General features: G+C 41.6%; 3 long non-coding RNA genes across 4 annotated transcripts; all 3 read right to left on the reverse strand.

Annotated features, from left to right (window-relative positions):
- Nucleotides 1–1374: 1374 nt before the first annotated feature.
- Nucleotides 1375–7694, reverse strand: LOC128804785 (uncharacterized). 2 transcript variants are annotated; one of them, XR_008436199.1, is made up of 4 exons: nt 5951–6629; nt 5285–5425; nt 3237–3472; nt 1375–2223 (listed from the first exon to the last, which is right to left on the reverse strand). It is a non-coding gene; the product is annotated as an uncharacterized LOC128804785 (long non-coding RNA). The 2 variants fall into 2 exon arrangements; XR_008436200.1 differs by lacking the exons at nt 5285–5425; nt 5951–6629 and adding an exon at nt 7477–7694.
- Nucleotides 7695–21619: 13925 nt separating this feature from the next.
- LOC128805221 (uncharacterized) lies at nt 21620–28649 on the reverse strand. The gene is made up of 3 exons (XR_008436329.1): nt 28580–28649; nt 26923–27147; nt 21620–21851 (listed from the first exon to the last, which is right to left on the reverse strand). It is a non-coding gene; the product is annotated as an uncharacterized LOC128805221 (long non-coding RNA).
- Nucleotides 28650–46241: 17592 nt separating this feature from the next.
- On the reverse strand, nt 46242–56075 carry LOC128805280 (uncharacterized). Its single transcript, XR_008436363.1, has 3 exons — nt 55135–56075; nt 47807–47939; nt 46242–46617 (listed from the first exon to the last, which is right to left on the reverse strand). It is a non-coding gene; the product is annotated as an uncharacterized LOC128805280 (long non-coding RNA).
- Between the last annotated feature and the right edge of the window lie 16014 nt (nt 56076–72089).

Raw genomic sequence — 72089 nt, forward strand, 5'->3', positions numbered from 1 at the left:
CTGATATTTTTGACCAAACAAGGTAGGTCCATATGAGAAGAGCTCAGGAGACTTTCATGGCTCATGGTGATGAGGACAAAGCACAGAAGAACATTAAAGATGAAGTGTTATTTCCTTGAATTAATGTCCTGATATAGCAAATTTTTTTGCTAAGAGACATAACAGTTTCTTCCCTTTGTTTCTGAATTTCCGAGTCACCCTGTAATCGTAACGTGCACCAACCTGATATGGCTAAGTGACAAATCCGGCTCCTGTGCTCCAAGCCACATGTCCCTGACGTGAAGGGATACAGAAAAGTTGTGGAAGAAAGATGAGAGAAAAATCAGAACAGATATTCTTCTATTTCCCCACAGTATTACCAAGCCAAGCTGCTTGGTACCTCCAGGACTATATTTTGAAAGAGTTCTGTAACTCTTTTCCTAGCTGGAAAATCTGGAGTGGCTTTGCCCATGCTACTACTCACAATGATCCTACTCACAAGAAGGAACAAACCAGTTTCCTGTTAGATAAAGCAGTTGGAAATCTGACCTGTCAGATGCTCTCACTGATGAACAATAGGGATCAGCGTCCAGGCCCACGTGGAGCTGGTTATTTTGCAGACTATTTTCCCTCTTGGAATTATATTTCTTTTATACCTTTTGTTACATTTTAGTCCCTGAAAGGGAAGTTTCTTAGAGGGAGTGGGAGTGTTGTAGTGTCAGAAAACCTCATAGTGTGACCATGCTCTGTGCTGCCCACCCCTGCCCCCATCCTACCAAAGCCACAGCTTCTGCTTTGGGAAGCCATGAGCCTGGGTGGATATGGGAGAACTGATTTAATGGAATTTCCTAGAAATTGGAATTTCTCCCACCACTGCCTCGTAACATAAGTGATAAGAACAGGACAAGTCACCTGTCTTGTCTGCATCCTCTTCCACCTTTGCTGATAGGCATCAAGATTTCACAAGCTCGTGAAAGGTGCTAGACAGGCCCTGCTCCTCCATGAGCTGGAGCATGATGGAACTGAGCCCACTGAGCTGCCTGGAGAGCCCAGCTGAGGTACTGCTGGCCTGGCAGAGCCAGGTGTAAAGCTGGAAGAGGCTGTTCCTCAGTGTCTCATCCCTGAGCATCTCCCACATGGCCGCCAAGTGTGGTAGAACGTGGTTCCACAGCCACCACGGCGCTGGTGACACGTCCTGCTCCCTGAGGGGTCTCTGCCCAGCCAGGGACCTCACCAGCCACTCATCCAGCGTGAGTGGATGCACAGGTGACAGCCACTGCCTCAGCCCCAGGTTCACTGGTTCTGAAGGTCCCCCTCCCTGTGTGGAGGGTGGTGCTGGGAAAACAGGGTCCTGTTATGAATGGGGTCCCATATGTCCAATTTGAAAATTTGAAATTTAGCGGCAATTTTTAATTGGGGTACAATCAAATACAACAAAGTGGTTACAAAGAGTTATTTGGCAATGGTTCGGATAAAGCATAAGCGAAACAGGGAGGGCTTTCCACCCTGCCACCCGTACAAAGGGCAAAAGAATCCAAGCACAACTTTTATATGGTATGCTAATACATACTCATCAATAGTTCCTCCTATTTTCGTTTCTTGAAATCTTTGTCACTCTACTGCACAGCGCATGCTCCTACTGTTGCTAGGGGCTGTTCTGGTCTCTTCGGAGGTCTTCCTGGAGGAAGGCCGAAGGTCTTCCTCCCTGTCCTCTGAATGACCTGGCAGGTTGCGCATGCACATTGAGCTTGATGCATTATGTTCCAATTGAGCCTTATTACTTCATAGATAAGACCACTATTTTAGGTTCCCTATCTGGAATGGTCCCAATTTCATTAATATTCAAGGTCGATCCTGCTCTGGGAGTTATTTTTTAACTACAGTTGATGCCAGTTTTGGTTTGGGAGTCAGTTCCTGACTTCCTCCATTCCCAAGGCTGAATCCAGCTCCTGCATCCTACTTTCCACATGTATTCTTGAAGAAACCCATCTGCTTCTTAACACTGATCACATATACTTTTCCAATTATTTTCCCAAATTATTGATATAAGTACAACTTATTCAGCACAAATCACATCCATTTATCACAGTCCCAATGGGCAAGTATGGAATTCAGATGTTCTCTGCACTTCTCCAGCTCAGACATTTCCACGTCTGCAGCAGTGTCATCTTCTTCCACCTTGTTCGTTTCCAAGTGTGATGATACACATGAGATGAGGCTTGAGATTTGTTCTTTTCTTTAATTCTGTAAGAAGATAACCACCACCAAAACAAACATCAGATACTCCAAAGGATTTTCCTGGGACAAAATTGTGCAAGTAAGGTGCTCTCCTGTATTGATTCAGACGTTAAAATGGCAAGTACTAGCCTCGTTTAGCAGCCTCATGAAGCCTGCACTGTTCAAAGGGGCTCTGGGAGCTCCCAGGGACTCCAGGCTGGAACCCTATTCCAAACTGGATCGCCCAGCCTGGGGACAAGAGAAGCTCCTAAAGCCTGGAGCAACACAACCCACACATGCAGTAAGTTACAGACAGCATTCCAAAAACCCTCTTCATGTCTTTCTGAGGAGTTTTAAAGAGTGAAAAAACTGTAGAAAAGCTAAAGCTTTTACAGAATCCCTTAAATACATGATACTTTCTTAACTGATACAGAACATTTAAACAAACCTACAGAAGCTTTAATGTGCACCAAAAGCTGCTGCTGCTGCAGGAAATCAGCGTTGTTTTAAGACCTCCCACTCCCAAGTTCCTGGCACTTTTTGTTCACAGGGACAACAAGTCACACAAGTCCTGGTTTTTTCCTTTCTTCAAAACTGGTGACAAGAAGAGATGCCAACTATTAACTTTTGCTTGCTTTATTTTATTGTTTTTACTTACACATCACTTTCAGATCCCCATCCACGCTCAGAATGATTCACACCTTTGAGCACAAAGCCTCCAGGCACTGCTTTTTCTTTTAAGATTTCATTAAAAATACCCTTTTTCAAAATCTGACTCGAGATTTGCCACTAAGTTTCATTTTAAAGCTCTTTCCCTTAATAAACTGTGTTTCTCCAAACTTTCCAAATTGTGTCAAGGTTCGAAATCACCACAAGGAAGATCTGAAAAATGCCTTTCCATTTCCTTTCCTCCTCCCTCACGGTACATCAGACAGACAGAAGGTATTAATCCTACTTCCAGAGAAGTTTGCCTCATTTGAACTGCTGGTCTGTAACAGGTACAACAAAATACGCCTTCCTTGAAGTATTTCAGCACTTACTGAGCAATTCTTTGTTTCGGTACTTCTGAGCCAGGGCCTGCAGGTCTCCTGCAGCTGCAGGTCTTTGCTGACAAGGCTCCACTTGTGCAGCAGCAGCTCCCTGCTGGAGAGGACGCTGTTGTTGACTGTGAAACGCCTCATCTCCCTAAAAGCCTCCACAACAACAGCACGGTATTCCAGCACAGAGCTGAGGGTGCCAAACAACTCAAGTCAGCTTGGCCAGATCTACATTAGTCCTGTCAAAAGAAAACAAAAGTGCCATGCATGTGAATTCACCATTACAGTTCTTAATCCCTACTGTCAGAATGGCCAAGAATTACGGACGAAGGACTTGACAGCAACTGTGCATCACATTTTACTTTATTCCCCATTTATTCAAACACCTAAATCCTCCAGTCAAAGAAATCTCATCCAAATTCACTACTCAACACACAAACTGAAAGTGAAAAAAGCCATCCATCTAGCAGAGATAAAGAAATCCTCCTAGCCTTAATAAAGTTCAAACTGGAGAGAGGATGAAATGCAAACCAACTAAAACAAAAAACAAAACAAAGGACTTAGTGAATATGTTTGATTAACATGACCAAAACACACAGAAATTCATTTACAAGCTGAATAGGAAGAAGTTTCCTGTTTTCCTGGGATTGATTCTTGTTTCTTTCTTGTCTCCTAAATTTATTAGCCATAGAGTATGGAGTAAGGAAATAATTTTATTTATCACCCTGCTCTCCAGAAACCTGAAAAACAAAACAAAACAAAACAAAAGAAGAAAAAAAAAAAGAAAACCACATTTGAAAGGCAGATCCTCGCCAGCAGCTGGTCCATCTCCTACAGGGGACCATATTCTAGTGGACTTTTGGTGCACTTGCCTGAACCTGCCAGGGCACTCTATGTATGCAGAACAAATTTTTTATGAGGGAGAGGCAAGGGGAGGAGGAATGTTCTAGACAGGTCAAATACATTACTGTGCCACTTCCTGTGCAGCAGGTCCTGTGACAGGATGTGAACTGAGGGTGCTTGAAATTTAAAAGGTAAAGACACCAGCACAAGGTGTCATTTTGCTTTTTCAGTTTTTCAAGGAAGTGATTTCCAATCACAAAGCCCACCCCCCCCCCCCCCATCATCCCTCCTATCACAACCTGAAAGCATCTTGATTCTGTTTTCAAAAACACAAGGGACACCTCAGAGTTCAGCAAGTTCTGCCAGTACAGCCCTTGGTGCCCGTCTCCCTGTCTGTCACACTTCCTTTCATCTTCAGCCACATAATACTTCTACTGAGGACAGGAAAATTGTTTCCATTTCTCCTGTACTTTCTCTAAGCTGTGCAGGACCCATGTGAGAAGGCTGTGATCCTCTATCAGCTCATAGGCAGCTCTGGTGACATGGGCAGCACTTTGTAATATCTCCAGAATATGACTCTTGAAACAGAAAGTGAAACTTGTTCTTTTACAGTCAGGATCTAATTATCTAACTTCAAATTAGCAATTTGGCTGGTATCTGATCAACTTCAAGGTAAAATGAACATCACCAGCTCTCAGCAACTCCAGAGAAGGAAAGACATTTTCCCTTCAAAGCTTCATACCACAGGTGCTGCTCTTACAAGAAGTATTCAGGTAGCAAGACAATTATATCTTTTTGTCCAAGGTTTTGATACCTGAAATACTCAGGGTGGATGCTCCCAAACCTGAGAGCTCCTGGCATGTGAGTTTCCCTCCTGCTGAAGCATTGTACAGGTAATGAATGCACTGTCTGGGGTATAGAGACCCCAAAAAAAGAAAAGGCCCTGACTGCAGGAGCAAAACTGCGGCACCCACATGAGGGTCCATGATGGCAGGAACCTGTTCCAGTTTCAAGGGATAAGGATGGGACTGGTTTAGACACAAAAAATTATTTCCCCCTCCACACATACACAAAAACAACATGTAACAGATTTTCAAGAGGACCAAGGCAGAGACAGCTGTTCCTTTCTGTTTTGTACCTGAGATCTCAAAGCTGGGCAAGCTTCTGTGGTTTGGGGTTTTTTTGGTACTTTCTTTTTAAAATCTTACCTGGGAGCCCTCGTCACACAAAGGACTGTTGAAAAAGTAAAAAATGACCCGGAAAATCCTCTGGTAGTCATAAAGCTCATAGCAATGTTTGTTACACAGCCTTTCTTCAAGAAATCTGAGGATCCACTCACACTCTGTTTTCTATGGGAAGCCACAAAAAAAAATACCACCATCAGGCATTCAGACATTTCCAAAGAATACCTGCTCCTAAGAGCACAAAACCCTGGTTCCCTCTGAGTGCCAGCTCAGGGCTTACCACAGCTTGTTCTGGACTTCTCAATTTCCATTCCTATCAAATTTAATCACTAACATCCATCAGGAACAGTCAGTCTGCAGCCCAAACATAGAATTTTAGAAGCTGCTGTTTCTAAAATACTTCAGTTGAACTCAAAGTTACTAATCTAAACTCAAAGAGGAATTGTAGCTAGCCGGGGCAGAATATTCTGTTTCTTGTGCTCACAGAGCATACACAGCACAAGTCCTTGTGTGTTAGCATTAAGAATACAACAAAAACCCCACAGAAATAACATTTTAAATTCCAATATGAAACATAAGAAAGATGCCTCTAATTTACTACCTATGGAAGAATGAGATTTCATTGTATTTTTACGGCTGTTTTTAATATAATTCTGAAGAATTACTGGATACCTAAAATGAAACTCTTACCTCAAAATCAGAACTGTGGAAAAGCTGGAAAAAACCTGGTACCTTCCTCAGTCCAAATACTAGTGTGACAGAAGGAATCTGTTTGCCCTTATGTACATGTGCTCCTCTGTGAAGAGAAAAAGCTGGCATGGTGGAGGAGGACAGTGCTCCCAATCCACAACCACGGACAACCATACGTGGAAGCTGTAGTGAGTGTGCAGTGCTCCAAGCCGGGAGAACAGCCCAGCAACTGCAGAAGGCCTTTGCTCTGAGGCTCATTCGTTTGCTGCCCACCTTCCCCTTCTCTTCCCTAGAAGGAAAAGCTCAGTCAAGAGTGAATGAGCACAAAGCAGGTGAGGAGATCAACACTCCTCAAGGCTCTGTTTTTCACCCCAGCAGTGACACACACAGCAAGTTCCAGTACTTGGCTTCAGGATCTGCTGTGCCACACGAGCAACATAGAGGGTCAGGGAGAAGGTGAACCTGAGGTTTGGCTGCCTGATTCCATTTTGCACGGCATCCAAGAGATACAGCAACTGCAAGAGCCCAGGGAGAGAAGCCTGAAGCACAGCCCAAATGAACACAACAGGAGCACAAAGGCATCAATCAGCTTTTGGGACATTTCATGGGTCATACAGGCAAGATCCCCAATTCAGCAAATTTGAGAGTTTGGTGATGTCAGGATCAAAACACCCAGAAACCTGTGAAAAAGAAACTGAACTAAAGCCGGCTAAAAGCTGTCCCTGCCAATGTCTCTGTGAAACAACTTGTTCATGAGGAGGCAGGGATTGATTCAATACTCACCAGCCCATCTGGCCAAGGTCAGAGCTCTCTGCTGTGACGGTGTCAGAGTTTCCTTCCGTGCCCATCCCCAGAACACACATTTAGTCCATATTTTCTTCCCAACTGCAGCTCTCCAGCACAAATGCCACTTCTCACAAAGCAAACAGTCATCTGCTATAGGTTTTGGCTTAGAAAGTAAAAACCTTAGAGCATCTGGCTACATGATTAAAACATAGAGACACATGGGTGGAAAGCTTTTCAGGAGAGAAAGAGCTGTTTTGATAGCACACTTCCATACATCTTCAGAAAAATCAGAATTAATAGCAACTCCTAAGACCCCTGTCCAGCTCTCCTGGGGACACCCAGTGCAGCAGCCACAGGAAAAGGATGGGAAAAGCCAAGGTAGGAGTGAAAAAAAGATAACATCAATACAGCAGCCTGTAAAAAGCCTTCACACAGCAACAGTGGGAACCAGTCCCATTTGCTCCATCCTTCCTTTTTGTGATGACACAAATAGGAAATAAAAACACATGAAATACAAGGCAGACCTAGGATGTACCAGGTGTTCGTTTTGGCAGCATGGATGACAAATGTCTCTTTGTGAACTAACAGCCAGCCCAGTTTCAATCCATCCTTAGCCCAAGCCTTCCTCGCCTCCCATTCCCCAGGGCTCTGCTCAGGGCTTTGGAGCTCTTGCTCTTTCCTCTGGCAGCAGCACGGAACACAGCGAGGCCAAGCGTGCCGGAGCCGCCCATGCTGCGTACCTGTCAGCTCACGGCTGTGGGCGACTCTGGCCCTGCGGGCAGGGAGACGGCTCGGGCACCTCCAGCGGCTGCTCTGCCCCGATGCTTTCGTGGTTTCCTCCATTTCCCTGGACGGGAGGGGGGCCGGGAGGGGGGGACGGGGTTTGTGTGGGAGTGGAGACGGCGGAGAGTTGACGGAGTGCGGGGAGGAGGCGGGGAGGCGGCGAGACTAAACAGGGACGCAGGATGGGCGGCGGAGGGACGGGACGGGCGAGTCGCTTGACCTTCCAAAGAGGGCGGCAGAAAGGGCGAGGAAAGCCAGGACGCCGCTCCGTCGACTGCGCCGCCTGCACGCCGCCCCGGCGGGATTATCCGGCACGCGGTCGCTTCCGCCGTGTGTAAGGGGTGTGCGCGGGGGTTGGGAAAGGGGGTGCAGTCCTGTTCCGACGGCGCTCGCTCCCCCGCCCGCTGCCCCCGGCCCGTGAGCGCTGCGACCGCGCCTCCGCCGCCCGCCGAAACCGGCCCCGGCGGGCCGCCCTCGCCGCTGCCATTCTTCTCAGTCACCGTGTTCCTTTGCACATTGAATCTCCTTCCCCCCTCCCCTCTATTTACAGACACCGCCCCGCTCGCCGCTCGCTCGGCAGCCGTCCTTCCCCCCCGGCACCCAGCGGCGAGGGGCTGGGCGCTGGCTCGGGGGCTGCAGTACCGCGCTCTGTCCACAAGGCGGCGGCACTGCCGCCGGCCACAGCCGGGGGCTGCCGCTCGCCCGGAGGGAAGGGAGGCAGAACAGGGGCGATCCCCTTGGAAAAATCCTCAAAAGTAAATGGCCCGAAAACCCGCACGAAAACTAAAAAAACCCTGCCTCTAACCAAATAAAACCCAACCCCCCCCCATTATTTTAAACTATGTTTAACTTTTTATATTTATATTTTGCATATTCACATTTAGATCTATAACGTATATTGATGTATAATGTTATTTCTGTTCTATATTGCATCGCTTCCTATTATTTATATTTATATTTATATATCTTTATATTTATTATATTTATTTATATATTTATTTATATTTATATTTATATTTATATTTATATTTATATTTATATTTATATTTTATCTATATCTATATATGTTTATTATAAATTTCTATATTTAGATTTATATTCCTAAAATTCTTATACTATTTAAAATAAAAACCCTGCCTTTAACCAAATTCTATCTGTATAATATTAATATTAATGATGTACTATTTAAAATAAAACCCCTGCCTCTAACCAAATAAGAACAAAACCCCATTTTCTTTAAAATTATATTTAATTTTTTTATATTTTTCATAATTATATTCACATTTACATTTGCCTTTTATATAGATGTATTTTATTTATAGATACATATATATATTAATGTGATATTATAGATATGGTATTATTTATATGTTTTTGTCGATTTCTAAGACTTATAATTATTTCAATTTTATATTTTAATACATATCTTTATATATTTATGATATAGTTCTATATTTAGATTTATATTTTAATCATTATTTTATTTTTTATTATTTATAGTAAAAGCCCTGCCCTGCCAAATAAAAAAAATTAACCAAACAAAAAAAAAAAACAACAACCCGTTAATTAAATTGTATTTAAATATTTTTTAGATTTCTATTTTTTCATATTTATATTCACATTTACATCTATAGCTTCTATTGATGTATTATATTTACAAATGTATTTTATTTACAGGTGTATATAACATATATCACAATATAATCATGTATATACATTATTATTATTTCTATTATATGTTATATCTACCTCTAATACTTAGATTTTCTTATATTTTATATATGTATTTATTTATTTATATGTCTATATTTAGATTTCTAATTTTTATATTAATTATGTCTTTATAATAAAACCACTGCCTATAACCAAATAAACCAAAAGCCTTTATTTTTAACCATATTTTAAAATTTTTATATTTATAGTTTTCATATTTATATTCATTTAATTTATAATTTGTTACATATCATCTTATAATCTATTGATGTACTATATTTATAGATCTATTATATATTACAGCATTACAGCATTATAAGATATCTACTGTATTATTTGTATTATGAATTGTATCTATTTATATTATTTTGTATTTATTTATATTTTATTTTTCCCTATCTATCTGTATACATTTCGTATATATGTCTGTACTTCTATTTTTACATCGTTCATGTCTCTATTTATAATCCATATTTCTATAATTCACAGAAACATATAAAGGATATTAAACATTATATCTTGTAGTAATATGTAATATTACGTTGCATGTCCTATTACTCTTAATTTATTTTATTTAAATTTCACCTCCACGTTTGATATTGCCATTTCCATGGTTCTCTAGTTACAGTTTTGTTCATTTACAGCTGTATGCCAGAGCGCCGGGGACACGACGGGCCGCGCCGGGCCACTCCCAACATGGCGGCGGCTGCAGGACCGCGGCGGAGACGGGCGCCCACGCCGCTGCCTGTCGGGGAGGCCTGCAGTACCGCTCTCTGTCCACAAGGCGGCAGCACTGCCGCCCAGCTCAGCCGGGGCTGCGGCGGGGAAGGCGGGCAAGAAAGGACGGGTGCGGTCCCTTCAAAACTTCCCCTAAGAGAAACGCCCCAAAACATCCCGCACGAAAAAGAGAAAACCCCGGCCACTAACTCAATAAGAACCAAAATTAAAACCTTTTTAGTTTAAATTATACTTAAATATATTTTATTTTTATATTTTTCATATTTATATTCACAATGTATATTGATTCTTATTTATATTCTATATTACTTCTATTTCTATTACTTATATTCTATATTACTTCTATTCCTATTTCTTTTATCTTCATTTATATTTTATATTTTTATACGTATCTTTATATATTGATTATCTATTTCTGTATTTAGATTTCTATTTCAATAATGTTTATATTGTTTAAAATAAAATCCCTGCCTCTACCCAAATAAAAATCAAAAAACCCCTTTCTTTTAAACTGTAATTAAATTTAAAAAAATTTATATTTTTCATATTTATAGTCACATTTACATTTAAAATTTATATCAATGTATAGTGTTATTTATATCCTATATATTTTTATTTAAGCTATATTTAAATTTAAAAAATATGTATATTTTTCATAATTATATTCACATTTACATTTAGAATATTAATTCATTATATTTATAAATATTATATATTATACATAATCTATATTATAATATAATATATTATTTTTATATTATATATTTCTATTACTTATATTTATTTATATTTTCTATTTATATATCACTTTATTTATTATACATGTGTGTATTTGGATTTATATATTATTTATATTTATATTATTTATAAAAACCCCCTGCCTATAACCTAATAAAACCCCCAAAAACCTCACTTTATTTTAATCTATATTCAAATATTTTTATATTTACAATCTCTATTTATTTATTATATTTTGTATATATAAAATAGACTATATTTTATATAAAATGTGTTACAACAATATATATTATAGTTTTATATATTTATCTATTTGTTTTCTAGATTTACAGTTATAATTTTATATTTATTTTTAAATTTATATTTATTTATATTTTAAACTATATATTAAACCTTATAAATTCATTAACCTAACACATCAGAACCACAAAAATATGAAACCCTCATCAGCACTAGTACACATTACACACTAATCCCATCACATAGAAATTCAAAACCTATTTCTATTACTAGCAGAACAAAGAACCCACAACATTTAACCCTATTAAAACCTCAAATAGCCCTAAATATAAATAAATTTTAAAATCCCATTATAACTAGCCCAAAACCTCCATACATTCTAATCATAAACTTCCTCCTAAACCAATATCTCAAAAACCCAAAAAACTCAAATACACATTTAAAATGAAATAACTACTAATAAAAACAAACAAAAAAAACCCCCAAAAAATAAATCAAATCAACTGACTAAACTCAAAGCTGTACAACTGATCCTAAACATTACTAAAAAAACCCCCAAAGCTCTACCTTTATGCTAATTCACAAATAATAACCAATAATCTATTAAAATATTTTTAAAAAACTAAATTAAAAACATAAAAATAAAGAAAATCTAAACTATTAAAATATTAAAAATTATCACTATCCGAATTTTAAAAAAAATTCCTATAAAAACCCACCATATAAATGCCCATGTCCTCAAAAACAAAACTAATAAAAAACACTGAATGTGAAATAAATCGAAACTTATCAACACTAAAACCATAGCATTCAAGAAGTAGACCACATCCCTTATCATACACCAACTGCAAACAAAATAAAACAGTACAATAAATTCTTAAAAACCACCTTAAAACCACTACATAAAAAAACTTTCAAAAATGAAAAACTGCGTCTAACAAAAGCCATCTAATAAATTAACACCCAGAACTCCAGCAGCTGAGCTGCCCCTACCAAATCTGTATGTTTATGCATACAATAAACAAACCCAAAATCCCAATAATACATATCAAAAGCCTATTAAGAAAAAAACTATTGAAATTAATTCTACCTCAAATACAAACACACCCATCCCTAAAGTTATATTCACTCCAAAACCAAATACACATAGTAAATAATACCAAAAAATAACACACTATATACCACCAAAGAATATAATACTGAAGGAAAATAAAACCCATTTTTTGGCCTTTTTTAAAAATAATTTATTAGCTAGAACAAAAGATTTTGCCAGGACTGTAACAACAACAACTTCTTCTCTTTCTTCTTCTTCTCCTAAAACGTTCCATCTCATTCCCAAATTCCTTACAACTTTTGAATTTAAACCACACCAAAAAGCAAAATTCATGCACTTGTGCATTGGATGCCCTTGTCACCTATCAGATTCTCCATTTCATTCCACATCTTATTACACTTTCAGTCTTAACGCAGTCCTGCTGTGATGAGTTTCACAGATGAATTGCCACATGTTAAGAGAGGATTTTTCTCCCTCCCTCCCAGCCTGCCTTGCACCTCAGAATTGGTTTCCTTAGCATATTTAAATAAATTGCAAGTTTTCAATGCTACACGCTCGTCTCAAGGCTCACAGCAAGCATGCAGGAGCTCAGGCTTACTCTGTTCCATGGGTCTGTGCCTTGGATAGCTGAGAAAACTTCTGATTACCCTCTATTCCAATAAATGTAAACTTCAGGTCAGTCTCAGAGTCTCAGTATGAGGCAGGAGCACATCCAGCTGACCTGCAAAAAATCCCTTCTTGGGCCACTGCACTGTGCTGGAAAGGGGAAATATGTGCTAGTGACCAGAAGCTCAGAAACCATTATTTTCTAATGTTATCTGCTCTACTTGGGTCGTTTTCTGCTCATTTCCTTCTGCTGTGCCAATGCCTCTGCTGTGCTCCGCTGAGGTCTGGTTCCAGCCTGGGGAGCAGCAGGCATCCTGCATATCCATTTGTGCAGAGCTGGATTTGAGTGTCAGCAGTTTGTTCTGGATACCTCCTGCTGCACGAGGGGCATGTTTTCTGCAGAGTGACAGCTGAGTTATCTCTCACTGTATGTGCTGCAGATTAAAAAACCTGAAAATCCCCTGTCCCTGAAGACTGCCAGGCAAGCAAACGTAAGGAGACAATGATCAGCTGGGACTTCAGAGATGAACTAAATAATTACCTGACGGTTACTAACAGCTTATTAACACAAGTCTAATTTTATCAGTGGAGGTAGAATTCTGTATGAAAATGTTTGATGAGCAGTTACAAAGGTTTCACTCCCTGCTATGCAGCCTGCAACACCCTTGAGGGAGCAGAGCAGCAAAATCACAAAATTCTTGGCATGTGGAAGGGTAGAAGATTACTGTGGGAGACATATAAAAAGAAAGGAAAGGGTCCTATAAATGCACAGACATTTGCTTTCAGAAGCCCAGAGTTAAGGATCTTCTCTAGGAATCCAGACATGACATGATATTTCTAAAATTTTCTTCTTCACTGAAGGAAATGTATGTATATATACACTTATATATGTGTGTATGTTTTTTTTTTTTTTTTTTTTTCCTTTTGAAGCTACAAGAATGATTTCCCATCTTGAGTTATTTAGGAAGAAATGGTCTCTGTGACTCAATACAGAAGGGGTGCCTGCTTTTTTGATCATGACAGCTTTTGGGTTTAACCTGGAAGCAGCAGTAGCCAGAGCTGAGGCTTAGCAGAGGCTGACGCAGGCCAGCCCCTTCCTCACTTCCCCATGTCACAATGACTTTCAGGCAGAAGGATGAAAAGCAGGTTTTTGTCTTTTTTCTTGAGTGCAAATAGGTAAAATATTTAGGCTTTGAAATAACTAATTACCCTCTCTTTGAACTATCCCAAGGACAGTTTGACAGAAGATTGCTGATAAATCCATATCGGATAAGGAAGAAAGCAGCAAGGATCTGAGGCCAGAAGCATGGCAGGCAGTGTCACGTCCCTGCCGCATTGTGACGAGGCACTACAACTGCAAAGCCCCAAAGCCTGCAAGCCCTGGAGCTGTCAGATGGATGGACCTGGTTCTCTTCCTGGATCCCAGAGGGAAACACGAGGGTAGGTGTCCACCCCGAGGGTGCACACAGAGCCCCAGGCAGGGATGGAGTCACTGACTGCTGTCTGACCCTCCGTGCAGATGACAGTGGCTTGTTCTCTCCCTGTGGGACAGGGACCTCCAATGTCTATGACCAGCCTCATTTTGTCAATATCCAGGTGTTGTGTTAGAGCCAGAGGGATCCAGGCTTTTCAGAACCATAGGATCCTTTAGGTTGGAAAAACCTTCTAAGGTCATTGAGCCCAACTGTTGCCCCAGCACTGCCAAGCCCCCCTGAAATGAGGTCCCTAAACACCACATCTACACATCCTTTAAATGTCTCCAGAGATGGGGACTTCCCTGGGCAGCCTGTTCCAATGCCTGACCACCCTTTCAGTGAAGAAATTTTTCCTAAAATCCAATCTAAGCCTTCCCTGGTGCAACTTGAGGCCACTACCTTTTGTCATATCACTTCTTACTTGGGAGATCTCATTACTTAAAACTTACCTGCTTGTTACCTCTGTGTTGGCTGGATGAGAGGAGAAATACTCCCACCACAGGAATGGGAGCTCGGGAGTTCCCACACCAAGGCAGGGGGAGCAGCAGTCCTCACCAGAGCTCACATATCAGTTTTCAGTGGCTGGCTCTGCTTTTCCTCCCAGGCAGATCTCTGTGGAGTGCTTCAAAATTGGCTGTTTAGGAGGGGGAAAAATAGGTTAGCTAAGTTTTTTATTCAGACTTTTCTGATGTCTTTGCCTGCTTTGCCTCTTCCTGACTTCCTTCTGCTAAGAAAAAAGCTGCCTTTGGACTTCCAAGGGGAACTTTTATGTAATGCTTGAGAAGGAACTACAGAAAAGTGCCTTATTTTTAAAAACTCAGCCAAAAAGACAGATAATTGCAGCTTCTCCATCCCCACTGCATGCAGAGCTGTGGCACCAGGCCAGCTCTGCTCCTCCTTCAATTTGTTCCCAAATCTGCTGGAGGAACTGAAGGCTACTTTGGTGTTCCACTGTTCTGGTTTTCCTGAAAAATATCTTTCAGTGCTGTTATCCCTTGATGGAAAGGGCCTTCCTGTCTCACACACTTGGTGACGCAAGGTTACACAAAGCTGCAGCAGCCTCTGCTCCAGATGGGAAGGGTTTTCTTCCTCCTTTGGCACCTGGCTGGCACAGGTTGCTCAGAGAAGCTGTGGCTGCTCCATCCCTGGAAGTGTTCAAGGCCCATTGATGCTCTGGGATGAGGCTCTGAGCAACCTGGTCCAGTGAAAGATATCCCTGCCCATGGCAGCAGGGTTGGAATGAGGTGATCTTTAGAGTCCCTTCCAACCTGAACTATTGCATGATTCCATGAAACCTGGAGAATAAATCTGTAAAGGTCACTAAATACATAAAAGCACATCAGCATATTTTTGAATGAAAACTAATCCTACAAGGAGGAGAAGTATTATATGTATTTGCTCTTTCTAGCTTTCAGGTGTAATTTTAGCTATCATTTAAAGTTTCAAAATAATAAGTAACATTAAAATAGCATTTTTACACTACTGCAGAAATAAAAATTGCTGACAATGAGGCCATGTAATTCTTTATGGAGCAGAGCCATAGTGACAGAATTTCTGTGACAAAAATTTTACAGGATAAGTCACTCCACAGAGAGTACCAACTTCCATATGAGTTGGCAGTTCAGCTCCTCCATATCAGAAAGCTAACTAGGACAAGTCAATCTCGGGCTTCACGAATGACAAGGCAATAAGAGACATATTGAGGACGCACCTTAATAATATCATTACAATTTCCACACCAAGTAAGAGTATGGATGGTGCAGGATGCAGATTCTTTCCTCTCCTGTGCTAGAAGTCCTCCAGGCTACAGTAGATGCTTGGGGTCTATGTATGGTAGTTTTGAAACTGAAGATGCTTAATTCTGCTAGTGAAGGTTAATAGAGGGTCTTTAAATAGTAAACAGGTTTGTAAAGGTGCAGGTTGTCTCTGTCCTCATGCTGAGCCAGCTGGAGGCCAGTGGACACAGCCAATGGTGCCTTGGGGCTGGGCTAACTCATTTTCACACCTTCTCCACCAGGCAAAGTGGCACCAATTCCCTATGCTGTCTGAAACAGTCCCTGTCACCCCTGGCCAGGGTTTATGCTCTAAACATTCCTTGTTCTGGAATTCCACAGCCCATTGCAGGACAGTTTTTAGGCAGTGTAAGTGTAGCTTAGAGACAGCACAGTCATGGGTCCTGCTATTCTCAGGTCTGCTGGGAGAGGATTCACACCCCACTGACTCCTCCTTTGAGCAGAACACTTTAAAGCCCTGTCAGCAACAGCAGCCACGATTCCTAAACCGTTCCTGCCTTTGTGAGCACCAGCTCCGGGCCCTGTAATCCTGCTGGCTGGAAGTGATCAGCCACCGGCAAAGGATTTAATGCCATGGCAATTACACCTCGCAGATTAGACTGGGGCCTGATGACACGGAGCTAAGAATGCCTGTGGCAAACAGTATGGCTTAAGGCTGCTTGCAAGCGAGAAGGGATTTCACCTGTCCCGCAATATTATGTGCTCATACGTTCTACAGAATGAGATGAGCCACAGAGTCTTTAAGAGGAGGAAAGGATTTTGAAGACTCCTGCTACAAGGAAAAGATGTCTGAGGAAAAAGGAAATGATATCCAATACCCCTGAAAATCCCATAGGAACAGGCTGCAGAAATATTTCTATATGGGTGACAGTTTGACAAAGAAATAAGTGCAAACAGTGTGGAAAGAAATAAATTCTAGATTTCATGTATTGGGATGAACATGATCTTTAGGACTTTTCCTTGTGTCAAAGTTTGTGTGGTCTCTGTATGAACATGTGTGGAATGGGGATTGCTCAGCTCAGGTGACAGATCTGGGGGCACAGCAAAGCAACCTGGTCGAGGGGAAGGTGTCCCTGCCCAGGAGAGGGGGTTAGAACTAGGTCATTTTTAAGGTCCCTTCCAACCCAAACCATTCTATGGTGTGATGAAACAGGAGAGGTGTAAGGGAGAGGAAGGGTGAATTCCTTTGGAAGGATAATTTTTTGCTTCTCTAGTAGCAGGCTTTTGTTGGAAGAATTGTTTTGCTCTTAGATTGGCCTTGGTTGAAGGTGTTTCACCATGCAGAGAGTGGTAACAGCTTGGTGCACACATTGTTCTTGGGCAGATCACATGGACCTAGAGGGGAAAAAGCCTGCCTTAAAAAGCACAAAAAGCCCCCAGTATTTCTGTAACAGGAGCAGATACTCCTCCCCACGTTTGGAACTATCCATTAGGGATTTTTCCAGCAGATGGCAACAGCAGACTGGTTTGTAGTGCAAGGCCAGATTTTGCGGGCTGCATAAAACCTGTCTGGGCTGTACTCAAAGCATCTTTCAGGTCTGCTTCCCCCACCAGTACCTGGTATTGAGCCTACCTGGTACCCCAGGGCATGGTTACCATAAAATAGAATAAATCAGTGCTGCAGAAAACTGCACTACAAACTCTGGAGCTCTCGATGTGTTTGCAGGGCTTAAAACATACCTGGTGCATTTTAAACAGATGAAAATTATGGCTCTCCCTGAATAAACATAATTTCTTTCCCAGATATCTTTTTGAAAAATAATAATTCAAGGGGTGATCATAGTGGGAGCACAGACAAACACAAAGAATAAAAAATACAGTGTTTGACATTTTATCAAAAGGTGTCTCTTCCCTACCATGTCCAGAAGCTGGATTCATGGACCAAACTTTTCACCACATTCTTGTCATTGCTTTTTAAGCTATCTTAACCAGCTGCTCTTGGGAATTGCATGTTATTGCCTTGGAAAGGTGATTATCCTGCTTGAAATTGTAGGCTCAGCTTTGGCCTCTGGAGGAAGGAGTTGTGCCGTGGATCCCAGGTGCTGCAGATGCCAATACCCGTGGAAGGATCAGGGGACTCCACAGCCAAGCTCCACCTCTCTCTGCCCAGGCCCTGTGGAAGATGTGGGAGTTATTTTTCAGATTCATCACCCCTGAAACATTGTTTTTCCATCAACATTTTGAGGGTGTTATTGTTTTTAATAAATAGCAACATTGTTTTGCCATTTGCAAATTACAATATGAATGGACCCAGAAGACATAACACAAGATAAATTTACAGCTGAATGTTCAAATCTTTTTCTCCAAAATTCAATCTATGTGTAGATTTTCCCTTAAGCTGAAGTACAGGCGCATTTAGGTGTGATATGAAGCTTGGGGAGCACTGAAGAAACTGTAAAAGTCAACTGATATTCTTTGGAAATTAAAAAAAAAATGGAAGTAATTAATTAATAATTAATCCCCTGCAGAAATGACACAAGGGACAGGTTGCAGGGGAGATGCCTGAAAGCCAAAGCTGTACTTCAGTGGCATCCAAGGTGGGAATTTTGCAGAGTGCCTGTAAACAATTTTGTTTTCACTGTGATCAGTGAGCAGTGGCCACCCCAAAGCAGGAGGTGTTGTGGCTCAGAAGACCTGGCTGTGAAAAATACAACCCTTATTGTCCCCACGCACATGCCGGTGGTCTGGAAAAGGGTGATACTGGTTGACATTACTATTGTGTTCGCTAAATGGAGGAGCTGTTCAGTCCTCCCCATTTAACTGATGCTCTCAGTTGTGGTGCAGCTGAATGGCACCACTCTGCTGTGTTTTACCTCCCTGGGTATTTTCTGTGCAGGGAACTGCAGTGCTATTGTAACTTTTCTGCTTTCACATAATTCTTCCACAAAAAATAAACCAGTATGTTGAAGGGGAAACTGCCTTGTCACTGTCCTAAAATCCTTTATCACTTGTGGTAACCCACAGCACACTCCCTGCACGTGTTATCTTTATGTTCACACTCTTTACAAGTGCTGTGAATAAACCCAAATCCAATTGAGAAAGTTCCTCTTTGCTCACATTTCAATACAGGGGTGGAGCTATCACCTTGGAAAGAACTTTCCTCAGCCAGTTGTGGGTGCAAAAGAAAAAAAGCCAACCTATGAATGCCTGCCACACTACAGCACACAAAGCTGCTGCTTTTAATGGGTGAGGCTGAGGGCTTTTCTGTTGTTCCTTTGCTCTTCTAATGTGAAGGGCTGTGAGATATCTTTGAACTAGCTACAGATGTGAAATTTAGTAAACAAGTATTCTTTATCCCATTTCTGTTAAGAGTTTGTCCTGACAGATGTCTTCTTCCTCCTGAGGTTTAGACCACCGTTTAATCTTTTTTTTTTCCCCTTTTTTCCTCCTTTAGCCCCTGAAGCATTTCACAACATGATGGGCAAAGGCCCAGTAGTAATTAGGCTGACTGAACACTGGAAATGTAGACAAAATAAAAGGCTGGAAATGACTGATGTTCTCCAAGCTGGTACTGCCAGGTCCTGAGGTCTCAGTCATGACAGCCCATGTTTCTGAGAGTACTTGTACACAGGTGTGTGTAGACCTTGGGTCCTGCTGCAGCCTGGGGCTGCAGGCTCAGATATCTACACAGAGCTCCTGTATTCCTTAGGTCAAACCCACCTGTCCCTGCTGCTCCCGTGTTGTGCCCATGGAGCAGGGTGGGAAGGAGAGGCACACAGGTTAACACAGTGGCAGTGCACAAGCTGCCAGGTGTCACTCATCTGATCTGCACTGAAGAGGAAATCGTATTTTTCAAAACTTTCCATCATGCCATACAAAACACTGAATCCTTCCAAATCTGGAAGGGATAGCCTGGCATGATGCCCCAGGTCATGTCTTACATAAAGTTCTTTTTCTCCTGCACAATGCTCTATATCCTACTTTTACAGATATTCACTAAGCTACCTTAAATCATAACAGCCAGGCCTCTGTATGGCTGTGCTTAACTCTTGCTTAGCTCAGGGCATGTTCCCATTCCTCAGGCCTCAGAAACCACTGAAACTCTCATGTTTTCCTGGTGGCTGCCTTCTTGCAGCTGCCCTCCTCCCACCAATTGGATCACCTGCCAGGCTTTCTAGTGCACAGGGCACGGCAGCCTCCAAGGGGAGTATTTGTCTGGGGAAAAAAAACTCAGCGATACTGTAGCTCTGAAGGTGCAAGTATCATTAGCCCTGGAGATGTGAAGGTCACCTGGTTCATGTTGAGCACGCTCCCTGGTCACTTACCTGAGTGTTGAGCTGGAGAGATCCATTTCCATGTGCTGGGATTGGTCCATCTCCGTCCCTGCCGTGAGGAGGTGTTCTGGGGTGATACCACTGCCTGCTCAGCGGAGGCTTCACACACCCTGCCTCACATCAGCAGGGACAGCCTTTGAGGCCACACCAGCCTGGCAGAGAGTGAGTGAGCCATTCTGCCAGTGTTAACATCACCACTGATGCCTAAACTCGAATCCCAAATTTCACCAGAGCAGTTCTTCCCAAATTTTCTGCTAACAGCGCAGCTCCTCTGCTGTTTCCCAGCTGCAGATGTGTGTCCATCCCATGGAGCCCCAAGGGAGGGATCCTCTGTGCTGACTTGAGGGTACCAAAGGGTCTATCTTGAATTTAAGGGCTATTCTACCCAAGGCCAGGATTCAAGCTGATTGTGCAGTCTAACAGCTCCCCCTCAGACGCTTTGGATCCCTTTACTTGCCTCGTTCTGTGAGGTTTATCCTAAAGAAATCAGGTTACAATTGTCCCTCCTCTGCTTAAAGCTTGCTGGAGTAGGTTTAGATGGCCAGTTACAGTAAGCTTTTCACTGGTGCAAGCTACAATTTGCCAGAGAAACTTTACATGACAAAACTTGTATCCTAAAAGTAATTTCTAGTAACTGTGAACTTCAGCGATGTTCGATGACAAAAGTCAAAGCAAAACTAAAATGTGCAGACTGATGTACAACTACTAGGGAGAGGAAAGTTGGATACTGATATTAAAAGATTAAAAGAGTCAACCTTTAATCAGCAATTTTATGTTTGTTATGGAAGAAGGAAATAAAGAAACATACAGCCACTTAGGCCAAGTGAAACCGATAGAGAGTAATTAAACTTGAATTTATCAAAACAAATAGCCAGTACAGAAATATCAGTGTATTTTTTCCCCTCAACATCTATCTGGTAAAGACCTTTTGGCTGTAATACTAACATTTTTGTGACTATTGGGTCATTGGAGACTTGCCCACAGCAAAATAAAATAAAACAAAACCCCTACTTTTAAGCACCAGATTCTCTTGACCAAAGCAAGTGTTTTACTGCTGTGTACTAGGGCATTCTGGGCAGCTTATTTTCATCCAGAAAAAATAAAATAAGCTTTCCGAGTACAAAAACCCTCTCCAGCCGCAGAGGATATGCTGGCACTAGTGTAATTAGAGAGGTCAGGAATCAGGTAACACCACCAACATTGCTTTATCTTTATCAACTGGGAAAAAAAAAAACAGTTAAGTAAATTCCTTTAAAAAGTTAAAGCTGCTGAAGTTAATGCATTGTGGGAGTTGAGTGTGCTTTGTTTGTGTGGTAAATTTATTTGCCAGGTACAGCATGAGCACAGCAAACCATGATGTTTGTCTGGAATTCATGAATATTCAGTTATGGGCAGCTCTAAGCACCAGACTGAGTTGGGACACAGTACATGGGTAGCATAATTTATTGGAATAAGCATAATGTATTGGAATAAGCATAATTTACTGGAATATTGATGGAGAAAAACATTTTGAAAGATTTTAGATGTTTGGGTAAAGAGTTGGCAAAGTCTGCAATCCAATTCCCATCATGTGGTAACCTATCATCAAACATTGGCTACCAAAACAAAATCTGGCAGATCTGAAGTTTACCACATTATGTCTCCCAGTCTGCTTTCGTAGCCTTTCCCTTCCTCAAACACTCAGGCTGTGTCGTGTTTTCCCTGCAATGCCAAGAAAACAGAACGCTTTACCAGTGCACTCCTTACTTTTGGTTATTTTTAAATCTCCACAAAAGCTCCCGCTTTCTTCTATAGCCAATGCCTCTTGTTTATGGAAGCAGCTCCAATTTATTTTCTATAAGGAAAAAAAAAATCTATTGCCTCAAAAGTGCTGCAAGTATCCATATTGTTCTCCAGCATTGTTTTCCTTATAAAAAAGGAATTCTTTGGAACCGCCGAGGAATTGAGTTGCCTCCACTCACTAATTTTTAACCCCTCCCAGCTCTCAAATAGTGGCTTTCAAACAGTGACCTTTCCTTTTTGTGAAGGCCAGCTTGTTATTTTGGGTTGGATTTCCCTGCTGATTGTTCTGCGTTTCCTCCCGCGTTGCTCTGCGGCAAAGCCGCTGCTGCCGTTCCCGCTCCCAGTGGGATAACCAGGGTGACCACCACCCTGTGTTCCTCCCCCCAGCCCTGCTGCTCTTGGGGGCTGGGGTGCAACCACAGGGAGAGCCATACCCCTGGCAGCCTTTCCCATCTTCACGCTGATGGCCCAAAACCATCAGCTTCTGATAACAGCAACAAATTATAAAATCCTACAGTGGCCATTAACCACCTTGTACACGTGGTGGTATAACCATCATTCAGATGCTCAGAAATGCAACAGCAGCTTTCTAGAACTGCTCTCAAAGAGCTTCACCCATGGGTGTCATAGGAAGACACACATAAAAACATGACCTTTCCTAGTGAAACAGCTGATCCACTTCTCTGCATGGGAATAAGCACCTCGTTTATATTCTGTGAGAGTAATTATTTGTCATCCCTGTATATTCTCTTTCTTGTAACAAGCTTTTCCTTAATATTATGAACCTCTTAGAAGGACATGCAAAACTCATCCCTTTTCACATAGTACCTCTGCAGGAACTAGTTTGGGTCACTACAAAATGCTGAACCCACAAGCAAAAAGCACGAGACACATGTAGGATTCAGGGTGAGCCTTGAAATCAGTCAAAATCTCTAATATAATCTTTAAACAGAATCTTGGCTACCTGAAGCAGAGAGGTGCAAAGTCCACCCACTCCAGGGGTTTTTTTTTGAAACAGCCAAGATGTAAAATACAGATTCACTGTGCTGAAGGATCTCATCTCGATTTCCAGGTGCTGACACTGAACCTGGCAACAAGTCCTGTCAAAAATAAACTGGGACATCTCAAATACACTCAGCAGAAAAACATGTACATCTTGATTCCTTGAGGACTGCTGCAGGCCTAGGAATCTGGAGCTCTGAGCAGACAGGCTTTGTTTTAGGAGCAACATGTTCTGCTGCATTCATAAGAACATGTTCTCAGAAATTCCAGCTCATCAGGAGTTTCAAAGCTCCTCGTTTTGGCCTGATTTTGGGATGTAACCTGAGTGTGAAGAGATGAGGTTTCTTGGTGTCTTGTGAACTTGAAGTGCTGCTTTTCAGCCAAAGCCCATCTAGACCCTTCCCTCAACTGGCATGTACAAGGCACAGGGACAATAAGTGGAGTTTTCTGAATACTCATTTAATTTTCAAGTTGTTTATATTTCAGAATTCAAATTGAGACAAATTGTATTCTTCTACCCAAAACATTTGTAAACTTTTTCACTTCTGTTTCTTTTTCAGTAATAGTTTCCATCTGCCACTGACTGCATGGAAAACCTCAATTTAAAAAAAAACAATTTAAGAAATGCTTATCTATTTTTACATCTATTTAGTAATTTTACAGACTTCAGGTAAAGGAGAAAAAAAAGATAATTCTAATATAATCTTTTGTCTTGTACTTATTTAATGCAGAGGTGTGATACAAAGCTGAGATCCTGTGCTAGCCAAACTTTTAATGCACTACACTAAGAATATAGGTAAAGCCTTGAATAATTGTAAGAATAATAAAATAAGAGGGAACAAAAAGGATAAAATGACCCTCCCACCGAAGCCTTCAACATTGGCAAGTACCTACTGTGTTCAGAAAACAGAGTGTGAGGCAGAAGGAAGGTGACAAAAAGGAGAAAAAACAACATCTAAAATTTCAAAATGTTTCCTGAAGATCTAAACAAGATGAAAACTTAAACTTGGGGAAAATATTTTGGTGCACCAAATACTTTTCATACAAAAAGTCTCTATTTTACAGGATAAATGTTTAAGACATAAATGTTGGCCATCTGTAACTGCAGCAGTGAGTGAGGTAGCAAGATGGAAAAGGTGTCGTGGCAAATTGCCTTGCCTCCCTCTGGAGTGTTGCACTGCAATGAGTTGGCCCTGGTCCCAGAAGCAGCAATGCCATATTTGTGTTGTGAGAAATGCAAGGTGCTCAGGCCTGGGAAAAGACCTCTTCTTGTGTCCACACTGCCTGTTCCAAAACTGCTTCAATACCACAATTCTCACTGCATCCAGAGTGAAACATTTCCTCATCTCTATTTCTGCTTATAGGGAAATCACTTTTTGCTCCTTGTGAGTAATTTGGGCTACAAATGCAGCAATGAATATGCTACCTAGTGGGAAAAAGGGAGATAAATATGTATAAGTGGCTCTCCTGCTGTTTGTGTGGGCTTGTGTGTGCCTGAGCACAGGCAAACATAAATACACACATATCTTATGCCTATGGAATATCTGTGTGTGTTCAGTGGCTCAGTTCCAGTGCAACTACAAACACCCGTGCTCATTATAGGAAAATGTGTGGTTCTTACTTGAAAACTGTCTGAAATCTGTAAAAACGTAAAGGCACCTGCCTCACACAAAACATCTCCCCTGAGCTTGTTTTATTGAGCAGTGTTTATACTTGGAGTGTACGTGACACTCTTCACTTGAGACACCATTATCCAAAAGTCCTCCAAAGCTTATTCCAAACTATCTGACAAAAAAGTATTAACATCCTTCTTCAATCACTCTTTTAACCAGTTCTTAACACATCTTCTCACCCCCTCATCGATCCATCTCCCTAGAACACTTCTATTCATCCCACTAATTAGAGGCAGATTGATTTTTAGCATTTCACCTTCCGCTGTCTTATTGATGCACAGCTTGTCCAGGGAGGACAGTCACCCTGTGGTGGCAGTGACAGAGAAGCTCAGTCAGATGACACTGATGCTCTGGGTTGAAAGGAAGTTGGGGCTATTCTGATTTACACAAATCTGGGATCTTTCACCTTAATGATGAGGACTTTTTTGAGAGCTAAAGCTGAATTATAAACTGATCACAGCTTCCCGGCAGCAGTCATCTGTGTTTTAAAATGAATGGCTGTCTTTACAGAATCTGAGATTATCTGTTAAGTGATTACATACCTACACAGGTGGCAAAAGATTAGCACCTTCCCTGCACCTCCCTCAGTGTCAGTGTTATTCTTGTGTGCCCAGCCACCTCTGCGGGCCCACTCCAGACATGAGCCGTGAGAAATGCAGCTGTTGATTTACAGGGAAAGTTAAGAAAATGATGTGGGGAGCACATCTTTCCAGCAGTTCAAAGACTGTTCAAACAGTTCTGCTTCTTCTGCCTGTCTCTCTCTCTTTTTCTTTTTTTCCACTTTTAGGCTTTAGTGTCTCTCTCTTTTCCCAGGGGTATATGTTAAAGGAAGTGCAACTGATCATCAGGCTATATATCCCATTTCCATGTTATTCCAACCTTACTTGAAGAGATGATGTATTTGATAGCTTTTAGCTAGGCTCTATCACTCTGAATTTCCCCTTTTTTCCACTTTGCACTTATGATTTGTGATGGGCAAATCTCAAAAGATTAGAAACTTGGCTTGGATAAGCAACCTTATGTTTGAAGTTTACATTTCAATTTTCAGCGATCGGGGTCGCTGCAACAAGTGTATGAATTACCTGCCTCAGATTAATGGGATTTGAATGACCAGAGACTTTGGCATACCTTAGGAAGAGGAATAAGCTGATACCTGTATTTCCAGCTAACATAGTTACCTTGCCCCAAAATTAAACAGACCAAAGGGATTTATTGATTTTCAGTCACATTAGGGGAAATGAGAGCTGAAGGCATCAGAGGATTGTTTGACTTTGGAGCAGGACTCAAATGCTGTATCCCATGTAAAGGCTTTACCCTTTGGATGCTCTGGCCAGACAAGAGGCAGGGGTAGAGATGAAAGTTGTGAATGCTTGTACAGGTGATGTCCTTTCAGAAAATAAAATGTGTGTACTCCCCAGATTGCATCAGTGGCTGCAAAGCACCTGCATTTTCCTCTGGGCTGCAGAGTGCACTCTTAGCTCACCGTCTCTGGAAGAATCTGTTATTGTTACTGTGAAAACCTTAACTGTGATTCTTCACTGACATTTGGCACCACTTTGAAATCAATTTTCCAAAGAGATAGACTGACTACAAAATTGGCCTTGACTGTATTTTCTCACTGAGAATGCAGACAGGAGATGAAAATCAAAGTTTAATCCTGTTGCCTGCAGAAGCAAAGCACAAAACAATGCCTATCTGGGATGTAGCATCTCTCTTTTTATTTATCTATTGTATGTCTGTGTCTGAGACAAGTACGTTCTTGCTCTGTTTCCAAACAGAAGAGCATCACAGAAAATACCTGTGATGAACAAAACAAATGTATCTACTTTTTTTGGTAAGGTTTTACATCAGCTAAAAAGAAATCTGGCTACAGACAACAAAAGGGTCTCACTAAAACTGGGTGGAGGGTTGATGGAATTTTGATTTGTCAAAAAAGTTCTCATCAGGGAGCTCTGAGGGTTATAAGCAGGAGACAAAGCAGTTCACAAGTTTTTTAGCTCAATTTTTGCAGACCTGAAGAAGTCTAGCTGTAAGCATTTTGGGGCAGGAGCTGGGTAAACATTACTGATATTGGCCACAGGTATCTAAAATGGCAACACAAAGAAAATAATTTCTCCAGTGCCATAATTTTCTCAGCAAAATGAGTGCTGAGCTCTTTGGAAGGTCTGGCCTGAGAAAGTGGTACAATGAAAAACAAAATGGTTTCCTCAAATGGGTGGTACGAGGCTTGGGGAATGAATGTTTGTGGAGCACTCAGCCCCTGGTATGAAAAGGTGCTGTAAAAGTTCAAAGTATTATTGTTATGGCATACTTACTCAGCAAGGCAGGGAATATCAAAGGCTTTCTTCTCCCAGCTGGCTCAGCCTTATCTCAAGGAACTGTTGGTGGGTGGTGATGGCTCTCAGGGACTGGTGATGACAGAGGAGTGAAGGCACTCACTTTCCTTGCAGAGCTGCTCTGGGCACCCTCCTGCTCCTGCCAAGGCTCCAGTTCCTCCGTGTGCTTTTCGGTGCGCGCACAGCCTGTTCCCAGAGAAAAGCCTGGAATGAAAACACAGAGCTCTGACACCTGGCTAATGGAGGCACTCAGGCAAGGCCTTTCACTGCAACTGGTACATTGGGAAATAATTGATACTAATTGCTTCAGACATTCAAAGCTGCTGGTCCTCCTTCCCACAGACTATTTTTAGGCCCAATTAGGCAGATGAAGTGACACCAGAATTCAGAATTAATTTGAGTACACTCAAATGTTTGGGCTTGCTTTTTTTTTTTTTTTTTTTTAATGCTTTTCTCTAGGTAGATGACAAATTTCTGAATTACAAAAAGCAAATAAAGGGATTTTTTTCTTTCCCCCCTCCTCTACTAAGTGATGTTCAAGGACTGAAAGACTCGCTCACTGCAAAACCATTTAGGGCTGATTGTTGGGGAATTTCCTCTCAACACCTTAAACCCAAAGCAAATAACAGAATATGAAATAACACATATTCTTGGCATCAGGCTGCATGAGAGCTCTTACGGGTCTGTTGCAAAGGCTACCAACCCACCCATCAGAAGATAAAATACAATTAACTAATTCATTATATAAATATTTTGGGTGGGGAGATATGAATTGGCTTATCTCTATTATTGTTATCATTATTATTAGCTGCTGTTTGCTAAGACTGAGTTTTTCAAAGCCTTCTTTCATATTAAGGAGCCCAAATTTCCTTGTTAAATCCCACCCTAAATTTTATGGTGATAGCTTTTGCAAGCTACTGGGGAGCACAGGCAGGAAGGGAATTATAACTGGTGAGATAATATTCATGGCTGTTATTATCAGAATTTATGGACAAGCTATTTCCATGCTATTTGAACATAATTCATACATTTGGGCTAAGGGGAAATCCATAAGTATCCTCCAGCAAAGCCCCAACCTGTGCAATGTTTTCCCGGATAAGGAGCTACTGTAACTACCATGGAAAAGGCAAAATCTGACTGCTGGCCTCCCCAGTTACTGTGCTTTCACAAACCCTTCTAAAACCTGAAAGCTTCCCAGTCCTCTGGAACAGGCAAGCCATGAGCTGCCCTAGGTTCGCAGGCTCGGAGGCAAGCCATCAGCTGGGTGAAATGCTGGTGTTGCCCAAGCCAGCAGGAGGTCTGCCCCTGAATTTGGCAGGGCAGCTCTCTGCCTTTGCAGGGCAAGCCAGGGAGGAGCTCTGTCTCCCAAGCCCACTCCTGTGGCTCAGCATGAGTGCATGTTGGCCGTGCGAAGTGACGGCTCCTGTGCAGTGCTCAGATTGCAGGATGTGCCACCATCGCCACCGGCTTTGTCCCCCATGGGAAGAGAGGTGGGGAAGCTGGGTTTTGGCCTTTGCAACAGGCAGGGCTCGCAGGATCAGCTGCCACAGCAGCTGTGATGTGAGTGCCCTGATTTTGCCTGTGCCCTCAGTAACCCCAGGCTGATACATGATGGAAGGTGGTCATGAAATGGCACCTGACTGTGAGACACAACCATCCTGCCCCCAGGGAAACCAGGACTCCACTCTCTGCTGTAAACACAGCACTAGGTCAGAGCATTCCTAATGGAATTGAGTGACAGGCTTCCCTTGCTCTTATGTCACAGTCCCAATTTTTCACTGTGTCATGTCATAATTAAGTACAAGAATTTGAGTCTGACTGCAGTTTACCTTCACATAAACTAAGCTTTAATAAGAAATATCTGATACTTAGGAAAAACCCTTTAATACATCAGCAGAAACAAATGGGTTTTTCTCTTTTTACGGTATCACACATACCTCTCCCCTAATTTCTTTCTGAAGGCAACACATACATAATTTTGAGTCTCGAGTTTTTTCTCACCTGTATCTCCTAAGCATGTCTCAGCACTAGGATGGTTGGTGGCAGAGGAGCAATTAATACTGTCTAATAATAAGTTACAAATCTGTGGCAGAAAAACATAAAATATCACCAGCTTCTCAATATTGAACTGCTCCAAGATGCATTTATTTTAGACAATCCAGGCTGTAACCTTACCTCAAAACACTGAGTCATAAAAACTACTTACATGAACAAAAGTCCCAATCCATTGAAAAAGTCCTTTTAAGTGCAGTTTTTAAACCTGAAGTCTTCATAAGGTGCTTGCCCTGTTTCCCCCCCCAAAAGGGTTCATAGTTCCTGTGAATTCCTGCCTCATCACCCACTTTCCTGACTCACATCTAAGCACCATATTCACCTTTTTATCTCCACCTGTGCTTTGCAGTGAATCTTACCATGGCATCTCTTTAAGCAGTGCCAGCTGATGGTGCTGAGACCCACAAATAGAAAGATCTTCAGTCTATAAAAAGCTAAAAAAAAAAAGAATAAAACAAAATATATGTTAATAATATATTTTCAGAGACTTGCAGGAAACATTAGCAACTAGTCTCTACCAAGACAATGAGCCATGAGGAAAATACTGAGCTTCCAAAATGGCAAACATAATATTCTCATAGGCACAACATCAAGAGAGATTTGTCCTCTGTCCTTGTCTGTGACACAGATAATGGATTCTTCAAATCCCTGTCTCTCAGCAGCTTCATAGCAGGACATCTCTGCAAAGTCACTAAAAGCTGAATCTCACAGAGAAAAGTCACTTTTCCACAATCTTTCAAGAAGTCTTTGTAAAAAGGGACAATGCAGCAGAGGAGGGAAAGGAAAACTGCTGTAAATATCTGAAAGTAAATTGGAGTTTATCTACAATAGCTTTGTGTTGACACTAGATATTCATGCATGAAAATTTTCCTGACTTTTCTAATAGAAATTACTCCAAAGGAGTAAATGCTTTGCTTCAGTCTCAGTTTCATGCCCATGAACATACCAGAGATGAAAGGTACCTGGTTGAATTTGGGTAAAAATAGATGGGATTTTGAAAAGCGGGAAGAAATGCCTGGGAAAAGTCACCTACATATGGTCTTAATCATGCCAGTGGATAACCCCCACATTACCCTTTAAAAGGTCATCTGATAAACATCAACATTGGGCTTTTCTCACAAACCCAACACCTAAAATTGCTTCAGGCTACTGTAATATGGCATGAGAAGTTAAATTAGAAGCATATATTTGGTAATAGCACCTTTGAGAGGGAGTCTTCAAAAGCCTGTGCCCCCATTAAAGGATTAGAAGTCCAGCACACATATCAGCAACTACTCTCCATGCAAAGAGAAACAGAACAGGAGACAGAAATCAGTGTTTCATTCTGATTAGTTTCTTTGATTGATGTAATGTCTTAATTACCTTTTTTTAAAAACATTGCTGCAAGCCTGCCACTGAGAGAAGTACTATAAAGAATACCACTATGAAGTAGAGATTTCAAGCTCTCTCTTATCTCTCGTGAGTCTGGTAGTGATCTTTCAGAAATATTTGGTGGTGAGACACACAAAATAAAGCAGTCTCCAAGCCGCTGGTAGTCTTGGGTCCAATTGTTTTCAGGGGTACCCAATATCCAAGTTACAGACTTGGAAGCAAAATCATTCAAGAATAAGAATGGGGTCATTAAATACTTCTGGAAATGTTCTAATTCTGTATGAAACAATGGAAGATAAATTAAAAAAGAAGCAGGGATAATTAGTCAGTACATTCAAAAGCACTTCCTGGTTGTTTGGGCATTTTCCCTTCTGGAAGCAAATCCATTCAATTTTCCCTGAGTGCCAACATTTTGAGGTTATCTGCCCCAAAGGCAAATAGATCCGATTGTCCAAGAAATAAGGATGAAGGCAAAGGGCACACCCTAAGGATTGAAGATTGGCTGAGAAATTGGAGAGTTTAAGGGAAAAGAAATTCTCTGTCTCAAGGTCACTGATGATTTTAGGATGCCTTTAAATGGGGAAGAACACTCCTAACCACAGTTTTTTATACTTTTGTTGTTTTTCTCTTGTTCCTGACTCAAAGTTCAGGGCATCTCTCCACTTTCCAAGTAGAGTCCTGAGTTATGCTCTGGCATTTTTGCATTTTAAGTAAGGATAGATGGAAGTAAAGTTTTGCTCCAATTTTGATAGCCTTTTGCAGCCAGTCAGAAAATACTCTGCACATGGGTTTTCATGGAATTTCCTATTTATTTCACCCCAAATTCATCTTTTCAGTTCACAAATCAGGAAACAAAATTTCCTCAGTGCTGGCTGTACAATTCTTGCCCAAGAACTGGTGATCAGGCTCTGCACCTTTTACCAGATTTTAGGATTTGTGTGGGGTATAGCCTTAATTTCTGAATCTGTTAGAGGTGATCAAGGCATTACAGAAGCGGCCTTGTTTTCAAACAGACACAGTGACTTTGAACTCCTAAATTTTCTCTCTCTAAAGTCCTAAGTTATCCTCATGGGTTTTCTCTCCTGGATTCATGAGAGCAGTAGAGTAGCTCAACTGAATTTTCTTTCCCACCTCCCACTGAAGAGGGACATTTCTGAGGCCATTTTCCCCAGTATTCCTGTGTTTAACAGGTCCCACCCCCACGGACTCGTATCTTAAGAGCATACAAGCAGGAGCAGGCTGCTGCAGCAGGAATCCAGAAGCTGGAGCTGTCAAACCAAGCCTAATTAGATACCAAAGGGGCTAATAAAAGAATGAGTGTTTGTTATATTTCTGGCAGGGATGGTTGCTGAAAAGCCTGGAGAGAAGGATCCGAGACACCTCAGCCCCCAAGTTCCGATGGATGTATTTCTAGTTGATCAATCTCTCTGTCTTTGTGCCTGAGCTACTTCCCACTTCAGGCCTCTGACAGCTGGACAAAGCAGGGTTTGAGCCGTGCCTTGCTCTAAGTAAGTGTGGAGAGATGTTTTCAGTCTGACCTTGCCAAATCAGGCCCAGGCTTGGGGCGTTTGCTGAGGTCCAGGGAAGATTTTCCCACTGAATCGCAAGTGGCAAAAAAGAATTCTATCCACAGCAATGTGCTGGAGTACTGAAGTGACAAGTGTTTGGGGAGACAGGAATCTACCTTATGATGTAGAGCCTTTAGCTTTATAAAGGCAGAAGAAAATACTTATATATGTTGATTTGGTGGTGGTGGGGATTGTTAAAAGCTAATTATAATTTGAGAAACAGAAAGAATATATTTAAGCACACAGTGGACATGTTCATGATTATCTTTCTATATTAAAGAGGTAAGATTTGGCAAGAGCAACTGTGGGCTTTGGCTTTTTGTTCTCAAGTTCTCATATTTTCTTAAAGAACATCAGATAATGAGATGTAAAAGCACACATACAGATATAATATGGTGCAGAAATGAACAGAATATAATACCAGACAGCAAAAGCAAATTTTCCACATTTAAACACTTCTGTGCATTTTTCCTCTCTACCTTTTTTTCTCCTGCTCTTAAAACAATTAAAAACCCAATTCAAATAATGGCAAACTCCCTTCAGGATTTTACCCAGGATTTCCATTCCATACAATAGCTCCCCTCTCTCACTTGTCACCCTGCTCTCTGTTTCTTCCCTCTAGTCAGAATTGTTGCTGTGCTAAATAATTATAATGCCACTGGTCTTTTCCTGATCACTTTTTACACCTAGGACTGTTTTATTTCATATATTGCCCTGAGTATTTTTACTGTTCTGAGAAAATATTTTGCATGAGTGTGTCATATGTTAATGATAAATACAGTGGCTAATACTTCATAGAGTCAATAATGGGCCTTTTAAGACATTGCAGAGGATTTCTGTTCTGCTTTTAAATAGCAACTCTTCCATAACAATAATGATGATGATGATGATGATGATGGTGATGATGATAATATTCTCAGTCCTCTACCAAGTGTACCAGCTTGTGTCAGAGATGAAGACAGATGAATTCATCATATTCATCATGTCCTCCTTTCTCCATAGGAGTAGAAAAGGTGTGACAACAAATCATGCTTCAAGACTTGCTCTTGAACCCTCTTTTCAGCTGGCCATAGCTTATATTTGGGACTAGAACAGGGCAAGCAGCCAGGCACCTTAGCTTGTACTGCTCAGTACCAGTCTGGCTCCACATTACTGCATTTCCTGGTAATGCTCAATCAGGCACGATTGCAAAAGGTAGCCTGGAATGAGTAAAAGAAAAATGAGATGTCAAATCTTACATTTAGAGGATTTAGCAAAGCGTGTAAATAAGTTATGGCATTGATATCCTGACAGATTGCTCAGCCAGGGGACTGGAAATGGAAAATGAAAAGTCTATTGATTAAATAAATTAATTTTTAAATCTAAAAGTGGTTTTAGTATATTAATATCCTCTTACACTGAATCCAAATTTTTCTCCCCTAGGCAAAGCCTCAACTTATACATGTGCCCATGTTCTCCACCTCAGCCAGTCAAGCCTTTTTTGCTTTACACAGGGGGAAGTTGTGACCCTGATTTCAAGAACCACACCGTGTGCCAAAGGCCAGGAATCCCGGATTATCCTACAGAAGTCAGTTCCCAAACTCTCTCCCGGCATATTAAACAGCGACATGTTCAAACAGAACAGTGCAGGGGAAAAACCAAAGGAACCCTTGTTTGTTGAGCACGCCCATAAATGTGTTTCCACCAGCTCCTGTGAGCAGCTTTTCCCGGCACAATCCTCTGCTGGCCCCCAGAGAACTGGGTATTGTACTGATGTCAGAAACATGCTGCCCCAGACAGGGCGTGTTTGCCAGATTTCTGTTAAGGAAAGAAACAGCAGCCCTTTTTGGGACTTTTCTCTGCAGCAGATAACTGAGACCAACCTTCAGTCGCTGGAATGTGGGCTCAGAAGATGCAGGTTCCAGGTCCAGGCCTGTTGCTGACCTCCTGAACAACATCAGACAGGTCATTTCATGCCTCTGTATAATGCACATAATGATACTGAACTCCTCTGTGAAGTGCTTTGAGTCTCACTGGGAGAAAAAGTCTGTACCCCCCCCAAATATTTAATGAATAATGAATTGCAGGGATGATAGTACATGAAATGTGTAACAAAAAGCCATTTAAAAGCTCAGTGTGTGGCAAGTTAACAAAACATGGGTGAACTGGAGGCTCAATTCTCATAATTCTCCCTCTCATCTAATAAAATGGCTTTTTGAAGTCTGGACAAGTGAAAATGGACTTACTAATTGCATCTCGCTCATTTCTAGATGGAAAGATTAATCACGGGAGCCAGGGGGGAGTTTTTTGGCCCTTGACTGATTTAATCTAAGTGGTCAGGGACATTATTAGGATGCATTTGTGGGAATCACTCAGCAATACCGGTTTTGTCTGAATCAGACAAGAAAAAATTAGTTTTTTGCTCTTTCTGGGTTTGATCCTTTTGCAGGTTCAACTCTTTCAAATGTTGATCAGATTGATCCTGAGTCCACTACACCATGTTTAACTCTGAGCCACCTTTCCTACCTGATGACTTAAGACTTGGGAGTGGGTCTGCCTGCTCAAACCTGAGGTGGGAGAGAAGGTGACTGCTGTGGTGGGATTCTCCACGGCGCTGAGCTATTCCAATAAACACGTAAAGCCCGTGTGCTCTGCTCTGCGGCTTTGTGTGCGATTTGGCTGTGTGGAGGGTGCCTTTCAGCGTGCTTTTACATGTGGTTTGGCCATGTTGAGGCTGTTTCACAGCTTGCTTTTACATGTGGTTTGGCTGCAGCCAGGCTGATTTACTGAGAGTCTTTACATGGAGCTTGGCTGTGTTATACTGAGGTCTGCATGTTTGGGATTTTACTACTCCTGCACTAAGACAGTGCAGGTCTTAATTCTGGAGAACAATTTAGATAAAGTGAGAAGTCAAACCCAGCCTGGCACTGCTCCCTGCAGCACCATAAAAAAAATCCTCAAGCACTGTAATGTCCCAGCTTCCTCCACCACAACCAAAGTGCTGCTGCCCTGGCTCCTGAAGTCGAATGCTTTCTGTTTTAGATGCAGGGGATTAGATGTAAATCCTTCCCTCCATTTCAGAGCTGGGATCCAAGTGGCTTCCAGCCATGTCAGCTGCTCCACCGTGGTGTGGGTTGAATGTATAGTCAATAATATATTACATAAAGAATGTGAATTATTAAACATTTTCATAACCAGCAATCTACAACCAATATTTCTCCAGGCAGTTTCAGCTGCATATATTTTAAAGCAACAAAACTCCCAGAAATCGTTATTTCTGACCCACACAAAACATGCTGGCAAACTTTAATGAGTAACTCTGAGGTATAAACATGGAAGTGTTATTTTGATACAAAGATTCAGGCATGACTTTTGTCCAACATTAGCTCCTTTTGAAACATTTGTCCACAGATTGGCCCTTTACAAACTGTAATAACTTTTGTCTGTGTAATATTAATCAAGCTAATTCCTTTCAGAGAAATAGGATTATTCACTAATTTTTCAGTCTCGCTCTTCTCTCCGCTGTACATCTCTGGTTTTCATTGCCTGGATCAAAATTCCCATTACCTGCCATTTTCTTGTTTTATGCTTCCAATGCAAAATGGAACAAAAACCTTCCAGGTTTCCTATCACATATGCCAGTGAAGTTCTAATTATGATTTTCCTTCATTTTATATGCAGTAACTTAGATTTACATGTACACAGGTTTTATATCAATTGTGTCATAACTTGTCTTTACTTTTGCCTGTCAGGTCTCAAAGGAGATAAGGCTGGGAAGGAAAGTAAAGGGGGAATTACACTTATAGCGAATTCACTTCCAAGAATCCACCTAGAGAGACAGATATAATTTCCAGATGCTATTGCAGGACTTAGCAACTTAACAGGGCATTAGGTGTCACTTAAAACTTTTAATCTCGTACCAGGGACTGAGCTGCAAAAAGAGCCTAACAAGCAGAATACTGTAATAAAGTGGAGCAAATGCTACTCAATGAGCAAGTTTTCTAGAAACAAGCATGCTCAGCAGATAAATTAGAAAAGGCAGAACAAATCCTTTCACCTTTGATCAGTTCTTGAAGCAGCAATCTGAGTGAGTCATCAGAAGAAACAAATATTTTCTCAGTGAAAATGTGAAGGAAACACTCCAGCCATTAATGCTTTGACACAGAGAGAGCATTTGATATTAAAATTTTTAAATGCTTGTCTGCATTCACTTTTTGTAAATTCTGCCTTTTGGTGAAAGTGTTCTGCATCCAGTCCCACTGCTGTGACCTGGATGAGAGCAGCATCTTCCAAGGAAGTTGCGTGACTGAGCACAGCAATGTCTGGATGTCACTGTATTTTACCTGTTGTATTTTCCCTCAGCTCAGAAAGCTTGGTAGAACCTCCCTTTCCTGAATTCAGAATGGATTTGTAGAATTTCCACTCCCAGAATGGAAGAAAGATAAAAAAAAGAAAACAACAACAAATGTTTAGAGGAGCATCTTTGTTGTTATTTGCTTGGGTTTACTTTGGGTTTGAGGTGGGTTTTTTGTGAGGTGGGTTTCCTTTTTTTTAAAACTTTATTTCTGAATTCAGTGAAATAAAATTTTTGATGATCTAAATGCATCTCTTTCGGTTTCAGAACTGAGAATTTTTTTTCAGTTAGCATTTATAGAACAATTTACAATGTCAGATCAGTTTTCATAAATAGGTACAAAAATTAAGAATAAAAATATTTTCATTGAAATGATGATATGCTTTTAGTAGAAGAGATGCACTTCAGATCCAAATTTTTTTTGCTCTGTAGAGTTCATGACTTGCCATGCAATGAGGGGACACTGTTTCATTTATCTTTGTGATCATGCTGTAAACAGCCCACATGGAGACACAGGGGCCCATCACGTGGACTCATAAAACACAGCAAGTAACACTGGTGAGGAAAGCTGCGCAGTCCTCTCAGACCAAATTCCTGCTTAAGGCCCTGAAAATAAGAGTCAAATTAAGGTTTCTTCTGCTAAAAAATGGCACCACTGGAGGCAGAAAGGCTCAATGTTCCCTGGGGGCTCCAGCTATGAGTTAATGTTTTCCAAACCCTTCCACGTGTTGGCTGAAATGAAGCCAGGGTTTCTTCACCACTGTTATCATATCAGTTTTAATCAGAGTCCAGCATCTGAAGTACAAGGATTTGTTTTCAAATTAACCACATATTGCATCTCTTTGATCTATTTTTACTGTCACTCGTTTATGGGATCCTCAGGAGATGGATTTGGAAGTTTAAAGAGTTCAAAATAAAGAGTTTCAGAGTTCTCTCCCAAAACCTAGAACTTCTCATAGTTAGGTTTGTCTCCCAACTAAGAAAAGATAGAAGCCTGTTTAATTTATTTTGGAAAAAAAGTTATGACTTTTCCCTCAAGAACATCATTCTGATCTACACCCGCAGGAGAAGTGGTGGTAGCAAGCTTGGGATACAGCAGAAAAGCTGCCTAAAACAGAAGCAAAGTTTCTTCAGTTTTGCACCTTTTGTGGGTTCTGGTCTTTTCCCTGTAGGTTTTAAGAGATAATGAATGAAAAATTGGTCCCTTGTCCTCAGAGGTGATATAACCTCAGCTGCACTTACCAACACCAGGCACCTGTAAGCTCCCATGGAACAGAAGACATTTCCAAGACCAGTGGGACAGGACCATACCACCCATGGTATGTCTATCCCAATATTTCTGTTAATATTAGCACCAGGCAGCAGGAGGATGGACTGGGCAAAGGTTTTTACAAAAGCCCTGCAGGTACAAAGCACCAACAGCTTTTCCCCTGGGACATTATTGCTGAGCTTTGCTCTCCCAAGGCTGGTTCCTATCATTCCCAATGACCTGTGCTGGAGCAGCAGATTTTGTGACAGAGTCAGTTGGACCTGCCTGAATTATTTCTTTGAATTATTTTCTTAAATGATTCCTTCTGCCAGCCCTCCCTCTCATCGTAACACCACCTGTGGAGTCTCGTTGGCAACTGTTGGGAATGCTTCACACATCGATGGCCAACATTCCTGCTGGGGCAGAAACAGGCAGTTGTGCAAAGAGGGATTGGCAGGTTGTGCTTTTCCTATACCACCTGTGAACAAACGCCTCACTGAACTGCTCAGGCAGTCCTGAGGCACGGAGATGTTTTCAGACAACTCAAGGGAAGGTAAGACGAAAAAAGTTCTGAGAATGTTGTAATGAAGAACATTATTGTTCTCCTTTTACTAGAGATTCTCATTTTTTCTCCTTTTCCTTTTGAAAACAGACTAAAGGGGAGTTGAATGACAACTGAAAAACTTTATTTTCCACTTGGGTGTGTCAGGAAAGACCTCAGGCTAGGATCAAGCCTCTGCCATGCTATGTCTTTGCCAGCAAGGTGTCTTTGCCGGGAACAAGGGTACCACAGGCAATGCTGAATCTTTCAGCAAGGAAAGGAAAAAGAAGATGAGAAAGAAGAGCAAATTCAACTTTGGGAGAATGGACATCCCTATCCCTGACAGAAATAAATGAGGAAAATGCCTTTTCCATGCACTGCTGTGAAACACACGGGCTGAACTGGCTGCCACGGCATTTCTCCAGCAGCCACTGCTCCACAAATAACAAACCCCATCCAGGCAGGGTGAGCCACTTATGGAAACTTACCAGAAGCACAAAAAGATTATGTTTTCCTCTCCTTTTACCCAGTCAACCCTCCTGCTGGACACAATGGCTCTGCACACCCACATACAAATTTGTGTTGCTGCTAATAGAATGTATCACTGAATTCCAATAACCATAAGCATCAGAAGAGCAGCTTACCATGGACTGGTGTTTTGCACTGACCACTTAAAATGCTATAAAGATACTGAATCCTGGGAGTTCAGGGAAAAAAAAAACAAAGATGCCATGTCAGTAGATGAACTCCAACTTTAAGAACTTTTCCTATTATTTTTCTACTCATTAATGAGTAGAATCAGTCTCTATAGAAATTACTTCTTTCCTAAGTGCTAAACTCTGCACTGGACCCTGCTGTTGATAGACGACTTTGAAGAAATCTGTTTTCTCTCATAGTTCCTTTGCCTACAGAACATGAATTTGGTCCCAAGACTAAATCTCATGCTGAAAAGTTTTTCACATTTCTCAGCATTGTTTGAGAGCGAAGAACACATTGAGAAGGGCTGTCCATGTCTTCAGGGCGAGGTTCCTAAATTATAATCGGGAGAAGAAAGACTTTGCCACTAAGTAATGTTAAGTGTAAGTAATGAAATAGAGGAAGGAATCAAGGTAGGAGACCCAATTTCTGGAGATTCCATAATAATAATTTATTCACTACTGGGGATAAGCTGCACTGAAGGTGTTTGTAGATGTGAATTTTGACTAATATTTCTAAAAACTCTTCATCATCCTCATTTTAATTGTATTGAAGAAGGAGGGATGCAGGAACCACAGAGCTGTAAGGACTGAGTAGGATCCAAGCAGTTACATGCATAAATACAAAAAAAAGTCTTCTAATCTAGAGAGAGTTACAGATTCTGTCCTTTCCCCTGCTATTTCTGGCCTCATGGACAGACAAATTAGCAGTTAATGGAATTGTTAGTGCAGCACCTGGAGAACATGCAGTGTGCCCCCGGAGAGAATTTCCAAATGAAATTATGTACTTTGGCTCTATAACCAAAGAAATTTCACAGGCTTCAGGCCCTCCTGTAATGCACAAGAAAATCTCACTTACTGAATTTTCTTGCAAACCACCCTGTTTCTGGAACAGGGATGTTATTTAGCTGAGCAATTACAGAATGATATTAGAATTCCCCGGATAAAAATCAACTAGAAAAAAATTCTTTGTTAGTGGTGTTTTCCTCCTTCTCTAGGTTTTCTCTTTTCCTGTGATTTTTAATAGCAGTCAGTACTCATTATAAAGTTTATCATCAGCACTTAAGCCTCAGTGCTGAAATCTGAACGGGCAACAATTTGCAGAGAGAAAACCTCACATATGCAGAAACACTGGGGCCTGCCTAACCCAGATGGAAAACTCCTGAGGCAAAGGAAAGAGGGAATCTAGGTGAAAAAACTGCCCGTGGCAGTATATCCCATTGGAAAATTCAGGTTTCACATCTGCCTTGGTTGGCCTATAAATAAAACAATAAAAACAATTCAACAGTTTGCCATCCCAGTTTTACCCAGTTGCTTGTGTTAGAAATTTAGCAGCATTCACAGAGATGTTTTGACTGCTGAAGAAAACATCTTTCCCATGACTTACGCTGGTGTACACTCAAATAAGAACTCTGAACATAGTCCATGTTTGAGAGAAAGAGAAAAATGTAAGTGCTTTAAATCAAAGCACAGGATTGTCGTGCTTTGATTTAAAATTCATATATAAATGGATGTTTAATTTGTGAAAGCCCTAGACAAGATGCAACATGACCCTCCACAGAATTGTTCTTAGGCCTCAGTGGTGAGCTCCTGATTACGATGGTTCCCATGTTGCATCCAATTTCAGTGCAATTTTGAGTGTGGCCTTCCAACAAAAATCATCATCTCAGCATGTTATCCTGAAATACATCTTAATAAATCACAGCCAGTATTGAGACTAAAGGGGGAAAGAGAAAACTTTTCACCAAGTTGTAACCAGTAGCCTTGAAAGTGAAATATTCCTGCTAAATTCCCACTAAATTTTCTCCTGTGAGCAGGCTACATTGAATCTTGTAGATAAGGGAGTCATTGCTTCAATTGGACTAAATAGATGCATCAAATTTGATTTAAATTCTGAAGAACTAAAGAAAATAGTTGGTTTTTTTCATTAGCAATACAATGAGTAGATTTCTCAGTTGGATGTCCTACATTTCTCACTCCTCAACAACTTATTCCTAATATATCGTCCCTTCCTCTTACTTAGATATTATTTCAATCATTTATCAATTTAATTAATATTTGGTTTATAACTGTCCACATAATCTCTGTATGGAGACAGTCAACCCTCTTCTGAAGTGTTCTGGGCTTTACCAAAGCCTTGGAGGAGTGAGGTTTTTCTCCCTCACAAGAAGCAGGAGCACTTTTTCTGTCATTGTGGAAGTGAATAAACACACAAAGGTTTAAAAATGTCCTTTTTTGGGCAATAAGTGGTTTATCAATGCAACATTTAACACTATAATGCAAGATTTGAGACTACTCTTAATTTTCGGCCCATCAGACTTATGGGGACTTGCTTCTAGTTAGCACTGGCACCAGATGGATTGGGGCAGGGAAACCTCAGGAAAAGCCAAAGCCTGCATTCACAGAAAGGTGAAACGAATACCTTTTTCTCTTTCCCACTTTTCTTCACTTTATAACCTTCTCTAGATTCATATGCAGAAGTGCATAAGTTATGTATTCTTTTGCCAAAATCTGCTAACAGTAGTCTATTGTGTGTGTAAATATTCTATCTTTTAAGATATACTATTCAAAATTTCCAGGAGGTAAAGAAAGGAAAAGAAAAAGGTTGCTTTTCACAAGCAAGGACAAGAAGACAAAATTAATTTCCAGTGTTAAGTAGATGTGAGTCCACACAGGTATGATGGGCCCAACCTTAAGGATAGGTCACAATTCTTACATTTTGGGATTAAAAGGCTGCATTGATAAGCAACTCCAAATAGATGTAGTTAGGAAGTAAATGACAAAAACAATCCTTGGAATTTCTAGTTCCTGGGCCAGGACAGAGTCCAGGCTGTCAAAAAGATGCATGATACACCCCACTCTGGGTTTTACAGGCCCAAACTGGGTCTATTAACTTGGATGCACAGCCAACAGTAGAGGCCAGGATATGTTGGTGGCCTGTTCTGATGGAAACATTTTCCCCACTGCTGCCACATTAACAATCTGTTCTTGAGTCAGATAGAAATATCCCACCCTCCCTGACCCATCCAGTCTCCTGGACAGAATTTTCCTTGGCATGTTCCTTGCTGCCCACCCTCCCTGATTTCCTCCATGCTATCGTGTGGAATTCTCAAGAACCCTGTGAAATTAAGGCAAGGACTCAACAGGAGACAATTTTGCTGACTATAGTGAGCTTTTATAGCCCCAGAAACAACTCAGGTTAATGTTTTTTTTTTCTTTCTCCCTCCCTGGACATGAGCCACTCTGGAGCTTGTATCTGAATACTTGGTTCTCATGTATATTTATTTACTTAGGAGTGGCATTCCTATTTTTATAGCTTTGAGTTTTTAATTTTCTTGTTAGCAGCATTAACAAGGTTCATGGCATATAAAGTGAGCTGTGGCATTTAAAAAATGTTGGTCTAATGTAACACCAGCCTTTTTTTATATACATGTTCAATGGCAAACTCCTACTGACAGGCAGAATGCATTTCTATGTCTGGGCAAGTTTATAGATGGTGTTCCCACCTCTGGGCCACAAGGTCACAAATTTGTTTCTGATTCTATTAAAGAAACACTCAGCAATGGTAAGTCTGTGTGCTTCTTTTCTTTCTTTCCCTTTTTTTTAATGAGGGGGGACTGTTTTATAAGATCCACAATCTTAAAGATACTCCAAGGAATCTCTGTTGACTTACTGGGCTTTTCACCCCTGTGCCCTGACCAAATAGCACTGACTACAGATTTGAGAAGCTTTGTCCACTATCAGTCAGATAAAACAGATTTTGGAGAAATCTTGCATGACTGAAAAAAGAGCAGGCATTGTCCCTGTCATCTATCCATGTGTCTGTCCAGGTTTCTGTGGGGTTTTGTGGGATTTATCTCTGCAGCGAAAGAATGTGCAGAAATTACAGATTCACAATACCTGTTGTCTGCTCCTCTTTCCTCAGCAGATCCTCGGAGTGACTCTGAGCACAGCGCCAAAAGGCTTTGCTGCCTGGCCCTGCACATGTGTGGGATGGAGGGTACAACATTCCTCCCTTCCCTGCCTCTGCCTCTTTGCAAGGTTTTAGAGGCAAGGCAGCGAGAGATCAATAAAGGCCTTTGCACCACATACATTAATAAGGATATTTACTGAACTCATGGCAAGGACAAGCAGAAGGGTGAACCAGAGGTGTCTGCTGTGCCCTGGGAAACACCAGCTCTATATTTTCTTGGAGTTAGTGTAGGTATGTTCCCCTTTACGCCGTGTGGTGGCTCCAGCTGCACCTTCCTCAGCAGAAGTGTTTACTGCCTCATGCCCAGCCTCGTTCAACAAGCGAGGAGGCACAATACAGCCTGGCTTCAGTCATGAAATCCCTTCGTGCTGGAACACACGCTCTGGGCTTTATGGCTACAAACATACAGAGCCTTGGCTTGAGAAATGAGCAGGGGCCAGCAGAAAGACTGAGCTGACGGGGTGAAATTAAGAGCATGGGAGAGAGAGAATGCTGTTGAGTTTGGAGGAGGGAGGATAAACACAAATGTCTGCTGAAAGAATTCCAGCATCATCCATTACTGTCCAGAAGGCAGTCATAAAAAAGCAGAAGGGCAAGAAGCACAGCCCTTTCTGTAGGATGCTTTGGCTTATTGTGGTTAGGAAGATCAAGGCTAGGTATCACATGCCTCCACTGAAGGGAGATGCCCTGGAATAAAGCAAGGAGCAGGAATTTCTAGGCTAGGGAAAAGGCTGACCATGTTGAAACTGAGCACAGGAAAGAGAATTTGGCTGCAGAGTCTGACTGGAGGACATCTAGCTACATGAGAGAACTCCAGGTCTATTCTTTCTCTAATTTCCTTATGCCCCCAAGGAAGCTTTTGCTGGAAATTTATTTCCATTTATGGGAGGACTGGAAGAATGAGGGCCAGACGGTGACTGAGCATCTGGCAATCAGAAATAGGGTTCAAAGGAGAGGAAACCGCTCAAGCAGGATCTGACAGTGCTATTTTACACTGAAAATTGACCCCTGCAAGCGACAGGCTGCCACTGCTGGTCATTCCACGTGGGTATTTCTGCAAAGTGACAGTTCAGGAAACTCTCTGCAGCCTGGCTCCAGTAAGCTGACCTTGCTCTCTGAAAATTGCCATCCCCACAGATTCTTGTGGCCCAGTGAGCTCCTAACTGATATTTTGTGCAGTATCACCTGCTTCAGATTCTCTCCTCCATAAGGACAGGACTGGCTACCAACAACAATCACAAAACCATTACTGAACATCTTTGCTCAGAGGAGACATATCTTTTTAACAAGTACTTTTATTTTTCTATGCTATACTTGGTCACCTGAAATATAATTGTTTATGATCACCACGAAAAACCTTTACTAAAACATGTTTCAAGTATTCTTGCTTCTCCTGAGAAAGGCAAGTTTTGTTTGGCTTTGGAGAAATCTGCAATCTTCTTAAGCTTTTAAAGAATCCTGACAGAAATTCCCTTAAAATAAAGGTGTACAGGTAGGGAGCAAGTATGTATCCCCCACAGAGCACAGGCTGTTCTCCACTAGAGCAAACAATCTACTTCAGTTCCTGTGATCTCTATTAATTTGGTTACTGTTGCAAACCACTTGGACAGGTCACAGCATCAATTCTGTGAGAAAAGCAGAAGTGGGTTTAATGTGTTTGTATTTTGGTCAGAAAAGAATCCAAAATAGCCAAGGTGGCTTGTCCATGAGAGACAGGATTAATAAGCAAGCACTGATCAACTACTTTGCCCCACATTCAGACTTTCTATCTTATTCAATAATACAGACATTTTGATTGTTCCAGAAATGACGGTGAAACAGATTCAAGGTAATGAAGAGCCCGTGACTTTTTTTTTTTGTTTTGTTGGCATCATGACACTGAGAAAGAAGTTGATCACAGTTTTCTATATAGAAAAAGAGCAAATGTTTACCTTTCATATTTATCTCCACCTACAAGAGATAAGTTTCCATAAATACTCTGTACCATTAGGTATGTAAAACAAAAATGTTCTGCATATGTGAGCTAAAACAGTGCTAAAACAACGAAGTACAGTGACAAGCACTGTTACTCATTACTCCCAGCAGCATTTCCTACAAAGCACAGTTTATCTGACAGTGCTGGAAGACTTAGGGCTTGCTTCTGGGAGGGAAGGATGAGCACCAGGGCTGCTGTGCACATCTGGTTTGGGTTGGCTCCATCAGCTCCCACAGCACATGCTGCAAACCCCACAGAAGTGGCTGCTCTGCAGCACAGTAGCAGACTTGGAGTGTGCACTGGACTAGATCCTTGAGGGGTATAAATCAAAGGAACTGCACTGCAATCAGCCCATCTGTTGCTCTTTTTGTCACCTCTGGTGTGGGAATACCACGGAGCACAATCACCCTCCAAAGTTTTCTTAGAAACAGCCACAAACTTGCCACATAACTCTAGCCCTTCCAGTAGCTACCCCCCGTGCTCTCAGGGATTCTGTCCCTTCCCTCTGCCCGTTCTTCCCTCCCTTCTTCTCCCCAAAACTGGCATCACTCAGCATTTTGGCCAGGAGACCAATTCTCCAAACTGAAAACATCAAAGCGTATCTCTGGTTAGATCTCATCCCAACCCTCTGAGGCTGTTGACTTGGAAAGTGAATAACTAATAAGGCAGTATGCCATTGTTTTCTGTTTATGATAATGGAAATAAATTGTTGGCTCCAACTCAGGCACTGATTGTTCCTTTGATATCACTGCCAGGAAGCAAAATAAAATGGATTTTTAAAAAATCACCTTTCACAGAGTGCCACAGGCATTTGAAAGATGAGCCTTTTTCCATGTCAAAGGCTCTACCAGAAGTGCCAAATACAGTAGAAGAAAAAATTCAAATCCTTCACTGTTAAAAAAACCAACAAAAACAAGAGCACAAGAGAGAGTGTGAGAGCAGGATTGCCTGGGCAGCCCTGGGTGGGCTGGCACACCACAGATGTCCTGAGACTGCTCATGAGGGAGCAGCAGAGCTGCCTCCATGGTGAGGAACACTTCCTGAAAAATATAGAACACATCCTTTGCATTCTCCCTCCCAGTAAAAAAAGCACAGGTAGTCTGGATGAATTACTCTGTCTGCCTGGCAGCTCTTAAATAATAAGAGATTTTAGGAACCAAAAAGGCAAGGGAGTGCTTTGCCCTAGAACTTGAACCACTCATAATTCTTGCTCATGTGTTTCTTTCGTGGTTTGGGGTTGTTGTCTTAAGCTACATGAAGCAGCAATTTCATTGCTTTTCCAATCCTTCACAGCATTTTGGTGCCTTCCCCATGGAATTTTAAGGGCCAGCTTTCAGGTGTTTGAATTTTTCTCAGGGTGCTACCACTCCTACCTAACATGTCAGGTGTTGGCACCACTGTTTCACACACAGGGAGGAGGTTCTTCCTCAGAGTATGGAGCTAGATGCTGATCGTGATCTTACACGATCAGAGCACAGCGCTGTTGGTTTTCATGACGTGCTGCAGTTTGATTTGGCTTGGAGCAGAGCATGGAGCAGAGAGCCAGATTCAGATCTCAGGCCAAACGTGGATTTTGTGTTTCAGCTACCAAACTTCATCATGGTTTGGCAAAGTTGTGCTTTCACCTGCTCATGCCATGTGGAGAACACCTGTGATCTGCTGGAAAGGAGGTTGCTCGAGGTGTGAGAAGCTCCCAGCAGGAAGGCCAGGCTACGAGAGCCTGCTTTGGCTGGCCCTGGCTGCTGCAGGTGGACTGGGAGTGCAGAAACACTGGAACATGCTCAGAGGAAAAACTGTTGAGTAAAGAGAAGCTCTCAGGAGAAGAGTGCGGCTTTGGGCCTTTCCTTGGTGTCATGATTCTCTGAACCTTTTCATTTCTAGCACTGGGACTCAGATGCACAACAGCAGCAGCACAACCTAAGAGCAGACCAGGAAAATGAGAATTACATCACTTTCTACAAAAGTCTGCTTTTGAAATAATCCCGCACACTGCCTCCAGCCAGCGTTCTTGGATATCATTTTTGGAAGAACATGCTAGAAAGACCCTTTTTTCCAAAGCTCAAACCAATACCACAACTTAAATGGCAAAAATCTGTGTGACAAACAGCGTGGCCTGCTAAATATGAAAGCTGTTGGACATGGATTTTAGGTCCATGCTTGGCTCAAAGTGCATCCTTATTCTCCAAAGCATTTAAGTAAATGATTACCTTCAAGGCTGTAGCACAGAAAGGGACAATTTAACTGGGACTTTATGAAGTCCTTATGACATAGGTGCTGTTCTGAATAGAAAGGTTTGAAGGGCTCCCATCAAAGTACTCTGTAATAATGTAAAGACTTTAGATTGGCTTCATCAAATATTCAACCAGGTCCTAATTTTTATACTTATTACCAGCTTATAACAGGATATTTAGAAAGAAAAAAGAAGGAACTTTTTTTCTCCAGATAATACCATCTACTCTATTTCTGAAAATTAAGGGTGTGATTACTGACCCATAAGTACTTTATGATCACACTTTGGTTTGAACTTTTATGAGTGTATGTAGGTTTACTAACTCTAGCACTGCCCAGTAATTTATTTCCCAGGTGGGCTATGAAAGTCATCTGGAAGAAGGAAAACAGTGTCTAAGGGCTTGCTGTGCAAAGGGATGATTGTGCTAGCTGTATTTGTGCATGGATGTTTTTGGAAACAGTTTTCAGAGGAGAGACAAAGTTTTTTATTAAAATAAACCTTTTCCTTTAACCCAGAAGCAGTGCTTCAAAATCTTACTTATTTCATTGAAAGACTGATGATTGCTATCTGCTGCTCTTTTGAGGACAGAAACTGTGTTCAAAGGCAGCAAAAATCTATTCAGAGCCCAAAAGCCATTGTGACAGAAGTGTGAAGAAGCTCTGAATGTCTTTGCAATCCTGTCACCCTTCTTTCCCCAGAAGACAATCAACTTCAGGAGCTTTGCACAAACTTTCATGCACTGAACAGTGCATGAACAGCATGAAAACCATAGTACCCCTAAGGGCAGCACAAAAGTTTCAGGTGCCAAAAGGCAGCTTCTCTTTGCTCAGTGACTGCCTGTTTGCTGATGAGAAAAGCTGAGTCAATGATGCTCACCTGAGGCAGCTGCAGATGCTGTGGCACCCTGCAGGTTGACTCCTTAGTGCTGTTTGAGTCCCAGAGCACGGTGGTTTGGCTGACAGTAGTTGGGAAACCTGTAAATCACTTGCTGAACGCTGATCTGCCTTGGCTGAAGAGACAGAAATTAAACATCAGACCTGAAAATGCAGTCAGCATCGATGTTCTGGCACATGAACTATCGGGGATATTTACAGGTCCCTGGAGACCAAGGAAGTATTACACTGTACCATGCAAACCCAATATTATATGAAATTTCTGCTTCTGCAGTTGATGTGGCCTCTACTAATTCCACCCAGAAAGTTCCCGGGAATACTTCAGTGCAAAAAAAAATCTACTTTGTTCTCTTAAAAAACTCTCTTTGGCAATATCTATGAAACTTCAGGAAAGTGATTCCCAAGAAATCACCTCCTGGACACAGCATGGTTCAGATTGCTGCGACACTCATGCTAAAGTTATCTGGTTTAACTTGAAAGCAGCACCTCCCTGAGGACTCCTCAATTCTGGAATGAGTGATGTGTTTCTGTGTTCTGTGAGAGCCTGGATTATTTTTAATCTTCTGGACATGTAACAAAGATCAATTTATAGTCTCACAGAGACGGTAAGGACAAGGGTTTGTGGGCAGACAAAATGGGGGTTGGATGCTGTTGATTAGTGAATATTATTATTTCTGATTTTTCAAGGCACCTTTGACTTCCTTGCACTGCTTGCTTCATTTCAGAAAAAAAAAAAAAAAGTGGTGGGAACTGGCTCAGATGCATGGACTGCAATGCAGCCATGTTCTCCTAGCCCACTAGAGAGTTTGATCCATACATTACAAACCGTGCAAGTCCTCACATCTCTGGACAGGTGCTGTGCACTAAAAAAATAGAGAAGATAATAACAGCAAAGCTTTCTTTTACTCTCTGTCACCATTTTATATATGCCATAATGAATTATGCCAATGACTTTGTTCCCAAATTACTTCAACATGGAAAAGCACCTTGCTTGTAATTTTGAGACATACAGCTTGATAGCATTTCCAATATTATGTAAGGCTTCCAAAGAAAATAGCAAGGACAGAGTTTAAGCAAAAGTACGGTATGTGCTTCCCATAATATTCAGCAATGTATATTTTAAAATTCTCTATTCATTCATGTTGCAGACCCAGCAAATATGTATCACAGAATACTGCACAGACATGCAGGCTGTATCTGTATACATTTCAGAAGTCATAAAAAACATTGAGCAGAATTTTTTCCAGTTCTACTTAAACCTCACTTGAACCTTAATTAGTAAATTGAAATTCCTGACGCTTCAAGGGACCCCAGTACAATTGTTCCCTTAATTTTGGCAGATGATAAACAAGAACCACAGAGTTTTGTATTATTTCCAAATAAAAGAGTCAAATGACCTAGGTTTGCCCAGAGTTTCATAAACACTTCTACAAGAAAGCATGGCAGGGCACTTTTACAAAATGCTGGTAATGCCCAGAGTTCCACAGTCCTGAATTTAAAGCTTTGAAGCTTTGGCTTTTTTTCTTTTTTTTTTTTTTTTTTTAACTTCCACCATGATTGTTTTCATATCTTTGTAAGCGTGTCCAGGACTTTTTAGACTGGATCACTTTCCAGGAATTACAACAAAGAATTTCAACTTTTAGAGTAGAGAGAGGGCTTTTTCTTTGGGAAATGCCATTCCTGGAAATGCCATTCACCAGTGTTCCTTCCTGGCAAGTCCCAAGGAACCAGTCACAGGAAGGGCTGAGATGAGGTGATGCTGTCCAGGTGGCAGGTCCCTCAGCTGCCATTTCAAACCACACGGGTCCTCTTAAGAGGCCTCAGTGACACAAAGAGACGTTTAGAAGTGTGGCATGTCACCAGGTTATGCTTGTATTTCTGTGGGGATTTACTCAAGTTCTCTGGCTCCACCTTGCCTGTTTTTGTCCCAGTGGAGATGCCCAGAGTCTGGGGTGGTGGGACAGGGCTGTGCCCTGCTTGGCCTGTGAACCCAGGCACTGTGAGCAGGAGGGGTGGCAGGGTCATTTCCAAAGCTTGCTCCTGATCTGAACTATGAACCAGAATGGAAATGCTCATGGAGGTGCACCCTGAGTGGGAAGATCTGCTACCATCACGCAACAGATGATAAAGGCTTGAGAAACATATACAAAGAATAAAACTGACACTTTCAAAACCAGGGTCAGAAGCAGGAGCCAAACCAGGATTTGCTCACTTCCTCACCATTGTTTTAGCTAGACTACTGCTGCTTCTTGAATTTAATCTTAAATCTTGAAAATTCGTAGCCTTTCCTGGACATTTTTTATGCCGTGGTTAGCACTCTGTAATGTTAAAAGTCTGAGTATCAAAATAAACGTCCCAGCTACAGACATCAGTGAAATGGTGAAGTTCCTACTCCCCGAACATCTGTAAAGCTTTCATTTTCCCTCTCCAACAAAACCAAGATGACCTTCTCTTCCCCTTCCCCTGATACTTCTCTTCCTAAGGCCCATGGGACTTTCTTGGCCTGTCTTAGCCTCAAATCAGAAGGCATATGGATTTTCAATATAAGCTTTATGGTTAGTAGTACCCCCTTCTCACTAAAATACTGAAGATTTCTGCAGTAATTCTACTTCCAGCATTGTCAAAAGTATGCAAAAGTCAGGCTTGTTACATGTGAACACATTTTAAAGGGATAAAAATCCAGAGGGGAGTTATTTTTTTCATAAAGGCAGAGATTTGCTGAGCTATGGTACGGTCCAGAATTGGACCCTCCTATAAACTTGTGAGTCTTCTCTTGTGGAGGTCAGTATGTTCTTCAGACACTGAAAACAACAGCCCTTACTCTCTTACCCCATCTCTAATAGCTCAAATATTGCCAGAGGCATTTTAATTCCCTCAATAAGAGCTCTGACAAGAGCACTTAGAGGCTTTGACTTCAGCTTGGCCCAGAGATCTTTCTTGAAATGATCTTTTACACATTTCTCAGACTGGGCATTTCAAGCATCTGTGTCTGCATCAGAGAGGTGCAGACTCCAGTTCATCTAACCAGAGTGAAAAACTCACTACCCCGAGCTGACACATCACCTCAGAACCTTGTTGATCTCTTTCGGAAGAATCATTCTTCACCCAGAGCATCAGAAGAGTAATCATGGCTTAAGAGTCTAGAGAAGATGGCTGGAGCCTATCCAAAATTAAGTCCTGTAGCCCATCTCCAGCTGGTCCTGGCTGGGGCCCCAGGGTGGACCCTGGACCTACTTCACGCACTTGCCATGTTTGCAGCAGCTGTGCTTGTGCACTGTCTGCATAGGGGTCCCTTTTCCTTGGCCTCATCTGGGGGCAGCCCTGCTCCTGCTTCTCCCTGGCAGCAAGGTTCAGGCATACCCTTGAGAAAGGCTGTTTTGGATTCTGGCTGGAAAAACAATCCTTTTGCCTTCTTCAGTCCTGGCAATGGTGTTACTCTCCATTGGTCTGTGTGTATGAGCTGCACGGATGACAGCTCTGTAATTTTCTTATAAAGCAAACATGCTTCATTTTACCCCTGACAGCAGGCAATCCAGGGCCAGCAAATTACTGGCAAATGCCTCCTTTATTCATCTCTTCAAGTGTTTTGGCTTTTCTTTACTTTAATTTGCCTGGAGGCAGACATTTGAGATAACAGCTGTTATGGTGATATTATCAGTCAATCTGCGTGTCAGAGAACGCCAGGAAAATGCCTGTGGAGAGGACCTCTTGGGTTTTTGGTTTTAGCTGCTCTGGGGCAAATCCACTCCTTTGTCAACGCTCTGCTCAAAACATGAGAAGAGAACATAATGGGACTGGTTTCTACTATCTGATGATGAAGAAATGCCTTTTCATGGTGATAGAGCTTGGGTTCCCTTCCTGCTCGTTGAAGATCTAGAGCAGTCCTTTGGCAGACCATGCCACATTTTTTTCTTGCTGCTGAGCAGTGTCAGAGCACATCTGCCACCAGCAACATCCCTGTGATTCTCTGGTGATTTACTTGCTGCAGAATAACGGGGAACACCCTAAGAAACTACACTAAAAGGGATCTTTACCCTCCCATGGAAGACCGCATAGATTTCTTGGGTCCAGTTATAGTGTTTGCTGGGGAGGAAAGTTTCTTTGCCTCCTGAGGTGGAGGGCTCAGTGTCGAGAACCATCAACAAATGGGTCTGGAAGTCCCTCTGACAAAAGTGAGCCATCTGCAAGAGGGCCAAAAAGATTTATTGTTTCTTTAGAGAAGATGCCATGACACCACCAGGAAGGTGTTGGCTTGGGAATTATTGCTCTGCACTTTTTTCTTTCCACAGAAAGACAAGATGACAACCCAAAACTTTGTTGCTTTGGAAACAAACTGGGCTGTGCCCCTATTTGGTGCATTAATGACAATAAGCCAGTTTTTCCTGTTAGTTTGATGAAATCTGACATGCTTTGCACTAGACAAACTTATTCATTATGCTTTGATTGAAAACAATTTGTATCTGAAGATCTTAAACTACTTTACTGACATCAAACCTGTGGGAAGATAAGTAGTTACACCTATGAAATGACCATAATTCCAAAGGAGCAATGAAATACGGGCATTTTGTGTGTCTGCACTCTCAAAGGAACAGAAAATAAACATTTCTACTTGCATATTTAACTGCTTTCAGAATTCCTAATATCTCTTAATTATCTGGTAACAACAGAGATTCCTCTTTTCCATTTCCTTAACACTACAAAAAGCAGTTTTGCTGGAAATTAGGAGCCCAGTTCAGGTCTGCACCCCACATCTCCTGACCAACTGTGGGCAAAATACTCAGACTACTGTGGTCTGTTTCCTCACTTGGAAAATGAGGAGATATCCAAAAAATAGGGTTAAGCATTCCAATACCACAGCGACAGAGTTCACACAGGCACCTGTGCAGTAGAAGAAATGCATGTGAAAGATAAAGGTGACTTGGAAGGCAATCTTGAACAGAGATCACAAGGGTTCCATCCAAGCAAACTTACCAAGTAAATCTTGTGGTTTGTTTCCCAAAGGCAGCTTTCTCAGCTTTGAAACACCTGTTCCCAAGTATCGTCAGGTTATTAAAAGAAGCTGGCATTTTTGTGGGCTTGGAAGATGCACAAAGTAGGTGTGTGAAATTTATTTTCACCCATGGCACTCAGGTGCAGCAGTTTGGAACAGTGTTAAATGACTGCACAGGAGAGCATACTTCATACTCCAAAAATTTTCATGAGCTCAAAGACACTATTAGCAGCCTTTCTTTTTGGGTCTTCCAGAGACATGAAGAACATGCTGCCTGCTTAAACATGGTGGGACCAAACCAGGTAATCTGTACAACACTAATTTACTAAGCACTGCTTTGTCTACATGCTTTCATCACTGCTGATGTGGTAACATAAAGGATTTGTTCAGCACAGGTGAGCTCCTTCTTCCAAATGTCTCCAGGCTTTTGGGAAATTTCAGTTTCTGGAACTGATGTCTCACAGTGAGTAAGCTTTGAAGGATGGGAATGCAATTGTGAATTTCCTATATCAATGTGGCAGGACAGTTGGGCCTAAGTAAACTGGCTGAAAAATGGGTTTTATTTGATTTCTAGGGAGGTTGACCCAACGAGAAAAACTTTTGTATTTATTGTGAAAATCTGGGTAGACGTTTTGTCCATGAGATTTGCATTATCACACAGATGGACTGCCAAGAGGGGAGAGATACAATTTCCTGCTGTGCATCAAAGGCAGACCATGGCTGAAAATAGAGGTTGGTCTTGAAGAACCAATATCTGATAAAGGCATCACACTTGGAGCTGAGCTGGCAGAAACAAAGGTGAGAAGAAATTCAAGGTTTCATTACTTAAAGCTACTGGTTATTACTTATGGTTTCATTTGGATACTTTCTCTCAGATATTATAGTATCAAACATCCTCCAAGCAATCTTCCACTAAGATGTGGTTTGCCGGATAACAGACAGTGCCTTTCTCTGGACTCATCAACTGGAACTGAGAAAGAAGGGCTGCGCAAATCTGCAGCACAGAAAAATAGAAAAGACAAACAAGGAAATGTCAATTAAGATTAATAAGATAATATGTAGAGTAACTGGCTTGGCAGTCATGCATTTCCTTTAGTATTTTTTGTGTAATTCACTTCTGTGAGATAAATACAACCATAGAAGGTAAGAGGAGATGACTGCTGAAATAGAAATTTTCATAGAAAAGGTCTCTTTCATACTTTGGGAATTTTTTCTAATCAACAGTAACCTATCCTTTGTTAGGCACAATGACAGACAAGTATCCCACACCCAGGGCTTGGAGTGGGAATTCAAACACCAAAGAAGGTTCTTGGACACACACAAGTTGTCTTTGTTGTTGGCACCTGTGATGATCTTCCTGAGGTTTTTGGGCTCTAGAGGAAGGAAGAGGGGTCTTACAGAAGGGAATCTGGGAATGACTCTAACTGCCTGAAGAGTAAAGATCCCTTCTCCAGAAAATAATTACATGCTTCAAATGTAATCATCTTTAAACAAAATATGGAAACAATCTGAGGGAAGAAACCAAAACAAGGTGTCTCCTGCACCTCCTTTCCCAGACAGCATCCCTCATCACCCATGATTACCTTCCCCTTTCAGCTCTAATCATTTCTTTCAACACAATGGCACCACTCATGATGGAGCTGGGGAAAAAACCCATCCTAGCCCAGCCCACAGCATGGTACGAGCTGTGTGTTTGAAGCCCTGAGGCAAGGAAGCCATGGATCCGGGGCTCCCAGGTCTCCCAGTTGGCTCACTGTGGGATAACTACATGAAAAAAAAAGCTACCTGCCAGGAGGGCTGGCCAGGAGAGCCTTGCAGGGAGGCAAAGCCCTGTGTTGTAAGAAAAATGTGATGGGAATTCAGGTGTCTAAATTCCTGTACGAGAAGAGGAACTTCCCATTTCTCTCCTATCTGATCTATGACATGTGCACATTGTTCATAGGGAGGGAGCAGGAAAAGTACATATTAAAGCATAAGCAGCTGGATGCCGCTCTTCTCATGCTTGGAACTAGAATGAAGTGCCTTTTCTGCTTCAAACTGTGCTAAGAAACATGGCAGATTTTAAATAAGCTATTTAGCTCCTTTTTTTCCCTTTCAATAATTTATTTTTAAGCTGGGGCATTTTTCTGCCTGATGTATGTAGCTGCACTCTTGTTCACAGACACAACTGTATACAGGACTTCATGTTAAAGAAATAAACCTGTAAGGCTCTAGGAGGCTGCGAGGGAGATGTGTAGAAAATGGATAGCATTAACTGAGACCTCTCACTATTAGGATAGTAGCCAGAGAAAATTTTGGGCCAAGAGAAATAAAGGGCTTACCACTCAATTAAGTCATGGAGCCAGACATGTTGTAGCCTTGTTCTGGGAACCTGAGTGAGGGGCTGGAAGACAAAAGCAGACTAGTGTTGCCCTAGAGAGATCACCACCCCTCCTTGGGAACACCAGAGCACTTTAGCATGGAACAACATTCCAAAGTCCAAGAGCATTCCTGTAGGGCAGGCTGACACCTCGAGTCCTTTGTTGCAAACAGCGCTTCAGATTTCTCTTTGCAGATGTGCTGGGTCCCATTCAGGTCCCTTTTCAAGCTTTGCACAGCTCTGGTGTGGTGGGTCTCTGCACTGCACTGCTCAGAGAGAGCTTCAAGAGCTTGCTGGGTTACCAGGTTAGCCCTGTAGGGTTACTGTGCCAGTCCTTGGAGCAGGGACAAGCAGCCTCTGGGTACTTTCTTTCCCTTGGAATTCAGTCTGATTGTCTTTTTTATCGACCAGAGGAATAACAAAGCTTCAGGAACAGCTCAGAGGGAAAAGGGGATGTGTGTTGGGGTGGTTTATTAGCATGGGATGGGCCCTGCTGCCTTGTCCTGTGCTCCAAGGAGGTTGGCTGGCTGGCACAACGACTGGGACGTTTCCCTGCTGTTCTTCTGATGCAAGAAATTCACATAACCTGTAAGCACATCTTTCTTGCCAAAGACCATGTCATTCTCTCTTGCTTCATCCAGCCCGTTATTTCTCAGTTCCTCTCTCTGAGGGCTTTGTCTGCAGCGAGTGGCCCACTGCTTGTTTCTGTGGAGCACTGCACGCAGGAGGGCCGAGCAGGCCTCGGTGTTTACATTCCAGGATGTAATGGCCTCGTGCCGCCTGCAGATGTGTTCACATTGCTGCAAGCCCAAGGACAGAGCTTGGTGATGAGTGATGTTTCTGAGTTCCTGCTATTCATGCACACACTTCCAAACTGAGCTAAACTTGTCACAAGCTGCTAACGAGAGGCAAATCAGCCTGGCATGCAAGTCCTGCTCTGCTCCCCCTGGTCTGGCTGGTAATTCCGTGTGAGGCAGGAGCACCACTGGAGACTGGCGGTGCTTTCGAGAAAAATCCATTATCTAGGAAAAACACTGGATGCATGAGACTTATGAACAGTCACCTGCAAAGATCCACTCACACCAGGGGGAGGGTGGTTTCTTGGAATGGATCTGCAAGGTTGATGCTCCAAGTTGCTACCAAGTGACTTCATATTGACCTCAATAGTAAGAACACAAATATTTGAACACCGGGAGGGACAATGTGGCATTTTAAACAACTGTTTTTCTCTGAAAGTATTTGATCTGTGAGGGGTAAAATCAGCACTTAATTGGAACATATGTCTGAGGCAGGCATGATAAAGCAACTATGCAATACATATATTTTATTTTTAAATAAATCAATATGATAATTTGGGATCAGGTGGGATTCTGCAGCTGGAAGAAAATAACAAAGGGAGGCCATTAGTTATACTTTTAATAAATCAATTTGTTAATTAGGGATCAGGTGGGATTTTCCAGCATGAGACAGAGGACAAAGAAAGCTCATTAGCTGTGTTTTAAATTGATTGATGTTTTAGTTGGTGTGGGATTCTCCTGGAAATAAATGCAAAATGGAAAATATATTAAACCCTATCACTGGAGAACATACCTGATAAGAAATAAGAAAATTTCCCTACTTACTTATGGCATCTATATTTTCTAGGCACTCTATAGTACAACACAAGTGTGGTCAGGCTGGAACTCTTGAAAGGTTCAAAGAAACAAAGAGAGAAGGCCTGTAGTGTATTCAAGGAAATAAAGAGGAAAGGTCATTTCAGCTTTGTGGGACTCACCAGAGCTGGGAAATTGATTTCAAAACATTGCAGTATTCAGAACCACCAGACATATTTGAAGATCTGGGTCCTTGTCCTTTACCTGAGCCTGCCACAGGAAGGTGTCAGCTACAAAGTGTGATGAGTTCTGCCATGTTCACTGCAGCAATAAAATTCACTGGGCACTCAGCTCATTTCCCCTGTGGCATATCGAGATGTGGAGAGCATTGTGTTGGTGCAGCATCTGAAAGCAAAACATTATCCAAGAAAGGGAGGCAGGAAGGAAGGGACAAAAGTAGGTTAAAAAGGATGGTATTCAAATGATCAAATTGGATAACATTCAGCCTACTTACTCTTTGATACTGCAATGGAGGAGAGGAAATCAAAGCCATCAGGAGCTATCAAGGAATGCCAAACACAGGAAGCAAAAGGTTTCATCATAATCTGTGTCCACTTGTTCCCTCCTGTGCTGTGCATTTAAAAGGAGCTTTAGAGGCAGTTTTACTTCTGCAACATTTCTTCTTGTCTTGTTTCAGCTCTGTCCTCCCTGTACTGCATACAGGCAGTGCTGCTTACTGCTGATGGAAAATAACACATCCTGCAAGGTTTGTGATTTCCTGAGGATGCATCTTCTCTTGCTGCCTGTACAACAAGATGCATGTGAGAATTACCTCCTAGGAAGGCAATGGCTCATCTGTGTCACTGCCACATCTGCCCATAGCTAAAAGGTGTGCAGGACTTGCTGCAAATTTAAAAACCATCTCATTTCAAAGACCATAAGATCAAAAGTTCAGATTTTGTTGGCAATTGCCAAAGTGCTGCTCAGTGCCCCAGCAGGCTCCTCATCTGTGATACCCAGGAGCCATGAGCGGCTTAACTCATGGTGCTGTTTCAATAGACATATAAAACCAGAGACCCAGCCAGCTGCAGCAAGACATAATAAAGATATTGAGTTTGCATACAAGCCTGAAAAATTTCCTCAAAGGATCTTCAGTTTATTTTCTCACCTCAGTATAAGGCTGAGCTTTAACAAAATGGCTGCCAAAGGGCTGATTTAGCCCTCAGCTTAGAGGGGCTGTTTCGATGGATAGTGGATACTGTTTCCACAAAGAAACAGGGCCTCGAGTTTTAATCAGCTATGAAAACTAACAGAACCTCGCTCAAAATATTTTTGGCTCTTCTTTTGTGAGCAGATTCTCCACAGCAAGTAGAAAAACACATCCTATACATGACTTACAATGCTACTCTTCTTCCAAGAGGAAAGTCATGCCGAGTCCAAGCACAGCAGCACCTTCAGAGGTTCAAAAGCCAGCAGCCAGATTGAGGCTCTGCTGAAACCTGACCCATAAGACAAAGGGCAGTTTTATTTTCCAGATCTTTCAACAAAAACTTCAAAGTTATTTTAAATCTCAAGAATGCAAATACAGAGACGAAGATTAATATCTCAAGACTTTTTCTTGAAGCAGTAACTCAATGAGCACTTCATTTCTTCAACTGAAGATCCAGAATCTGTTTCCCTTTTTTTTTTTTTTAAGAAAAAAACATTGGGACTTATTTAAAAATTATTTTCTGTACATAATCTTAAAAAAAAAAAAAAAAAGAGGAAAAGTGGTGTCCTTGGCCATCAAGACAAGGCTAGTTTCTTGAAAGCTCTTACCAAGATTTAACAAATGTGAGCAGTCCTGTAGTTCCTAGTCAGCCACGTTAGCTTGCTTTCCACCTTCAGGGGAAGTTCTACATCCCTGGAAATGGCAGACACAATTGCAATTCAGAAGAACATCAGTCAGCGAGACACTCAAGTACATACTTGAGTGCTATTAGCATAACTGGGACACAAGTGTATGACTGAAGTTAAGTATGATTAAAGTTAAATTTCTTTAAGATAAATGGATTAATGCAGATGTTTAGGTAATTTTGAGCAGTAAGGACAGCAAGTTTAAGCAATTTGTCCAAATTTGTGAGTGATTTTTACAGGAAACCACCATTTCTCATCTCACAAGTCCCAGTCTCAACCCCATAAATGCCTAAAAACTTGTTATTCCACTCATGTCAGTCTTAACACTGCCTATTTTCTGCACATTCCCATAATGGTTTTGGAAACCTCATCAAGGAAACAACAGGGCTCCTTAGGCTCAGCTTGAGGAGAGGACTGGGCTGAATGAGCCAAAACTTCATTACTAAGAAGTTTGTCAAGGCAATTTCTGGACACTGGTGAGCTGAGACACCAAAGGTGTGTGCCTGGCTCTTCTATAAAGTCAGGGGAGAATCAGGGGTTGAGCCTTTGTGCCTCTTGTCCTGTGTACACAGAATCCAATGCTGGCTGTAGGCAGTCAGAAGCTCCCACTAAAACAACCAAACCCCCACAGAAAAGCCCAACCCACCACGATCCTGTTCATTAACTTCTTCCTCTTCATTGCAGTCTATGATTAGAAATTGAAAATCAAAGCCATTAACCTCCAAATGCTCAAATGACAGATACTCTGTGAGCAAACAATGGATCTCACTCCGTTCAGAATCCACCAGGGAAAAACACAGCCTGGCCTCCAGCCCAGCTTTATCCGAGTCTTCCACTTGATATCCACTTTAGTGATGTGAAGCTCTGTTGGACGGCTTCAAATTTGCCTCCAGACTGTCACTAATTGTTCTCCTTTATTCTTTCTGCAGAGTTAGCAGAGACACACCAGCAGTGTGCTGGCAGTGGAAGCTGCCACTTTGGGAAGAGTTCTGATTAAAATATACATTGCTTTGATCATTGGCTTCCCTGTAGTGTAAGATAAACACCATCAGCAGTTTTGGTTGATGTTCATTCCTGAGGCACACGCTGTGAAGTGACTGCACTACATTAAACAAAACTTTAAAAGGAAGTTATTGTACCCAGCTAGGACTTGGAATTATCCTAAGACTAGAAATCTTAAAATCTAAACCAAAGCAAACCAGCACTGCCTTTCCTCTTCTGTCAAGTAGGGCAAGTCCAAGAGATCAGGGCTGAGATTTTTATAGCTGGACATTCATGTCAGAGGAGAAGAGGTATGTTTCATAACTGATTTAATGTTTTATGCCTTTTCATTCAGCACCAGAAATCTCACAGATTTACACTTCCCTTTGGATGGTGAAGCTTATTTGAATCTCCCAACTGAAGCCTGGAAGAGCTGTCTGAAGTGCAGCAATGGTATTTATGTCAAGATTTTAAATGCTATTTTTCCCCCTTTTTTTTTCCTTTTCTTTTTGTCTTTTTTCCTTGTGAAGCCAAAGTAATGTCTAATTACAGGAAACTAGTATTAGCACATATAGCCTTCATGGAAATTGTTGTTTTTTTTTTTTTTTTCTGTACTAGAGTTTTGTATGCAAAATTTAAGTTTTGGAATTTGTTTAAAATTTTCTACTGCTCAAGGCCTACAATTTTAGGGAAGAGAATGCAAAAAAAAATACATGATTAAATATGGCAAGAGAATGGAGAGTAGCTTAATGATGCCACTTAGAAGCTCATAAAAGAAACACAGGCATAAGAGGAAAACATAGGGTTATACTTTGGTTTGTAAAATGGAACTTCTAATGATATTTTATCATTTCCTAGGAGAAGGGCAATTTCTCTGCTCGGGGTAGGAACCAGCCCATCTTTCCTTTTGCCATCCCTAGAACTGGGCCAGATCCTCAGTAAATACAAAAAGGTTGAGCATCCCCAAAGCCAATGAAGCTGCCCCAAATGAGATCCAGGTGATGGATTCTCCCACTCCCTGCTAAAGTGGGGGCAGTGGGTGGGGGCTGCTGTCCAGCATGGCCCAGTGGGACAAACACCTCTGTGCACTCCTGCTCTGTCCATTTGAGAGCCTTTTGTAATAAACATGCCATAAAACTGTTTTACAAGCCAGATCTCACTCTGCTCTCCAGCTTTTTCTCATTAAGGACATTGCTACTCAAGGAAGTTCAAGCTGCAGCACATTTCACATCTGCATTCCTTGACATGTTTTGAAATTATTTTAAAACAATTGGGAGAGGAGAACCAGGTCTGGGGGGGTGGGGGGCTGAGTGCTTCAAAGAGAAAGTAGATCAGTGTGCAAGCCCCAAATTACATAACTAGCTTTACCAAGGAAATAAATTAATTTGTTTCCCAATGGCTTATTTATATAACCCTTTAATTATAGCCAACTGTATCACCAGTATTATACCATGGGAAAATGTAAAACTGTTAAGCAACCTGCCACTCCGCCCTCCCCAGACCGACAGCACAATCATTAAGCAACAGCTACATGCTGGGACATCACCTTCTCTTTTGTCTTTCAGGGGTATAGTTCAATAATGTGGCTATGAAAATGTGACCTAAAACCTAACTCCTTTTCTGGGGCTTTTGTGTGCTCCTAAACTCTACCTCTCTTCTGGGTTGTAAAAATGGGACAGCATTTGACCTGCTTGCAGCACAAAAAGGGATACTGTTCAAAAATTTGCTATTTTCCCACTCTGCCCCTGAGTCATAATCAGCCTGAGTCCTGTTAACTACAGGTACTGCCCAGCCTGTGCTGGCTCCTCAAATGTGGTAAGTTTAGGTGGCTCTGTTAACTTCAATTAAAGCATTTCTAATTGTTCCTAATTCCGCAGGCACCAGCTGAGCCCCTGGCTTTTGCCCTACAAAGGGCCAGTGTGTTAAAGCAGCTCTGTGCAGCTCTCAGGGCCCCATGAACGCCATCCATTAAGAGCCATTAGAGCTGCCCACAGTGCCAAACAGCATCTTAGCAGTCACAGGGAAGATTTTGCAGGTGAGAAATCACAGAATTTTCTGAAACTGAAATATTCCAAGCTGCTGTTTCAGTCCATGTTCAGTCCACTTCAGAGGACAAGATGAAGATATTTCACAGCTGTCTGTTTACGGGGGCAATGCTCTCCCTTCAACTATGAGGCTGCAAGAAGGGTTGTGTTATAAAGGATGGAAATCCTTCCTAATGTTTTTATGTTTGGATTGTCTGTCAGTATTTGCATTAGTGGAATCTTTCACGTACCATGATTTTCTCAGGGAAGGGGTAAGCCTTGGTGGCTTAGCAGCACTGTAATATGAACAGCTTTATTTAGGGACAAAGATAACTGATCTTAATGCTAGATTTACCTACAGAGATGCATATTAATGCCCTATATATGACCAAATTAGAACAGATTAGCAGGGAGGCTTTGGAACCTCCATCACTCAGACTCTATCCATCAAGCTGGTTATCCTAAAGATAGGCATCATTCCCACCACGTGTCAACAGGTTCAGTGCAAGGGCTGTGCCAGGTGTTTTGGGAAGACATTTGATTAGAAGAGCCTTTCCAAGCTCTATATTCAAGAATACCTCAAGGATACTCTGTTCAAAGTTCAAAAAGAGCTAAACAGAAAACACATGCAGGAATTACCCAGAAGAAAAAGCCTGAATTAACTTGCTAAATCATCCTTTCTTTGTATTTATATGTAATTTAAAGATGGCATGAAGTGAGTTTTAGCAAACCATTCCTACACAGAGAGATGAATCAATGCTCTAATTCTATCTTCTCCACCCTTTGAAGAGGCATTTCACTGGCCATGCCTGCAATGCCTGAGGATGGCCTTTACACTGAGTTTTGTCTGGAAAACAGATCAAAAGAAAATTGGCCATGTCCTTCAAAAGGCAGGTGCTCTCCTCCCCTTTCTTACAGAGCTGAAACAATGAAACAAGGCTTAGAGTGAGGAACATCTTCTCTAATTCTGTATAAATGTTTTGGCTCACAATATCTGCTTTCCAGATGGGAAGAGCAGGTTACCCAGTTCAAGGGAGCTTAATGATTTCAATCTCAGTTCTGAGCTAAAAGTGGGGGAAAATGAGGATTTCAATAAGAAGTGGAGGTTTTGTATTATGCAGAAACTAAAATATTGAGCCTCAGGCTAGCTGCTAATATACCAGAGGCATTTTATCGAATGGTTTTATTATGACTGTAAAGAGATAGAAAATTATTTTAAAACCTTAGGTATGGCTGCAATAAATAAATAAATACATTTCCAGCCCTCACGGTGGTAGAATAATGCCATCAAATGTGAGCAGGGTGTATCTACCCCAAAAGCCTAAAACCAAGAAAAAATAACAAGATAGCAATGTTCTTGACCAGCATGCTGTAATTCTGTGATTTGTCATCCAGACCTAATTAAGGCTTACAACAATGAGATCTATACGGACCCATACACCTCTTGCTGACATTTCAGATTCTATCCTTATACAAAACATAATAACTGTGTTGAGATGTAGAGGATAAGATTGGTCTGGAGGAAGCACAAACTGGTTGAAATCTAAAACCCAAATTCCTGAATCTTTACAAAAGTTTAGCTAATATATGTTTATATATTTTTCTCACAAAATATCCTTTCCCGATTTTGGCTGGAGATCGGACAGTAGTTTGACAAAGGGTATTTCCATGTTGTGTTTAGCTCAGCAGAAGCCAAGACCTACAAGAAATCTCTAGGGAAAACAGCCTTTCCTCCTTTCACTGGTTGGTTGTCAATCTTCCTTGGGATTCCCTGATGATTCTTCATGGACTTAGCAACATAAAATCTTTCACTGTACTTCAAAGTCATATTTTAAAACAAAAGTTCTCATTCAGAAATGCAAGATCAGAAAGCTGAGGCTCTCCAAGCCTCCCAGGTTAGTCTAGACTCAGCTGGCTGGAGCTCTGCAGCCCTGTGAACTAGTCTTTAATGGGAACATCCTACTGGAGAGCCCTGGTCTGCATTAGCATTTATTTCTGCACTGTGGCTTGGTTGCCTCATTGCATCTTGCAATAGCCAGAATTGAGTGGGAGCTGTGAGCGGACAATTGGCAGGCTGATGGCGCTTCTAATAATCTGCTCTTCTTTTGGGAAACATAAGGAAAAATATCAGGTGGCCAAAAAAAAAAAAAAAGGAAAAAAACCCAAAAAAACCCCCCCCAAAAAAACCCAAAAAAACCCCCAACTATTAGAAGACCTGGAGAGACATTATCACCTGCAAAACAAGGACATGGTCTGGAACTGATTTCCGTTCTCCCTAATATTTCTCAGCAGAACAAAACATCTGTGAGCTGGATTGCTATAGACAGCTGGTTCTGGAGAAAGGCTGGCATTCACCCCACCAAGACATAACTTTCTCCAGTGGGAATAATACCACCACAAAACACATCAAACCAGAATGGTTCTTGCAACTGTTTGCAGTTCAGGAAATCAATGTGCTGCACTGCTATTTGTAACCAATATAATTTTATCTCCACTCTGTGCCCACTTTCTGGTAATGCAGCATAGTCAAGTTGCTGACAGTGTGCAAATGGGGATTTATGGTCCTCTGTGCTATGGCTAATGAAGTTAACAGGGAAAAAGAAAACCAAAACCAAATTCTGTATCATAATTATTTAGGTTACACAGCTGCACAAATGATGCATGGGGAAAAAAAGCCCTAAACTTTTTTAGCAAGAAAAAAAATGGAATCATGTTGACTGAAAAGTATACAGTTAAATTCTGCAAGAAGAATATTTTCAATGGAGGAAAACCAAAATTAAATCCCTGTGGGCAAAATTTACCAATAAAAAGACTTTTTTTTTTTTTTTTTTTTTACAGAGAAAATTTGGGTTTTTCAATTACCTCATAAAAAATTTAAAAAAAATAGTAATGAAGGAGCACCGGCTCTTTCCTGATTATACCCATCTTCAGCTGAGAGGTCCATTTTCTGATCATAGCAACTGTCAACAAATGATTTTGACACTTTGGACAAATGATTTTGACACCTAGGACACTTTGGCACCATGGGTATAGATGAAGCACCACTGGCAGCTCCTATTCCCTGTGTGAGTTCTTTCTGTAGCCCAGACTCCAAAGGGAGAGCCCATCAGGAGCTACCTGGAAGGTGGTGGGATGGGTGCTTATATCTGATGAGGCTGTCCTTGGTCCAGCATTTGCTAAAATACTGAAGTCTGTTTTTTTCCCCTGAATCCTCAATTATCCCATAGCAGAAGTGTTTATGCTGACAGCCCATTCCTACCAGCCGAGGATCTGGCCTTATTTCAGCCTCCCTGACTTATTTTTTGGCATGTTCCTGCAAGCGGGGTGGGAGCGTGCCAGGGCGGGGGTGAACGGAACAGCATTCCTGGGCTCTTAGTAGTGTTGACCATTGTCTCCATGTGAATGCATAAAAACCTTCAAAGGCAGAAAGGTGACTCCCTGTCATGTGCAACGCTCCTTGGAGTCCTTTCAAGGCAGAGATGATCAGCATAGTCTGTCCCTGAACTCAGGACACGCCGCTGTCTCCCCTGAACGGCAACGGAGATTATTGTGGTGAATAGTAACAGTAGATGAGGTGCTATCTTCCCCTTTAAATTGAGCCATTCAATTTGTCATGAATGGCTGAGTATTCCTTGCTGGCATATGGGATTTGGATTTCAGCGCTGGGAATAGAGTGAATAGGATCAATGATGAAGCTGAAGTACAAAAAGAAGGAGCAAAAAAGGGCAAAGGACTAAAACCAATAGAGACAAGCAATTACAAGGTGTATTAATGTACACTGGGCTAGGCTGGAAAGAGGGAAGAACTTATTGTTATTCTGGGGGATTTTTTTTCACGGAAGATAAAGGGGTTGGGAAGTGAATATTTGTTATTTGGGCAAAGCCGTGGCTGCAAAGAATAAAGAGACCTTTTAGAACATGGCAGCTGCCTCTGAGCCCGGAGTGTGGTACTTGATACTCCAATCTCCCCTCCTAGGGCTTCTGGGCCAGCTTTTGAGAACTGCAAGGAAGGCATTCAGAGGGAAGACAATGACAAATGTCAAGAAGGAGAGAGGAAACCTCGAGTTTAAAAGGCTATTGAGTGACAGGTGGGTTAGATCAAAGGCAGACATTTACCAGGTATTTATAATTGCAATGCTAATCAGGTTAATCATAGAAAGCAGAGCCCAAGGGCGGATGCCCAGTAAGTCTTAAAGCACACACAAATATATATTTAATGCATACATATACATAAAAAGTACGCATATGTATGTATTGTACTTCAAAATCTATTCAATCAGTCACTGCCACCCATTCTCGTTTTTTTGCTGGGATTTAAAGGAAAAGAAGCTCTCTGCAGGCAGAGCACCTGAATGCCTTTTTGCTGCTACAGCCAGTAAGATGTTTGGGAGAGAACACACAAGATGGGGCTCATGTATAAATCACTAGGAAAAAAACAGTCAGAATTTGTTTCTTTATAAAAAGGAAACAAATCCCCCAGAATCTGCCCAGCAATACTGTCTTTGTTTTCATGGCTTTTAACACAGAGAAAGGAGAATCCTTACTAAAGGATTTTTGAGCACAAATTCTTATCTTGCTAATTTGGAGGGCTGGATTTTCCAGGACCTCAGTACCGGTTACACAACCAAATGAGCATCAGCTTTTCTAAAGGCTGGATGATTTTGCAAACATGGGCTCAACTTTGAGCATTTTGCTTACCAGCCCTTTTCAATCTTATCTCTCCCACAGACATGCTCTCTCTTGTTATCATTCTTCCACCCATTCCTTTCCTATGCCACACACAGATTTCAAAAAACAAAACAAAAACATTTCCTATGGGAGTCTCTCCACACTCATTTTAAGCAAAGGCCATTTTTGTTCACCTCTGTGGTGTGCAGCAGTCCCAGCTGTGTACTGCAGCAAGTACAGCTACAGCAAGAATTGTGTCTAGAATAATTCCTAATACCACAGCTATGTCTGATTTTACCAGCAAAACCAGTCCAGTGTCCTGCACTCCCAAATCTAGAAAAATAAATGTTACATAATGTTACAAAAGAAATGTTACAAATGAAATGAAATGTTACAAAAGAAATGTTACAAACTACCACCCACAAACTGTTAATGAGAGAGCATAGCAACACTGACTAATTGGCGCACATCCAAATCTCTTCTCCCAAAAACTGCAAGGGACAGAACTTTTTGTCCATAAATCAGTAACAGAAGCACTAAATCTTACTACATGTCTGGACTAATTCCTGAAATTATGGGGTCTCTGTCAAGAGTTTTAGGAACATGTAGTACAAATAAAGGCAACTTTTGAAAATTTTACTAGTTATCTGGGAGGCATCAGGTCTAAAAGAAAAGATGGTTCTGGTCATGGGCTATAAACTCCCTAGCCAGCCACCATCAGAAAGCAGTTTTCTCCATATATAGCCACGATATTCATACTTTAATAACATGAATTTTGCTTCTTTTGTGCTAGGTTCTGTAGAGACATTAAATACCCACCTTGTGGGCAAAGGATGCTTATGCTGACAGTGAATTTCTTGCATCCCACAGCCAAGAGCTGGGATTAGATCCCAGGCTGTGGCTTGCCAACCTCCATCGTGCCCATGGGGTTGGAGATCCTGGAAGGGCAGCCCAGCACAGAGCAGGAGAAGGATGGGGTTAGGTCACAGCCTGAGGGCTGCCCAGAGGCTGCGTGGGCAGGAGCGCATGCGCCGGCACAGATGTTTTGGGCAAGTCCAAACAGCCTCTGCAGAAATGCTCATCGTGATTCTTTCTTTTGCAGAACTGGAAAGAAGGGGAATGGTGGGGGAAGGGCAGAGAAAGACACACACCCGCACACAAACCAACATTAGTTTCTGGTGTTTACAGTGAAATCACAGCAAAGGTCTGGTGGGTTCCCTTATTACCTCAAGCCAAGGACAAGTGAAGGTACCATCTCCTATCTATCATTTTCATGCACCATTTTTCACAGGGGGTTCATCAAGAACACAGATCAGATAATACAAATACCAAAACCTGAGTATAAGGGTCTGTTTCAAAATCGTTTTCAAATTAATCAGCTGTGTTTCTACATGTCTTTGCTAAGTGAAGGCCTGTGTCATCATTACATTGCAAATGAAACAGGACTTTAAAAGGTTAAAAATGGGCCAAAATCCATAATATGCCAGCTTTTACCTGGAACAAGACTAGGTTGACATTCAGAGGTTCAGGTCTGAGATAAAAGTTTGGGACTGTCAGCATAAGCATCCCATGAACAACTGAGCCAATATTCAGCCCAAACAGCTGAAAGGCTGTAAGTTCATTTGGAGGCAGTCTGGCCCTGTAAGGGCTCTGCCATTTTGGACAGCATCCAAAAAGCAAGCAAAAAGAGGCCCCTGGATGATTTTTAAAAAATTATAATTATTATTATTGTTATTATTTTTATTATTGTTATTATTGTTATTGTTATTGTTATTATTACTATTATTTAAATCCCACTGTGGGTTCTAAACAAGTTCAAATCTGGGCAGACAGGCTGAAACAAAACCACCCTTCATTTTGCGAATAGGAAAAATATGAAACTCCAGTTTGGCCCTGTCATTACTTTAGTGATCTCTTCTAAAAATGAATTAAGAATTACAGCAACCTCTTACCTTCTCCTAGCAAACAAAAATACTGCTTTGATTATTTTGCAGTAGCTGAAAAGGTAAAGGCTTTTTAGACACTGAACAGGTTCAATTCCAAAAGCTCAACACTATTTTGCCATCTGCTGAATCACCGAATCTTCCATCTGCAAACTTACTCTCTTCTACTGTACCACCCTGCATAAAGGAGCCACTCCTGGGATGAAGCTTCTGCTTCTTTCAGGACATCAGAGTGTCCTTGAAAAATCAGTGTTCCCTGACCATTTGAATTTCCTTTCACATAATTGTCAAGACCTCTCCCTTCAAGTTATTTTGACTTTTAGTCACTCTTCTGGTCATTTTCAAGTATTTTTGCAAATAAGACACTGAGAGTGTGGCTTATTAACTCCCCTCCTTTATTTCCCTTCGCTTCTGGAAGGGAAAAATATTCTTCTGGCTTGAGGCTGCAAAGAGAATGAAAAAAAATCTGGAGCTGAGTAGCTTTTGCAATTTTGTTTCCCATCTCAACCACAAGGTAGAATATATATATATATGCTTCTGCACCACTTTCCTGAACATAGTCCCATGTATTATTCTGCTACAAGGTGGCCTAACTTACAAACTTCTATGTATTAGCCATTGCTCAGTTGTAGGGAGGTGAAGGGTCACTTAAGCCTCAAGCAATAATTGATATCAACTCCCTTTTGTTTCTGTTTTTATGTAGCACGGTTTTAACCACTGGGCAGAGAACCAAAACTTCCTAATAAAGAGGACTGGAGGGAAAATTTTCTCTGTGCTCAAGTGCACACATCAGTCCTTCAAAGAGGTGACACTTCACAAACCTGGTGTAACAAGAACACAGGGAGGGAAGGCAAATCTGGGTGCTTCTCTTCTTTCCCCAGTTCCCTCTGCCTTGGAGTTTAACGTCACCATTGGCCTTATGGCACCTCCTGAAGTCACAGCCAGTCGTGATTACAGCCTACATCCCTCTGCTCATGATCTCTCCCTTCTGCTCATCCAGACAAACAAAACCGATTATGGAATGACTTATGGAACTTCAAATAAAAGAACTGAGTTCCCAACTTCTACAAACTTCCTGTACATGAGCAGGCACCTCCTGGCTGAAAAGTGTCTTGCTGAAGAGACACAGAACTCCTGTTCCCCCCTGTGTGCTGTTATTGCCACATTTGCGTGGTTGTTATTGCCTCCTCTCACTGCATGGATGGAAATGAGGTGGCCCAATGGGAAAGATGCTAATCAGCCTTTCTATTCAGCTGTGACTCTATGAACTCTGCAGAGCCTTGCAGCTCAAAGGCATGACTGTGTATCAGACAGACATCCCTGATCCAGCTTGCTCAGAGGTGGCCATGTCACTGTGGCTCTCTGTCAGTGGGTTAGTGGTACTTGGCCAAAAAACCCTGCAGCTCCCAGTGAACCTCTCCTCAAATCTCAATTCCTGTCTCACCACACCCAAGAAAGGCAATTTAAAGACAGTGCAGGTGTGATAATGCCTGCCAAGCTCTTGACTGCACTGCTAAGCATTGCCAGTACCCATCTGCTCTGACAGAGGCAAAACTTTAAAATTCATGAGATCTTAGCATGACTGAACAGTCTCTTAAGGGCTTTTGACTAAACAGAAGATCCAGATAGCGAGGAAAGAGGAAATTCCTTAATTCTGAGGTATTTCAAGTCTGGAAGAAACTTCTGGTTTGCTTTAAGGTCAAGACTGTCCCCTTTTATAAGCCAAACAAATTCTCAACCCTGTGTGTTACAAAGAGGGGATATTTCACTCAGCTTTGGCTTATCTTGCTCTGCTTTCCTCATGACCATCATCAGCACCACTACAGCTGAATGTTGTTTCAGCAGGAACTTTGGGAGACAAGTGTAATAGCTGGAGTGATCAGGAATAGAGGGAGTGGGAAAGGGAGGAAAAGAAAGAGGAGGAGGAGGGGGATAAACACGTGGGTAGTGGGAATCTGGAGAGCAAGAAGTAGAAATTCAGGGGTGAGCTGTAGCTCTGAGAGAGGCTGGAAACCCGGCTGGAGGGATGCCATCTGCTCAAGGGCCACCAAACCTTGGAGAATTCCATTATCTGAACCAGTGGCAAACACCAACTGCCTGATTTAATTAACTTTTCTGTCATTAGCATGCATCAGTAAGGAACAAGGAACACACACTCCATCGTGTGAGATTCCTGTTGTGCCCATAGTATGCACAAACATAAAGCTGTTGGCTCCCTGAGAGGTAGGACACAGAATTCCCATCCTACCCCCTTTGAAAAGTGGGAAAGAGAAAACCTATTTTTTATTTGCTTCTTGCTTTTTATTTATTTGCTTTTCTTTCTTTCCCAGGCACTTTCTTCCTTCTAGGTCAGCCAATTTAAATTGGAGCCTGTAGCAAGAGATCCATTTCTCACCAAACAAACTTCACTACAGGAAAGCTCATGCCTTTAAATATATTTTTGAGCAAATTTTCCCTCTCCTCCCCCTCTCTGAATTTGGTTGTTTTATTTGTCAGCTGATATATGGACAAAATTGTGTCTCTCCCCTACACGGGAAAGTCAGTAAAAGAGCTTCTCAGGAGGGGCTGGAGCAGCTTGGGAATATGTCTACCTTGGCAGGAAAGTTCCAGTTCCTCCACTTTTTGAGGCTTAATAAATTCCTGCTCTCTTCAGTAATAATAAAATAAAATCAGTCTCCTGGGGAAGAACCCACTCCAACAGACTGTACTATTTCAGTCATTCTGAGCTTTCATTGGTGGGAGGTATTAAAAAATGGGATGATAAACTCTTCCAAAAAAAAAGATAAAAATAAACCCATCCTAAAAATGGGCTTCATCCTTCTCCCCAGTCCTTGTATGGAGTTTCTGTAATGAATGATTAGTGTGTGGATGGGAATCTGCACTCAGTTAAGAGCCCTGAGTGTCCTCAAGGCTCTCCAAGCACCAAAGGTAGAGATTTTAAGTGAATACAGTATTCCAGGATTATAGAAGCTGTACATTGGATTTATACCCTCCATGGATCCTTCATGATACTTTTTAAATACCTTGTGGTTCCACTGACACATCTATTTCACACACATTCCTGTAGGAAATCCAAGATCATAACTCTGCTCTTCCCATATCCCTTTGCCCAGATGAATTTGGAAGGAAATGGAAAGAGGGTGTTACACCCTTCACAGACCAAGGATGATTTTGTGTCTAAAAGCTCACATTGTTTCCAACTGCTTGAATGAAAAATCTCCAACAGCTGGAAAAAAAAATCTATAGGTTTTTCATCAGAGAAACCCTGACATTTCGTAAAGATCTCCACACTTACAGTGTTGTTGAGGCATTTTATGGGATGGGAAATTATTGTTTCTGGGCAAGAAACTGATTCTCTTCAATCACTGACAAACTATGATGGGTTAATCTGAAATACAAACACAGAGTAACTATTTCAAGACAAAAAAAAAAAAAAAAAAAAAAAAAAAAAAAAAAAAAGACAGGAAAAAAGTTCAGTTCATAACAAATGAAATGTTACAGTCAACCTGACATGGAATACTGCATTCACAAAGACATTTCAAAATCCATTTGAAAGAGCAATTTTCCCAGAAAATAAATTTTACTTATATATATTAGTAAGTTTTAGGTAAATATATCAGTAATTGCTTGTGTTTAAATAGGGAAAACATGCAGAAAGGGCATGTTACCTTTTCATGAGTGGAGGGCATGGGCAATGCACCTCCTGTTCAGCTGCAGCATCTTGTACAACCCCACTCCAACCAGACACAGGAGACATCCAGGACATTAAAAATGCATCTTTGGGGCTACACTAAACATGAACCTAAACTGCAAA

Source organism: Vidua macroura, chromosome 3 (genome assembly GCF_024509145.1).
Source record: "Vidua macroura isolate BioBank_ID:100142 chromosome 3, ASM2450914v1, whole genome shotgun sequence".
NCBI classification, from domain to species: domain Eukaryota; kingdom Metazoa; phylum Chordata; class Aves; order Passeriformes; family Viduidae; genus Vidua; species Vidua macroura.